Genomic DNA, 72,089 nt, shown 5'->3' with positions numbered 1-72,089 from the left:
GATAGGTTAGGTACATAAATTCAAATGGTCAGTAAATATTTAACAAATGCTTTTGTACATGGTAAATTTAAAAATTAAATAGTGTGTGGGCTGGGAAGGTTTCATATTTTACCATACTCATTAACAGAACATTCATTGTTATTTGTGTAGAGTGTAATTCTTTTTGACTTTGCCTTCCATTTGCCTTGAGGACAAGCCAGTTTAAAATTGTTCAGCACACTGCACCATGCAGAACAGGTAATCTGTCTAATTAAGGACTGTAAGGATGTTCAAAGTAAAATATTGAAGAGCTTCCATAACCTCACTTTCACCCTCCCTATGTACCACAGCTTCTGAGACTCAGAGATACCCTAGCCATTAACTCCAGTGTTTACACTCTAAGCTCAAATTCTACTTTGCCAGAATGGTTCATTTCACATTTTACAAGTCTGTTTCCTCATTTACAGGCAGAAAGCAATTTATCAAATTTTTATATTACATTTCTCAACTTGTTTCAATATTGGACAATATAATATATGCCTGGAAATTCAAAATGCAAAAGCAGAGTGTGACTTTATCCAGGGACCTAATAAGATTTATATCCACATTCTTTTTTTTTTTTTTTTTTGTATGTTCATTTGGTACATTTCAATGAATTATTAATTATGACCAACAATAAAATATTATTTTGCTCCAATGCACAGCAAAAGGAAAGATACCCAAGAGAAATCCGTCTGACAGTTCAAAGTAGACGTGGCCAAAGTATGCTCACAAGTTTCTCATCAAGTACTGCATGACATGCATCTGCCCATCAGATGAACCAGACCTACTGAGCCTTTTCTGAAGACACAGATGTAATCTATGGGGAGGTAAAGTCAAGATTTATTACACATTAGGAGGCATTGATTTTTTTTTTCTCAATGCTTATTTATTTATTTATGTATTTAATCGGCCAAAGCTATCATAGTGTAACATCAAAAGATTTCATTCTATTCTCCATACCTATTTTTAAAGGTTGACATATGGGATAGAAACGTATGGTAGGATGCATATTCTGAAGCTGACAGCAGTCAAATTCAAAGCTGCATGTAATAGCTTTTTACTTAGTAGATTTAAGGCATACTTACAGTCAGTATTATGTAACTACTATAAATGTTATTATCTGCTGAGAAATTTGTTTTCATTTCACTTTTATTGCATTCTCCTAAGTGACCTTAACTCTAACACAAGCTTTCATGATATTGTAGGTACATATTACTGCACCTTCTTGTAATTTAGGTTCCACATCTTGTTTTTTAATTTATTGAAAAAATACAGTTATTCAAATATTTCATCTGCATAGCATTAGCATTCTTCATGCACTACTTACTAATGAATGTTGTATAGCCAAAAACACTTTAGAAGTTTCTTTACTTTCAAGGTCATTATAAGAAGTGTTTTTTGGAACTATAATGAACAAATGTTAAAAATAAGTGAAGTTTCTCTTCCTTAGAGCTATCTAAATAGTCAAAGAATATCTTGCAAAATATTCAAAGAAAATGTCAAGTTAAAAACACGTTGGGTCTAAAAGCAATAAAATAGGACTAAATATATTTCTGATTTTCTTTGAAAAGATAATGCAGACTTGTTTTGTTCTTTGTCGTGCTATAAGCGTATAAAAGATAACACTGTGCCCCATAAGTTAAGATGCACTTTCAGTTTGTTTTATTTGTTCTCTGTGAAGTCTTCAACTCAACTTGAAGTCTTTCAGAAAAATATTCAATGTACTAAACAGACTTAATTGAAGAATATATCATGCATTTTACCAGTTCCTGAAAAATCACTTTTTATCATGTAAGTAACAAAATGTTTCATGCTTATAAAGGATTACTAAGAATGATAAGAAATCTGCTTCAAAAAATCATACGAAAAGCTAACTTAATGCTTATTTGAAGGAAAATGGAGTGCTAATGGATTTTGACAAGCTGATCATCCCTATAATAGCATCAAGCACACCAAATTCTTTTTCACACCACATGGTCCCCAAGGGATCATCAACCTATAGATTAAAAGCCCTGACTTTTGACCTTTCTGTAGTTAACTATCTGTCGAGATTGTTAGCCAGGCTGTCAATGGGTCAATGGGCATGAGATCCCTTCTCTGTTTATATTAATTACAATTACTGTTCTTAAGTAAGACCAATTCACAATATTCATTCTTTACATTTTGAAGTTTCCCTTATAATTTCTCTTTCAGCTGCTACTGTCCATTAAAGAGAAGGATCTGATCTAAAATGTTATCTACTCTTTCAGCTGTCATGCCTTTCCACTTTCTTCATCACTGAATAGCGTCCTAACAAAACTGAGTTACATCATCCTTTTTCTTCCTAGGCCTTTGATCAGCTCACAAGGAAAAAGCTGATTCTTTATGAAATGCAACAGAATTTCTATTTTTTTTCTTTCTCTTTTCTTTCCCCTGCCCCCCCCCCCCCCCCCCCCCCCCCCCCCCCCCCAATTCTGTGGAAACATTGCCGAGTAAAAACTCTCAGGAGCTAACTGGTGGTGAGCTAAATGTTCTCTTATATCCTCCTTGTTCTTTGAACAACTTGAATTAGAAAATTAACAGCTCAGTCATATCTCATATTTACATTTTTTTAGAGGCACTTACAGATTTAAAATAAAATATTTCTTCTGAAGAGTAGAACACAGTCTTACTATGTCACCCAAGCACCTCACAGTTGGCTTCTCCTTTTACAGACCAGCAAAGCTCAAACCCAGCTGGAATTGCAGAAACCTTTGGTTTCAGAGAGCTGTTATGGGGTTTCCTGTGGGGGCAGGAGGGCACACCTCTATATCAGTGTCATGTACTCCCTTGTCTACTTCAGAGCCCAAATCAACTGGTAGGGCTCCATGGGGCTCACCTCTTCTGCCTCCAAATGCTCTCCAGTGCATCCCTGCAGCATTAATGAGAGGGGGTAACTGCTGTCTCCTTAGCTGATAGGTGGAGAGTTAATTAGAGAAGTACACTGAAACAGTCTGAGACGTCTCTGCTCTGTACTTCACAATAAGTGATAGGAAAGAAATAATTGTAGTGGCAAGAAGTAGGATGTTGCATATTTCTCAGTGTCTCATATGTCTGTATTGAGTCGGAATCAATCTGTTTGATTCTAGGTGAGATTAGATAGATTTTCCATTTCACTGGGGTTTAAAAAATAAATAAATAAAAGAAGACTAACTGTTACTATACTAGACAATGTCAATACATGTAGGTCCTGCCTCATGGTAAAACAATAAGCTCAAAAAGAAATTTAAAGTTTTATTCCTGTTATCTTCTCAGAAGCCATACCCAGCTTTTCGGCAGTCTGATTTTCAAAAGCTTGACAGTTTCCTATGTTTCTTCTTTCTTTCCAGGGAGAAAATACTCAGAAGAAATGACCTTCTATTATGGCAAATTGAGATCTAGTGACTAATGGCTAATTGTTATTGCAATTCTTGACCTGATCTGTAGCGCTGGAAACCAAATTTCAGCCTCTAGAGTGTAACCAGATATAACAGGCAGCCCCTAAGTTTATACAGGCAGTGCATTAACAACAGAGCAACTTCAAAATTGTTACCCTAATGAACAGTCTCAGATCTAATAAATTCCAGTGCTAAAACTAAGTGAACACACAATTGTTTTCATTCAAACTGACAGAACTGAAAATAAGACATTTCTCTTATATTAGTTTATTCAGGGTGAAGAATAGCATTAGAGAAGTAGAGGAAACCTTCTCATTGGTATATTTTTTCAACAGCTTCAAGCTGTTAACAGTTACATTGTCCCCAGGTATGGGGTGGTGCATGTTATGGCTAAATGATTAGTTTAGAGGCTCTTGACATACAGACTTTTTCTGTTCTCCAGTATCAGCTGTGAAAATGTATTTCCAAGCAATTAAACCTCATCTCCTGCTGGCTTGGGAGCCAGGAACCTTCAAATTTCAATTCAAATTCTTCAACACCTACTACCATTGGAAAAAAAATATAACTCTGCTAGTTACAGTCACAAAGAAATCCATTGATACGTGTTTGAGAGTCTTTTAAAGAGGAAAATGAAAGACCTGGGAAGAAAAGTTGCTAACAGTGTAAGTAAAGCAGACGACAAAAAGTATCCTCTTTTATTTTTGCAGTTTTGGAATTTGCAGCACACATACACATCAGCATGCACAACTGAAAAAGAGTTGTGTATTATGAAACAGTAGGAAGTCAGAGTTAATCTCTTACTCTTTCCTCCTTCCTCCCCAGGCCTAAAGAAGATTTTCTGACTATACAAGTTTTAAAGGAAGTAACTTCTATTTGCAAATGCTTGGCTGGTAGCTCAGATAGAAAATGTGATGATAACCACATGACCTAGGTGATTTCACAGTGACTGAGACAGCAGCTTGGTTTGCTTTTGGAGAGGTGAGTGCCGGACAGTTTTCTCCAAAGAATGCCAACTCCTCTGTGCAGGTGCTAGAGAGATGAATATTCAAGTCCAAGTTCATTTCTAGCTATATTCAAAGAACTTTAATGGCTCATTGCTGAGAGCCAGCTTACAGGAACATCAAGGAGAATAAGGATACACCAGTACTATCTCTATATATCTCTTATTCTGTTTGCTACTGGAACTTTTGAAAGATGCTTTGCCATAAGTGTTCTAATTCTATCATGTGTTTCTTTTGTATTTCACTGTCTGTTTTACTAAAGATACAAATAAATGGCAAAAAGAGGAAAGAAAACTTGATTATGTTGTTTTTATACACTAAGGAAAAAATAGCAAAAGCTTTCTATCAGATGCTGTCACAGCAAGGATGAAGTGTTTGCTTTGGGCAGATGCAGCTGCTGCCTGCAATATTCTCTTTACTGTTGCTTGTAACATGTAGTTATGGTTTGCAGCTTGCATAAAGCATAATCAATCACGCTGACCAATAGTTAGCGATATAATGTGATATAATTTAGGGCAGATTGTTGTGGAGAAGTTTAGTATTTTAGTTTGTAAGGTAAAAGCTACTTGAATTGAAGATATATAACAAAATAAGAGATAATGTAGTTTATGAATATTTTTAAGGACTCAACTCAAACCAGAGGGGTGCTGACTTGTGGCGATGAAACTTCCGTAAGCATGAAGGTCCAAGGAGAACATCCTCTCTTTTAATTAAATTAAAACTTAATTAATTAAATCTCTCTAAATTAAATCTTAGATTTATCTGGGGAGGAGGCAACTTCCCGATTTTACCCCTATCTTTCTAACATTAGCAGAAATCCCTGGATATTCACCCCTTCCCAACATGAAACATTTGTAACTTTAACTCTGATCAAAGTACAAAAAGCCACTAATTACAGAATTACCTTCATTGCTTCCATGAAGTGCTGTTCAGCAGACCTGATAGAACAATGAAAGATAATGTTGGCTTAAGAGATAGCCTGAGCAGCTGGAGCACAAAAGCACCCATTCAGTTGGGTAGCCATCACATTACTGCTGGGACTTTGGGCTTGTTAGGAAATGGTACGCTTGTTAGATGTTTTTTTATTTTTATTTTTGTCAGCAATAGTCATCTTGCTAGATTCATCAGCCAGACTTAGTAAGATGAAGTAAAAGGCTTTTAATACTTTAACATTTCTGCTTTCATTCAAGTCAAATTTGTACTTCCTACATGGAACTGATATCATGCTTTAATTTCAACTAACATATTAGAAACCCCACATGCATCCTTAAACTGCAATAATTTTCATAATTCTATAATACTAATAAGCTGGCCAATGTCTTCCTGCAATATAATTGAATAAGATATTTCCAGTTAAATTTTACGTTGATTCTAAAGGGCGTAACTTGATATGTTAATCTCATACTACTGGAGGAATGATATTTTACTCCTTCAGACTCTCCATTTTAATACTTTTTCTGTATTTCCACAGATGTCAAAAGTAAGTAATAATTAGAATTGGATGAATACAGCAAACATATTTCTATGAATATTCTTTTGATTTTAAAGGAATTAGTTTAAATTGTGTACACACTGCTTCTGTGATTACATTCCCCAAATATTCTTGTAAATGAGTCTGTGGAAAAGAACATACAGAAAATGAGGCACTTACATATGCCTATTACACAATTCACATTTTGAATTTAAGTGCAAGTATTTGGCTTTAAAGTTGAATAGATAAAGCCATCTAACCATGGGACAGCAATGTACTTTATGACCTTCATGACAAGTCTCATTGTGTTAAATGGTGTTTCTATTTAACTATTTTGTGGTTTTTGGATAGAAACTGTGAGTAGTTTCCTGTTTTTCTAGATGTAAACACTCAAGAAGAATGATGGAGAAACCAGAAATCATTTAATCATTTGGGTGAAAAAAAGATTAAATGGATTTCTGAAAGTAGATGACTGTTTTCTCTGTGGTTTTTTTTTGTTTTTTTTTTTTTTTTTTTTTCTGGGTATGTGGGTATGTGTTCCAGATGTGTGTACATATCTGTGTATGTGTTCCAGAGTTCCATATATGTACTTTCCTGACCAATATTTCCCTGGTGTTGTGCACATACTTTCTAGAAGCTCATCCCAGATAACCATACTTGGTAGCTTTCAAGTGAGGTGAAGTTTCTGCCTCCAGCAAGATCTTTGGAGTACTACTGCCAGGATGAAAGAGAAAGGTGACCTTTCTCACCACAGCTTAATTCTATTTTTTAGCAAAACTTATGTCATATATTACTCATGTTAGAAGTAAAACCAAATGGATAACATGGTTCTACCATTCATCACAACAACACATCAGTAGTTTAATTCTCAATAATTAAAATGAACTGGTAAGCAAGCTGATTATTTTCTTCAGGTACGTTTCTATCTGGAAGGGAAAGATTTTTCTTGTGGCCCAGCTTTAACAGCGTTTGCAATTTTTAATTTTTTTTTTTACCCCCAAGGGGCTGTTTTCATAGATTTTTTTTTTTGTTGTTTAAACAAGGGACTTGTAAGTTTCCAAGTGAAAAAGTCACATTTTCATGTTTTAAGATTTATGATATTGTATAGATGATTTAGCTTTGCAGACAAGATATTTCTCTTGGTTGAATGTTACCGGGGTCATGTCAGGCTTTCACTTTTCTAGTTTGCATGTGACTCTTGTTTTGCTAACAATGCTGCAAAAATGCCTAAAATATCAAACATTTTTAATATCTATTCCAAACTCTGTAGCTCAAATGATTGATGTTACACAATCAATGGGCCAGAATTTTCTGAAATTGACTCTCTCATGTGTCTCTGAGACAGTCATGGGGACATTTTTTTCAGCAGAAAATAGACAAGATTCAATAGAGAGATAATGCACTCAACTTTGATTAAAAAAAGCTCAGTACTGACTAGGAGCTTTATAGTTGGACTACAATATGATTTGCTCTTTTGTATGGATAAAAGAGAAACAGGAAAAGGATAAGGAATAAGAACTAGTTGCAGAGAAAATATTGAGAAATAGCTATTTTAACTATATTTAATTACAATTGTAGGAGTATATTTTAAAAATGATATTCTTAAATATAGGATGAGATGAAACATTCATCTAGTTGTTGAAGAAGTTTGTTGTGTGTTTATTGAGAGAGAATTGCATTAGGTGAAATCTTCTCCAGCCGATTAGTTCCTTGGCTTTCATTCCAGCTGCTTTGTAAGAATAAATAAATAAATAAATCTCAGCTACTTTTTGTGATATAAGCTAGTTTTTAATGCTTACAATCTTTCTTATCTGTAATTTTGTATACAGTGACCCATGTGCGAGAAGGTAGGGCAGAAGTAGATGCTCAGATTTACACTGTCAGCAGAAATCTAAATAGTTATGGTAGCTTGGATTTGCCTATGGACTCATTCATGGGTCATTCAAAACCTGAGTTGTAGCATTCCAACTAGATGAAAAGAGTGGATGCCTTTTCCAAACAAAGCATGCATAAAGATCTTTTGCTGCTGTGCTTTGAATGTAGCAGCTTGATTTCTTGATCTACATTCTCTTATCACTGTAGTGTCTATATAAACCAAAATCTTAAGCTCCATGAGGAGGCCTTGGTACACATTCAAAACTATGAGGGCAGAAGACAATTAGTTTAGTAATTATTTCAAAAATGTATTTTTGGGAATTATAATGACATAAATTTATGGCTTCATGGGCTGTACTGAGTGCTGCCTACACTTTGAAAGATCTTGTAAAGGAAAAGGTTTTCATCAGCAAATACTATTCACAGTGAGAAGTGCATTTTGACTTGCCACATGATACAGCATACAGAGTGACTTCATGTGAAGTAACTTATTCTAAATCAAAAATAGAACAAGCAACCTTACCTTCAGTTATATTCTGTGCATGTAGTGAGTTACTGCTGAGTATCACGTACCCTGTATATTCACATTTTCCCTAACTAGCAACACTCTAACTTTTGTATACAGACTAACCTTGAGATGTTGTCATGTGTGATGCAAAGACCAGGCAAAACTACACAACTTCTTTAAAGCTTTTTTGCCTTTTTACCATGTAACATTTAATAATAATGGTTTAGTAATTCTTAACTCCTTAATATTTCTTGCAGGAATATTAATTCTGATAGTCTCATTTGATGTTAATATGGCTGTGATAGAACTTTAGTTGAATTTCCACTGGTATTCAGAATTAATTACCAGACCCATTACTTTGAAGCATTTTCCTTTCAGTACTACTCTGTTATGTAGGACTTGTTCTCATAGCTCTTACCTGAACAAAACTTAATGAACTTTTATGGAGTAAATAGGGTAGATGTTATTTTCACATTGGCCCCACTTAGGCCAAAAGTGGCAGAAAGTAACGCAATGAGAGCTGGAAATGCATATTCTGTGGCATTTATAAATGACTCCGGTTTCTGGTGTCAGCTCTCCAAGGAATGTGTTACCCTTCAAATGCTGTAGTCATTTGTAACTACACTCAAGAGGAAGAAGATAAGTATAGACAAAGTGAAGCAATTTATCTAATAGAGGAGATTTATTAATTGAGGTGGTATGGTTCTTTTTTTTCACACAAAGAAAACTTGATTGCACTTAAAATTCCACTACAGCCAAAAGATGCAAAGTTATTAAACAAAAGGTAACCAATCAGTTCTTCAGATGTCCATGGATGAAAAAAAAAAAAGAAAAAAGAAAAAAAAGAAAAAAAAAGGCTAAAGACCACAGCAAGTGATCTGCTTATTCAGGGACTGTCTGCTGACCTTCTTACCAGACTGGAAACTCGCAGATATTGATTACTGTTTTAAGAAAAATGCCTTAAAAATGCTTTTATAATTTAAGATTTTGTTGTCCTGATCTGCATGAAAGGTATTTTGAATGGATAGTGTCTCACATCAGAATGTGACTTTTTATTGCATTATTCTGACAGAGCTTTTTAGCTTCTTAACAAAGTTATTTTAATCTGCATTTATAGTGTCAGGGTCTGTTCATTTTATTTCATGAAAATAAGCAGGGATTATAAGTGACTTACTTAGCCACATAACCAGGATCTGTACCACATCATGGATCTTTATAAAGAGCTTTGAAATGATAACTTATTTGGGAGGGCTGTATAAAAGAGAGTATGAACTCTTTCCTCCAGTGACCTTTTTGCTTGCATTAACTCATTCCCTGAATTAGTACAAGGAAACTTTTTTTTTTTTTTATTAATTTTCTATTTTATTCAATAGGAACCCATCTTAAGGCCCCTATTTGAATGACTTCTAATAACTGCATTTTAGATGTACTTAACAGGGCTGGACTAAAGGAAAATGAAGAGTTTTTTAAAAGTATATTCTGAAATGAGACAAATATTCTATTCTTATGTCCTTTGAAGAATGTTGACTAGTGTTTTCAAACAAGTCATGTTGTATTTGCTGATGTAAATAAATTTTCAGAGTAAGGGAAAGATTGTATCCTGCAGTTGCTTCAGGAAAAAAAAAAATCATCTTTCACAAATCGATATGATTCTCAATAAATAAAACTGAAAAACCAACTGCAAACTGAAGAGAAATTGGAAAAGAATTAGCAAAACTTAGGGAAAGCACTGAGATTCTATTAGCAAGCTTAAATATTTTGGGGGTTTAAATATGTCTAAAGCTGGACTTTTAAAAAGATATACGATTCAGTCAAAATTCAACTTTCATTCAAAAAAGTCTGAATTGAAATTTTCCAAGCAGACTTAAAAGTTGCACCTAAATTTCCATAGAGGGAAAGGTTTAGACAGTAAGCTCTGAAGAGTGAGAGAATGTTCTTTCTTCTGCAACAAATTGTAGTGGGCTTTTATTTAGTTAAGAGTATACCATTCTTAAAATTAAACTTCTGTTTCTACTGAAAAAGTTTTCTAGTAAACAGAAAAAACTCAGAACCCTTGTCTGTATTTGTTTATTCTGGTGGAGATAGAGGCGTAATTTTATAGAGGTTTAAACAAAACCACCCAGAATCAAAGCAGCTGTGTGTTTCCACTCTGTTTTCTGAGATGGCTTATAAATTAAGAGTGAAAATTGATCATCTGTAGGATAATCTAGGTTTACAGGTAACATGTTCTTTAAAAGAATGCATTAATCACAGATCTATCATAACTGTAAAAGCATCAAGGTGCATTACTGTACTCCTCTGACAACTTGATAGGTCCATGTACAGCTTACAATTTTGAAAGAATTTAAAACTAATGAATTAGTAAGTGCGTTGGTGTATTGGAAGCCTGTTAGGGCTATTTATGTATCTTCCTGACTAGAGATGATGAAGGATTATTAAACTTTGATGACCGCTACTCAGACAGGTACTTCTCAAAGAACTGGAAAGTCACATCTTATGATAAACTCTTTACAGTTTCTCTGTTCAGCACAGGATGTTGAAAAAATGAAATAAGTAACAGAATAACAAAAAATTAAAAATAAATATCTGTGAATCCTATAACTTCAAAATCCAGATCCTAACAAATAGATCCAAAGTGTGATAAAAAGGAGTTTCAGAGTGACAAACACTTGAAGGCAATGAGCAGGACAGCACTAGGAAAGAGATATGCTCTCTGATTGTGTGAATGGTGGCAAAAAGGCTGTATCTGCTGCCAAGAGGTAGGGCAGATCATAGAAAGACAAGCAAAGTACTTTGTCAAGAATGCCTAAAAATGCTGAGAAAACTGTAAAAAGGAAAATGGAGACTGGCATTTAGGAGAGGTATTTTAATTGCAAAAATCACTTGGGAAATTTGGGGTGAAGTAACATGGGTTGTTACAAATCCATTTTGTAAGGAGCTGGTCTGGACAAACTTCCAATTTCCAGTGAAGGTGGAGGAGCAAGACACTGAGGAACAATTTGTTGCTTGGCTTAATTAAAATGAAAGTAGTTGTAGCTCACTGGAAGCCTCTGATTCCGTCTATAAGACAGGTTTTAATAAGTTCAGCCATCTTCATAAAATACTTTTAAATATAGGAACAAAGATAGCTATGAAAGAGCTAGATATCCTTAAGAACTATGACCTGAGCTAAAATATTTTTGGTTATAATAATTAATTCTAAACTCTTATTATTGAAATAAATGTTGTGTGTTTCCTCAATAGAAAAAACATGTCATACCACTTTCATAAATCAAGTACTGTGTTTAGGTTTTCTAAAAGCTCTAGTTAAGTGACGACAGAGCTTGTGTGTTCTGCAGATGTATATGATCATAATATTTACTGGTGATATATGCTTGGCTTTGATTCTCTGCATTAACTTTATCAATACAAGATAACAAATGACTGAATGTAACTGAAAGCTCCGCTAGGAAGGCAGTGTTGGGTGTATGTCTTTTGATTGACCTCATAAACAAATCAGCATTTTTTCCTGGTTGAAATATTCTTGAGGCTGCTAATCATTGCAAAGGAAATATTATACTTTCATTCTTTACTCATGCAATCCATAAATTAAGTCACAACTGATTCTCACACCACCAGTGGGTAGAAAAGCGGTTTAAAGAATGTATTTTCATTACCTGATTGCCACATTGTCCTGTGTGGCAATTTAGTATTCTCACCCTTACTAGTCTGAAAGTGCTTTTCAGTTCACACAGATTAGATCTGCTTTCCGAAAGATATAGAATTCTTTCCTCGTCCTTTTTCATAGTCTCAGGGGTATCTCTGCAGGAGAGGGTGATCAGAACAGGTACCTCCAGGGAGTGTGCTGAGTGGCTGGGTGACCACAACCTCCCCTCCATGCCTTCCACACAGTGACTTGTCGTAAACCCCAGAAAAGAAATATCTTGGGTTTTTTTTTTCCCACATCTTGTGGCTTCTCTGACCTATTCTGAAGGTTTCTGGGTACTGGCTGACCTCCCCCACGCTGCTCAAATGTATAAAAGAATGGAGCAAAGAGTAGCTATCTTTGAGGTTGCTCACACTGCAAATAGACCGATTCCTCTCAATAATCAATTAGGAAAAATTTTAACAAGACACAACAGGAAGGAGTTAAGCAAATTAGAAGTATTCCCAAGATTTTACTTCTATTCAACTATAATTAAAATCAAACAACAGTGCAAAAATAGTTTGGGAATATCATTCAATGTAGCTCTGAAAAATCCCCGGAGGAAGTTATAAATGCTTCCAGCAAACAAAATAAAGAGAAACATTAGTCAGTTGCAAGCCTCATTTCCTCAATGATGGGAGGTAACAATGCCATAAATCACTAGTTACCTTAAATCATATGATCTTTTGTGCCATGGGCCTTTTGGTAATCTTTACATTTACCATCATGGGAATATTTGTTGAATAAATATTTACTAGACCAAACACACAATTTCAGTATAACAGGCATTTCTGTAAACAGCACTGAAAAATGACCTGAGCGGGGTGGGGACTCAGCTGATTATCATTTATTACTAGATTTATAGAATAATTCTTTAATAAATGATGTATGAGCAAATACACCTCCTAATAAGAGAGCAGGATGTTAATTACAATGACTCAAAGTTCGGTTCAATACTTTGAACTGGAAATACACCTGATATTCGTATAACCTGTGGAGTTTTGTTCTGGAACTGACAAAAAGAAGCATACTGAGCATGTGTCCCAGCCAACTGTTGTCTCACCTTGCACAGCACTGGGATACATTGGTCTGAAAATATGACAAGGACTTTACTAGAGATCAGAATGAACTTTGCAAGTCTTGTGGTCAAATTATTTTGTTCTGATGCTGATATGCTGCTTAATACTTTTCCAGTATTAGCATAAATACCTGCAATTCTTTGTGCAAAGAAAGGTTCCTTCTTAAATCTCAAGAAACTTGCCCAACTTAGTGAGCTTTTTCTCAGTTCTTCACTGAAGGAAAAACAGCCACAAGAAAATTAGGTGTACGTGAATAAGGAGTTCTAGACTGGAGTCATAGTAATAATTACTAGCAATTTTTATAGATGTCTTTTATGTCAAATATTTCACATTTACTTTCTATACACATTTGCCGATGAAAACATAAACAGAGTAATTCCTAGGATGGAAAAACTGCTATTCTATGGAAAACAGCTTTCATTGCTATGTGAAAAACTGAGAGGTAGAGACTAGAATGAGGAAATATTTGACTCTTTGTGAGCCTGACGCTTAAAATGTGGTGATTACCCATTATGTTTGCTGGTGATGGGAATTTTTCAGAGTTTGACTCCAGGGTTGGTACATTAGCTCTGATTGCTGCTGCTAGCTCTGGGGAAGCAGAGGAGGCAGGTGATGTGCTCCTGGGCACCTCCACCCCCACATCCTAAAACAGTGTACAACAGCAGCCTGCTTCCTAAAGCGTGAAGAGGACGTGCTGGTAGCAAAACTAGTAGCATTTGTGGCACCTGGGGGTACCGGTTTGGGGATGAAGCCCTGCCACTCAGGGGCAGCTCTGCCTCAACAGTCTAATAACAGCTGATTATTAGGCCAAACACTGAGTCTTTGGCAACTTTTAAAGATTAAGTGATACTAAGAAGGACTGTGATTAAAAGGATCAGTGAATAAAGTATGTTCATAAATATTGCAAGTAAATAAGTGAATAACTTAATTCTCTTGATAGGTTAAGATGATAAGTTAAGATCAGACTTTTTACTTTTGTAATGTATTTATTTATTTATTTATTTTTATTATTATTTCTACATTCTCCACTTGGAGCTGTGTGACTCACAGCTTAGCATAATGTAGAAGGGAAAAAAAAAGAGGATTTTTTTTTTTTTTTTAAGATAGTACAGATTATGTTTTGAGACATTCCACTATTTATTCAGTATTGTCTTCATCATACCTCTAGATAAGGAAGTTCTGCAATATTGTGGGGTACTGTAGGGTCCAAAATTATGTCAGTTGAGAAGGATCATCATTATAGGTGCTTGTATAATTTCTATTGCTAAAAGTATGCCAATCTCATGGGGAAACTCATAATAATAACTTTACTTCTACATTGAAATTCATGGTCTGCAGAACATCCTGCCCAGTATCTAAATCAGAAATTTGCTAAAACTCCAAAGAAAAAAAAATGCAAGTGATTTTTTTTTCCTTCCTTTTCCAATTAAAAATGAGCAGCGTGTGATTTTTATATTAATGGATCCTGTTTAAAGTAGTAGGATGAAGAGACATAGTAAAATCAAAGAGAGCTGAAGTAAAGCATTAATGAATATTAAAACAAAACAAACAAAGAAACAAACAAACAAACAAAAACAAAAACAAAAACAAAACAAAAAAACCCCACGCACTTTGTAACACCAGCATTAATGATTTGACAGAAAGTGGATAGAACCTATTGGAGATTAAAACAGAGACAGACAAAATACCAGATTGCCTGTGGCAAACTCTGGGAACAAGCTTGTTCACATGGAATGGGATTATAACATTAAGATAATGACAGGCCATGTTTTGTTGGTCCATTCATATGTGCCTCAGGTATGTTTTGGGGATGGAGGCTACAGGCCTATTAATTGAGATATTTTGCAGTTGTTTAGACCTAGAACACCAAAAGCTGTTCTGTGATCATTCACAGAAAATCAATCACAAAAATTCCATTTTTGGAAGATGTGATATAATCAAGAATACAGTATGAATAACAAGTAGGAAACAGACAGGTTGCTTTCTGTTATCTGAAGAATTAGAATGGACTTCTATAAAGTAGGAATTGATCAAGTACAATAAACCACGCACAAAAGAAGTGAAGGCATAAAAAGCTAATAGGTGAGACACCGTTAACATTTTTTGAGAGTTTTTCTACAAGCCGATGACAATCATCAATTAAAAGCCTTTAACTTGTTCTATCAAATCATCACTGAAACAGTCATCTTTTTCATTTGCTTCGAATCATAAGGAAAGGTGGGTTAGTAGAATTTGCCTGAGGAGAAGAGGGTAAATACAGAAGAATCTTCAGGGTAAAAAAATAAGGAAAACATAATTCTGAAGATTAGGGGAGTGAAAGAAACCTTAAAAAGTGCAAAATGCTGAAGAGGTTTTGGTAGTTTCCGATCCTGTGGCCAGGCAAAAAAAAAAAAAAATATCTTTTAAAAATCCTCTGGAAACTGCTCTGGAAACCGTAACCTCTTATGATTATGTCTGTCACAGTCCATAGTAGATGTCACTTGCATGGTGAGAGAACCGTTGTTCAAATGATACATCCTTTGTTTGCATTCCTGTATAGTTTTGTGTTCTCAGCTGTACAGGCTTTCTAGGGTTTCTCTGCTTCACCTTCTAATCACCATTTCAATCATCTTTTCTCTTCCAAGTGTATTGTGGCTTATATTTTCTCCAAGTTAATTCTTTTCTGTAAACTTCTTTCCTATATGTCTAATGTGTCATGACCTACCTTTGTATAATTCCCTCTATTCATATTAGTGTTTGCATTTTAATGCCATTTAGCATCATGTTGAAAACTCATTTATAGAATGCATATTTCTCCTTCCAGACCATTAAGGAAGAAATTAATTAAGACTGGAACCATCACTTATTTTTTTGCAGTTTCAAACTAAGCACTTCCTTCCAATTCATCATCTTACTTTCTATTACAGTTTTTTGTTTAGTTCTTTAGCTCATGCAAATTTTTCAACCCAGATAATTTAGATTAATTTTGAGTGTAGGATTTTGTAAAACATTGTATTCAATGATTTACATTATGTTTACAGTGTTTCCTTCATTCACTAATCTGGAAATTTTATCTATTCCAGGACTCAGGTATATCTAACAAATGCTCACCTTTGATACTCATAGTGAGCATTAGCTCATTTTCCCTTTTTTCTGACCTTCAAGCCAACCCTTATGTTAATTTCATTGTCTTCCTTTGGCCTAGCTGGTGCACATATTTCCCAAGTAATTTAGTAATAGTACCTGAAACTAAACATTTTTTGTTTCCATTCTCCTTCAGTCCCAAACTGACAATGAATCTTTGTTATTTCTGCTGGTTTTCAGGTCTTGAAACCTAACCTAAAATAATTCATTGTTGCATTAAAGCTCTCTGGCACTGTAAATATTTTTGGTTTATAAAAACTCAATTACGATTATGGATTTATTTTATTTATTTTTCTCCCAGAGAAAAATTTCACAGTGAGCTTAAAGAAGATCATACCATCTTTTTTCAGTTTAGAGAAAGTTCAAAGTCAGAATGAACTGGTAGATTTCATTTAGCTTTAAACTGTTTCATTTTAGTTATTTAGCTGCCATATTTTATCAGAAGTTTTATTGAATATTCTTAAAGGTGGAAAATGCATAAGCAGTCTCTAATTGCAGTGCCTCAAAAGTTATCATTTAGAAGTGCAGATCAGATCTTATTTTTTTCTTAAAGTTAAACTTATATTTTAGCACATTAATTCTCTTCTTCATCTCAATATGATGGAAATATTCAAAATTTAGCTACTGCTAAAGTTTCACACGGTACCTCAGTTAAAATGTTCTGAAAATATCTGCGACAAATTTTAATTAAAAACAAACAAACAAACAAACAAACACCTTAGTAGTACGTTTGCCAATTAATAATATAAAAATGAGATTTATGTGAAGATTATATGACAAGAGATTATGTGATCCTGCATGACTATGAAGCAAACCAGAGTAAGAAAGTTATTACTATGAAAGAGCTACCTCATTTTCTGAATGATGTCTTTACACTGAGTGACACAAATTCTTCTCTTGTTTGAGACATTATACTTTTATTCCCATACTTAAATTGATACTATATTTCTTTTTAAGCAAAAATATTTCCCGCTACAGCCTTTCAAAGTTTCTTCTTCAGAGTATGCTGTTCCTTGCATGGTTGCATTGGTAAATAGCTTTCTAATAACTTCAAAATGACAAAAAGATTATTTAGAAAACAGATAAAATCAATTTATGATTATGTAAAGAAGCTATCTTTGAAATAATTACAAGAAAAATAATTATTAGAAATCTAATAGCTTAGTCTCCATATGTAGTTTATTATAATCTTGAAACAAGAGCTATGATATAAACAGCTGCCCCCTACTGTTTTTACTGTCTTTTACTGGCCTCTATGTGATGCGTGATAATTGAATGTTTATTATCCCCCAGCAAAACAACATTTTAAACATGAAAGCATAGATGTAATATGCTCATTGTTATCACCAAACAATAGATTTTATACTGCTTACAGAGGCATAACTTCTACAACTCAGTATTGGTGAGGTGCCTCACAAAGGCATGACATTAGCATAAAACAAGATGACTTTATGGATTTGAGAGAAACTTCTCTTCTCTACGGTCATAAATTATACTGAAGTGTTAAGCAAGTATCATTTCAACTTGAATTATCTTGGAGCTTTCTAGTGTTTTCCATTATCACCTTGATTTTAGGGTAGTTTGTTTATCGTTTTAACATGTATGGGTGTATGCTGGTGAAAAAACTGTCAGCACAGATGTACTTTCTAAAAGTAAGAGCTGTGGTAAATTACTTAAGCACATTGTAAGCCCTTGATCTAGCCAAAGTGACATGCAACAGCTGTTAGACTGCAGATGTTCCACATACATTTCCTGGGCTGCAGATACAAAGATTGCTCTCCATTCCAAGCAAGAAGCACTACCTTCGCTTTTACAGGAAAACTTATTATGTCTCAATATCTCCTCGGAGTAGCTCAAGGACACAAATTGCAGCAAACTATATGATCCGGAAAAACTAACTACAGACAGCTTGGCACCAGTTCATCTCCTGGAGGGTGGACTGAGAAATATCTGTGTTTTGAGAGCTCCTGGCAATTAAGGAGCTTCAGATTTACTGTCTTGTATAGATAATTTGACTCCTTTCATTTTATTCAATGCTGCATGGATATTTAGGATCCTGGGTCCTTGTTCTCCATTGGTCTTGTCATTTAGGCCAATGCAGTGTTTGGTATTAAATGCAACCAAATTAGTAAAGCAGACTTTTACACTGCTGGCTGGTATGCACTATAGGGCAAGGGCGACTCTCTTTCTCCATCTCATATTATCAGTGGTAACTTTATCAAACTCAGAAATGAATAAGATTTTTTTCTTCTTTTTTATTTTTATTTTTATTTTTTATTTTTCTGATTTAGCTTGGCTACCCAGTGAAGCTTAGGTTAACTGTATTTGCATATATTTAAATTTGGAAATTAAAAGACCCCCTTTTTGAAAAAGAAATCAAAATAAAATTAAAACAAAACAAGAAAAAAAAAAACACAGAGAAAGAAAAAAGCACTAGTAGCTATGAACAAAACAGGGCTTCACAGAGAATTATTTTTCTGGACTGACAAACTTAAGATCACTCTTAAGCTGTCCTATAATCCTTAAGGTGGATAATGAAATGGACAGATAGCTTTGTATGACATCAGTCAGGAGTCCAAAACATATTTGTCCTTTGTTATGACTGTTACTAACTCAAAAAGATTAGTTAAACTAATGATATCAACTTAGCTTCAATTAATTATGTCTGGATGTGGGGCTATGTTAATATAAGTTAAAAATCATTTGCACTGAAACAGCTTTTCATAACTAGATTGCAGTCATAACTAAATAAACTCTGGATCACCCCCACTCCTCACCCTCCCCCAAAAAATAAACAAAACAAAAACAAGATAGCTGATGCATGAGATAAAGCTCAGGTGAAACACTTGCACAGGGAGCTAAGGAGGAAATGTGGCAGCAGAAACAGTCTCCTAATCAGCCCTTGATACTAATGAGAGAGTTGCCTTTGGAGTAAAGTGATGTAATACGAATTGTATGCATCCACAGGTGCTCCAGTGGATGATCTTAAAAAGATTCTTGAAGGAAGATACCCCAATTTCTGGTAGATGTTGACCGCTATGACTCCTCCAGGTGAAATGTCTTACTACATCAGAAGCTTATGAAGCTCTATTAACATGTTCATAAAACATCATTTAAAAAATTTAGTTTTTTACTCTATGCCCTTATTTTACCTGTGTTCATAAGTAATACATATATTTATTGTATGCAATGCAATATAGGTAAATATGTAATGCATTTATTTTTTGTTCATATTTAAAATGCAAATAATTGAGTTCAGTCCAGTTGTAGAGACCTTCTATAAAACGTAAATTTGTGATACAGAAATTATATTAAGCTGCTTAAATCCAATGCCAGCTGTCCGTGCAACCATAATCTAATCCAGCTCTATAATTTAATTATATTCTATTAACAAATTCCCTTCCAACTCTAACTTTGTCCAAGACGCCACATGCACTATCAGTGATAGATACAGTAATTCAAAACAGGTATGTAGGTATCTTCTGACCATCAGAGAGCACAGGATGTACAAATAAAAGCTGCTCTCAGTAATACGAAGTGAAGGGAATTTATATGATATTCCCACCCATGAACATGAGGCTTATTTCATTGCTTCACAATTTCCCACTAAAATACATTCATTACCAGATGTTGTCATACTGATTTGATAATGACATAGACACAAATGCTGAAAAGCCTTAAAATATATGTACAAACATAGATGAGCCTTTGAAAAGCAGTTACGTTTTAGAAGATCACAGGAGTTCTATGCAGTTGCACCACCAAGAACTTTGAAACAATATCAATTAAGCTCAATTCTTTAAAGTTGTCAATACTTTTATGACTGATAATCATTTTTAATTTTTCTAGTTCTAAGTGGTACGCACTGCAAAAACTGTATTGTAGATACAGCATAGTAAAATTCTGAAGAACCTGAATGTTCATCTGATAAAGTTTGTCCAATTATACAGAAGTCTTAGAAACCGGTCTTTAAAAAAAATGGTACAAATCCCATGCTCTCATTCAATGTAATTTAAAATTATATAGTTAATGCTTTTAAATACAAAGGACTGCAACATTCGCATTATTTCAGAACAAGACACATACCTAGGTATAAGTAATATACCCTGGAACAATACAAAACCTGTGGGTAGTATTCTGCTTTGCTGATAGAACAATGATTTAGTGCAACACAAATTAGTGAAGTGGACAGTTAATCATCCAGTTAATCAACACAGCAGCTTGGTTGTCCTCGCTTTAAGCTATTCTACCCCCCCCAAAAAAGGTGCATGCGTGCGTGCACACACACATGCACAGAGGAAACAACACAAGAACACAGTCCAGATTTCCCTAAAAAAAAACCACAAACATGCAAACATTTTTTTTTCCATCAGTGTGTTGATAAGTAAAACTAAATAACTATTTCTTAATGCAGTTTTAAATGACTGTAATTTTTTTAAAGAAGACAATTTACAAGTTTTCATTCTTTTTAATTTTGTTAGTCTGTATTAACACTAATTGTTTTAAATGGCCCAATTTTCTGTTTTTAACTCTTCTAGTTACAATGTGTAACTGTAATTACATTTAACAAAACTACAGTTATCCAAGCAGATTGTGACATTTCAAAGAATCAATAATTTCAGCCTTATCAATAATTTTGAGGAAAAGATATATTCTCCTGATTATATATTTCTGCTGATTATCTCAAAGAGACTATGATTATGCAAGTGACTTTAGCTTTGTTTTGGAATATAGTCCAATGAATATTTGCATACAAACATAGTCATTCAGAAAGCATTATATGACCACATTAAACAACTTATCCAATTTGGATAGGCAAAGTTAATTTAAGCTAAGGAACATAAAGCACTTTTAAGTATCTAAATGAGAGAATTGATCAGCAGACCCAAACACATTTCACAGTTATCAATAACACATTCCTTTTTGAGGTTGAATGTTCTGGAAATGGAATAGTCATTTTATTAATTAGATACGGTTCCTCTCCACAGATGTTGATTGTCCTTTACTTAGAAAGAGAGAACACTGTGTAGTTACAAAAGCAATTAATCATGCAAATGTCTCAATTTTATATATAATCAATTACTCTGCCTACTTTTTGCCTCAGACCTACTACTTAATCTTATTAATACTGTTCTAGTATTGTGCCTTGTTCTCAGATACTGCATGATCAGTTTCCAGCATATATTTACCAACAAAGCTTTCTTTAATCAAATTTTTCATGAGCAAAAAACCTCAGAAGATATTTCTCATAATAAATGCTGCACTGCCAGTCAGATTAGTTTTGTACAGTATGTAATAAACTGGGTTTACTGTGGCTAGAAAAGTAGTTTTACTAGGATTTTGAACTTGTATGTCTTATCCCATTCATCAAACACTTGTCAACAGGAGAAGGGGGGAAAAAACATCAGAAAATCTTGAAGCACTTTCATAGTCACACATTTTTGCCAATCAAGGTAATCCTCTGGATAAACCGGACAATAAGAATGGACACCATTTCTTTGTTCAATTCTGATATCCACATTTTAGATAGTCAGACCTACACGCAGAGGATACCATGTTGATTTTTACACCCTAGTTGGATTCATTTGATCCCATCTCCTCTGTGTACAACGTCATTGTGTCCAGCTTTTTCACATCCATTTTTTCATAATTTGAAATTGATCTATCTTTTAAATATCTGCAGTCCACATTAACACAATGAGCATTGGGTATGGAAACCAACAGTGAATGTTAACTGGTCTATAAGCATGTATCTGTTCAAGCATATCTCTTTTAACTGTAAATTAACTTCAACTGTGCAACTGTATAGTTTGGTTTTATTTATTTAACTAAAAATAAATTTACATTTTACTATTTCTTATTGTTAAGAATTATTTTTGCCTTGATATTTTCCTATAGAGGCACTACTGAAAACATATATGTACCACGTACCCATCCACTCTAGATGATGATGATGATGAGGAGGAGGAGGATGATGATGATGATAATAATAATAATAATAATAATAATAATAATTCTGTTTTGGTGCCTGAGTCTCCATTTCAGTGAAGCACTCTCTATAGCTAATGCTAGTAAAATTAATTTAGATTCAGCCTTAGCAAACAGTTCATCCCCATAAAGAGAACTGTATTTTATATCATTTGCAAACACTGGATTTTTGTGATCAGTGCAAATGTAATTGACACCCCAGTTCAAGTGGTGAATTCAATTTCTGTTTTGATAATCACTAGCAGTTTCAAATGTCAAAATTTTGATAGACAGAAAAATAAGAACTAAGGAAGCTATGAAGTTAGAGATACAGTAGAATTCAAATCCTGTTACAGGTGGTTTCTCCTGCTAGAAGAGTTACAGGTTTGCTCAATTGAAAAACTGGTATATGCTTGACTGAACATGGCGTTGAATATATGAAAAGCAGTTCTTATAACATCAATTTGAATGTTTTGAACATTGGATCTTCCCTTTTTTAACACAGATGTTAAAAAGATATATTAAAACTATTATATTTACAGAAAACTTTAATATTTTAAAATCAATATTTATAACAGTTTTAATATTTATGATACTGAGATTTTGTGAGCTGAAAGTCAAAGAATTTAAATTGTATTTAGTCTTGGAATATTAAATATATAGGAAGAACAATGGTAGTTTTCAATTCTTTATGCTTTGTTCCAAGTATGAAGTTGATGTAAAATCAGTGTGATGATTGATATTTGCTGTAAATTCGTTCCACAGCTATCTTTCATCTTACTGGTTTGTTAAGCCCAAAAATAGAGCTCAAAAACATGCAGAGAATATAATATGGTGACTATCACTTCTGCCAGTGTGGAAATATTAAAAGGAAAAAAAAAAAAAAACAGAAATAAATTAAATTGTTTTGCAACCCATTAAAATTAAATCAGTCTAATTTTCTCTCCTAGGTCATTTCTGAATGCAATCTAATTAAAATAATGATAGGTCATGAAAGTTTATAAGTATCTTTGTTTGCCTTCCACATATTTGTTGTTAAGAATCCATGAACCCAAATCAAAAAGTATCGTCAACTTTGTTACTGATCCCAGCCAATAAATAAATAAATAAATAAATAAAATTCTAGGTAATCTCTTAAATCAGATGGAGACATTCCAAAGTAGCAAAGTACTTTTCTGCTTCCAGTCCTGCAATTATTTTGTAGCTATGAAAAGATCTTTTTTTTTTCCTCTTCAGATATCAATATAGCATCTTTCAGGATGATTACATTTTATTAAAAGGAAATTAAAATAAAAAACAACAAACTGCATGTTTAATGAAGTAGGGAATAAATGCTTTAATGATTATTTACATTTTTCATGTACATTTTAGCTAGAATAATCCCAAAGTACTTCAAACTATGCTTTCTAACATACTGGGATTTGCACACTAATGCATTGATTATGATTCCTTCACTAAAGGCTAGAATTTATCATCTTCTTTATGTATTAATTATACTGTGTGTCATCCCTAATCTTACAGAATTTATTCATAGACTAGAGAATGAGACAATGTATTTCAAATGGATTTTTCTGAACATTTTTGTGAACCTCAGCCTTTTCCATTGTTGTCATTAATAGATAGCTTTTAAAAATGTCAATAAAACTAAGCTATTAAAATGATTATTATTTTTTTAGTGCTTTTATTTAGGACAGGACAGTTCTTGAAGGCATTTGTAAGCAGCTGACCTTGTAAAATCAGAAGATGCTTTTCTGCTCTAATTTCACACTGCATTATTAGAGTTTGGAGTGAGTCATTGTGGGGAAGATTTTTCATTGTTAGAGTACAATAATTAAAAGAATACTTACCATTAGGAAAATTTTCCTAACATCCAACTTAAATGTATTTTGCTGTGGTTTCAAGTCCATTACTTCCTGTCTTATTCACTAAAAGTGGAACCATTTATTCCATTGTTCTGTGCAATGGCTTTTGTAGGCCTGAGGGCCATTATGTACATCCTTCAAGCAAGTTATTTCAGCTGTTCATGAGAACTCTGGCTTTTTTTTTTTTGGTTGTTTGTTTCTCTTTTCTGCAATTTATTCAATTGGTCCACACAGTACTCCAGCTAAGGCTATCTTATTTCTGAGTACCCTGAGCATCCCACAGGTAATGTTCCAGTTAACAACTGTGCTGAACATTTCATTGATTGATTTGGTTTGGTTTGGTTCAGTAGAACCATCTGTTAAAATCTCTGTCCGGTTCCAACAGGCTGTAAGAATTAGAGGCAAGAGACATAGAAAATGGGCAATAGAAAGAGGAGTTGTCATCTGGAGGATAAAAAGACAAAATTTCTTTAAAAGAGGGCAAACAAGCTGCCTATTATCCCTCTTTTCAAAACCAACCCATATTCGTTTGATGTGTTCCTATTTTGTTATCCCAACTATGAGATATAACTTACAGTAATGACATGAGATTGTGTCTCATGTACCAATAATAAATCATAAACTTCAGGTCTTTTTTGCATAATTTCTTCTTAATTCTTGTTCTCCATTCCTGTCCAAATTTACAGTGTTGCAGCTGTCTCTATTGCTCTTGTCTCATTTTTTCAGACCATTTTTCCAACTCACCCACATCATTTTGAATTTTTAAACTCATTTATTTTAATTCCCTTCAACACCATTAGGTAGATGTTATCTGCAAATTTAATAAATATATTCTCTATTCCATTTCCTGGATTCTAAATGAAAATAGTCTACAAATATAGATATCCATTTCTCAAAGTGAACTAATGATAACTGGACGTGCAATATATTTTTCTCTTTTTTTTTTTCCAGTCTTGCAACAGTGAATGAAAACATGAAAAAAATGGTTCCTCTAACCACAGTCAGTCTTTGGTTGTAAAGTCTGTTTGGAAAAACCTGACTGCCAATTACCTAGGTTTTTAGTCAAATTTGTGTTGCATAGGCAAAACTGTTTGTTACACAATGTGATATTTTTTATTTTAGAATATGGTTTATTTTTGACATAACAGTATAATCACTTTTATTGGAAAACAAAACAAGAAAACTTTTTCAAAAAGTGAATCAACACTATATGGACATTTAGGAATGTGAGATGAAACAAAGCAAATGAATAAATAAATAAAATCTTTATTTTGCTTAAATCAGTAGGAGATTGTAATACATAGAACTCTGTTGCGTGAAGTGATATTGCCAAATTCAGTCTATTCTTTCCCTATATTGTTTATATATTTATGATCTATATGGTTTATTTTCTCCCTGTACAACCCATAAAACTATATTATTTATTATATCCTCATATAGGAGGATGTAAGCTGTGGTGGTTGAAATTTGCTTAAAGAAATTAAGAAGACAAGAATTTTGTCATGTCAGTCAAAATACTTTAATGCACCTTTTACAAACAATAATATTTTTAGTGAATATCAAAATGAATCCACTATCTGTGAGCTTCACTTCTTTTAGAAAAATTCTATATTTTTTTTTTATTGAGAAAGTAACTTCAATGAGGAATACCATTGATTACTTGAAAAATAATTACCTGTCATCCACGCATGCAAATACTTACCTCAATTAAGATTATTTGAACTTGAACCAATGATCTACTGATTTTGCTTTGTTTTCATTACTGACATTCCTTTTGAGTGTCTTTTTTGTTGAATATTTCATTGTATATGACATTCCAATTAGTAAACAATAAATTCAGTCCATGGCAGTAAAGTAAATTACATTTTCTGTACCATTCACTTCACTTTGCAAACAGGCAATAAGTCATCACTTATGACATTGCTCTGAAAAAAGAAGCTACAGGATGATGGATCACATAGTTAATTTGAATAAACAAATTGCAGTCACTTTTTAAATACATGGAATACAACTTTGTTCAAAACGCATGCTTTTGAATTAGCAACTGACAGAATAAATGCAAATGCATTAAAACAATAACAACAACAACAAAACTTTTTGAAAGTGTTTTTCTAAATTCTCTGAAAACACAAACACAGTTGTTCATCACAATTCAATTGAAATATGCAGGGAATTATATCTGAGAAGCTGTCTAGATAAATAGATCACAAATCCAAATAGGTACATTTCAGTTATTAAATCAACTTACAACCTTCCCACATTGTTCCACACCTTTTAAAAAAACTTTGTGGATAGGATACAACACAAAGTTATTTCACCTCCTTAAAATAGCTTTGCTTCTATCATTGCTTTAATTTGAAAATGTATTTTTTATCAAAATAATGCATTTTAGGCTACCTCTGTGTACTAAAAAAAAAGACATTCATCTAAGCAGCCTCTAGCTATTGCAGTTGCAAATAGCATAATTATCTGTCACATTTCAGTGTGTTTGTAATGATAAGACTGATCCAAATGGGAACTAATGCATTACCTGGATGTCTTTCCAAAGGAGGCACAGTGAAGAAACAGAATGGACCATGCATAAGGAAGGGAACCCTGTACCCTCACACAGGAATGACATTTCTGCCTTCAAGCTCTTTTCTATTTCTCCTTGTTTCTCCAAACCTACTCATCTATAGCTTCATTTTATTTCACCATTACCCTGCCAGGTAAGCCTTAGGGGAAATAATTGCTGCCTTTTTCCCTACCACTCTTTGCAGTGCCCTCACTGTCTTTGAATATCAGGAGGGATAGCACTGAAAGCACAGGATAAGACAAACTCCCTTCATCTACCTTGAGAAAGGCTGTCTTCAACCATCATATACAGACTACTGTGGATGATAGCGTTCTGACAACTTGAAACAGTGACCTGTGTTTCTATAATCAAAACAATTTAGAAAGATAAAATTGCATTTTCCTTAGTTCAGTGTAATAGATTCCTCCACAATGCAGGTGCATTGCAGGTGGGTGGATTCCTTCTTGTTATTATTATTCTTATAGGTACAGCTACAAGCTACAAGACCATCACAAACAAATTCATTGTTTTTAATACCAGATGAGAATCTGTATACCTGAGTATGGACTGCACCCAGGGTGGCCAAGAAGAATTAAGCTGCTGTATCATATGCATAGCTGCAGCATGCCTTTTCCAGTGAAAGCAATGCTTCATCCATCTTTCTGTGTGAACTGCTTTCACAGTCACACTGAGCTATATTAGTTGAATTAACTCCTTGAAAGCACAGTTTTAAGAGGCTTGAGACATATGATTCATATGATTTTAAGACCACTAATATTTTGTTCTCCTCCTCATTTATATTTAGTACAAGATTGATTTAGTTCAGCCTTTTTTTTTTTTTTTTTTAATGGAAAATATACAGAACATTTCTGGAAATGGGCAATTTCAAACATGTTCTACACTGGAGTTAGAGGTACTGGACCAGTAACTTGCCAATGTGGGCCACAGTGCTTTCATCCTTTATGTCAATGTTTCTGGCCAAGCTGGCACCAATGAATAGATGATTTCTTACCATTATCATGGCAGTAGGAAGTGACACATTCTAATTCATTTTACATAACTGGAAATGAAACCTAAGGTTTCCAGGAAGTTCTGGGTTACTAGAGGACTTGAAATAGCTAATTTTACCAAGCAAAAGGAGACTCATTTGGAATATTTTCAATATTAATTTGGAACTAAAAGGTAGATTATATCTCTTACGTGGTTATGGCTATGCCCTTTGTCTATTTCCAGTTCTTTCCCTGTGCTATTCCTTATTGAAGAGAATGGAAATGATGCAGCTGCAAAGTTAGTAGAATAAAATATATGAATACATACAAAATTGATAGCCTCCTTAGTTAAACTTCGTATGAACTGATTTTATTTAAAAGTTGCATTTTAATTTTTTTCCCACATCATTTATTTTGGCATTTTAGCAAACTTCTTTTTAATGCAAATTAGCTAAAAAAATGCTTTCTGCTTTAACATTAATTCCCTTGACTCTGCTTATCTTCATCATGACTTTATCCTGTTAAAAAGTGCTCTGCACACTACATTATTGCTTAATTATCCTACACTGCTTTTTCATTGACAATCAAAAACTCAAAACTGCTGACATTAACTTAACTAATAAACACAGAACCTATTCTATGCATCAGGGATGTAACAAAATTCAAATCACTTGGGAAGTGTTTGTTTGATATTGTGGCCATGTTTTATTACTTGTAGCCATGAGCAATTTAGGGTGTTTATATTTGTTATATAAATAATTATAATATATAATTATAATATAAAATATAATGTTCATTATATTTTATTCTGTATTTAATTTCTTTTTTTTTTTTTTTAAACCTTCCTGTCTTTTAAAGCTAGGTTGATTATTTATTTATTTATTAAATGTTTGTATGGATTCTCAGGTAGGCTTTTTTTGGTTTGGTTTGGTTTGGTTTGGCTTTCTCAATGTTTTATTAGTGCATCCTCTTACATACTGAAGGGTTTTACACACTAATTAAAAATTAGTCACATAATTCCAGAAAAACTATACAGGATATCTTCATATATGGGACCCAAAAATTCCTCTAGTTCCAACCAACGCTGCTGAGTTTTAAAAAGTTACGGATAAAAGATTATCTAAAACTCAAGTTTCTCAACACACATATTAATCCTTTCACACATAGAATGTTGATCATTTTAAGGATTAGAACAGAACTGTAATGTAAAAAATCTATGTTTCCTTAAGTGTCAATACGTGTATATATATTTCCCTATAGGTGTTTCTGACAAAACAAAATAAATCTATAAACTGTCTCCATATATTTTTATAATCATGTGTTGTATCCTTAATAAATATTTATTATATTATCAAGAATAAGTCTGAGATACACTACTCATTTAACTAAAATTAAGTTTGTTTTGTCATCATTTTTGAATTTTGAAACTCATAAAAAAATATATCTCAAAAATAATCTTGGTCAAAACTGTTTCCTAAATCTGTCCATTTACAGGTTGAAAGAATGCAATATATTTCATATATAGACAATAAATATTGTATTATACAACTGTTGCTGTTCCAAAGAATCTGCCTATTTATTAATTATCAGGCTAAAGATATAGATCACAATAATCATACAAAGCATAAAACAGCTTTCACATAAATTTTGATTGATTCTGTATCCTAGTGTTCATCACTCTAATAACTTGATTAGACTTCAACAGCATTTGTCACCTCAGAGCAAGATTTAGACTTCTGCCATGACTAAATGTGTTAATAATGTAGTTGTTATGAAAAAGAAAATCCACGAATCTCCTCTCCTTCAAATTAGAACTGATAATAATTTGTTTCATCAGTAAATCTGTTGAATCTATGGCAATCTAAAAGAGCTGCTGCAGGATGACCACAAGCATTAATCATAAGCTTTATTCTAGTTATATGTTAGAAATGTCATTTAGAGATCAGAAACGAACACATACCACATACTGTGTAGTAGAGTTGTACAGTCTGTACGAATTAATTCATTATTTATTTTATTTATTTATTTATTTTTTCAATCTGAACACTTTCAAATGCTGACAATACAGCCACAGTAATACAGGAATTTTGAAATGATAGATTTTGTCATTGAGACACTTTTGTTATTTGCACCTAATTAATTAGTAATAGCTTTGGAAGCAGCATTCCGACCTAGTTATAAATCTCTGTAGGTACATATATATTTATAGAATGCCTCTTTGGGCTAGATCATTAGACAGTGCGCAATAAAATGAACTTTAAATGATTTAGCAATGTTGGTTTCTCATCAGCTTTCACAAACACCTCTGCTGAGTAGAAATATTGTAATATGAGCACCAAAAAGTACAACTATCCCAGAACTGTCTTGGTTTTAAATTTTGCACATCTTATTGACATTTTGAACTTGCAGCTCAATATGTTATCTAGTGAACTTTTACCTGTGATGAGACTACTATTGATCCACACAGCATCTAAAGCTGTCATGATCTTTAAAAGACATAATATATATATATATGTATTTACTTTTCTTTCTTTAATACATATGAAATCCTTTTGTATTGTCTGATGCACTAAACTCACCTAACTATAATACTAGTCTTAGGATGGATAATGCTTTTCAGCTATACTAACTGTCTAAATTTATGAGCACAGCTGGTGTTCCTCCCTTATTGCTTTATGGCACTTTCTTGTGGATTTTTCTCTGATAATATCTCATCCTTACATATCAGAAAGAAACTTGAACATTAATCATGAGAATACAGAGAAATTCTCTGTTGAAAGCCAATGTTTTTTTTACAAAGTTAAATGTTTTCAGCTGCTGTACATACATATCTATATAATATTCTCTTGTGAACACCTGCAAACAGTTGAGTTTAATTAAACTGCAGCTGTTGCTGACTGAAAACAGAGATTTACCAACAAATGTGCTAACTTTATATTGTCTTTCATTGTGCTTTTTTTTCCTCCCAACTATCTGTTAACATTTTTTTAAATGGTAAAAACATTTTGAAATAGAATATTCACAGATAAAGCAATGGAAGCCTCTTAGTTATATGCCATCTTGCAACAGGATAAATTAGCAATTAGGCCATTTCTTAATAAGAGGAAGGAAAAAACATGTAGAAATAAGCCTAAGAATAGTAATCGGATTCATTTATTTCCATAAATCGCAAAACAAAACAAAGCGATATATTATAGATTGTTTTCAGTATCAATAAAATTAACAGTATAACTTTTGCTTTATTTGGTAACAATGAAATTAAACATTACTCATGTGAGCTCAATAGTTTTAAAAGAGCAAAGACATATTACAAAACAACAAAAATAGTACAAGGCAGTACTGAAAAGCCTACTATGACAAAGGTCATTGCATGTTCTAAGACAGTACTGTTGTCTCTGACCATACTGATGTTGGAGACAAGATGTTTCAGAAATTAATTCATGGCTGTGTTAGTTCACTATAAGGAGATACACTGTGCATATAATAAATTTAAACCAGGTTGTCTGTATTGACAGTCAAGGACCACCAGCAGCCAAGGAAATTTAAAGGTTCTTCCAACAGTTCATGACCTACAGTTATTTCTCTAGGAAACCTTACTGCTGACAAACTGACTAAGCATTCTGCCATTCAGAAGGATCTTGACAGGCTGGAGAGATGGGCAGAGACAAGCTGTCTGAAGAGATGGGCAGAGATGAACCTCTTGAAATACACTGGACAGAAGTGCAGGGTCCTGCACCTAGGAAGGAATAACCCCATGCATCAGGACAGGCTGGGGGCTGACCTGCTGGAAAGCAGCTCTGCAGAGTAGGACCTGTGGGTCCCGGTGGGCACCAAGTTGACCATGAGCCAGCACTGGGCTCTTGTGGCCAAGAAGGCTGATGGTGTCCTGGGCTGCATTAGGAAGAGTGCTGGCAGAAGGTTGAGGGAGGTGATTTCCTGCCCCTCTGCTAGCGTGCTGGCAGCAGTTCGAGAGAGGTCCTCCCCCTCTGCTCAGCCTCGCCTGGAGTGCTGTGTCCAGCTGTGGGCTCCCCGGTATGACAGGGACATGGAGCTCCTGGAGCAAGTCCAGAGGAGGGCTACTGAAACAGTTAAGCAAAGACTTTACATTGGTGCTGTACAACCAACAGCTTAAGTCTCTACTGAAACCAGTAGAAGCTCTGCTCATGGCTGGATACTTTGTGGAATAGGTTTGAAATTGCATACTTGCTATAGTGCTTTGCAAAATTAGGTACTCAATTATTGCATTAGTGTTCAGAATAGCACTGCTTACTATGCGCAAGTGCATGAGACCTCATTGCTCCTATAAGCAGTTTGTCCTTTGAGATTTTCTCTTGCACTTGTCAGTGATTTAGTTTTCTAGTGTGGTGTGCTAGAGCACGTTCCGAGATTCTTATTAGAATTCCCTTTCCCCTTATCTTGGGGATGAACTCTCAAAGGAAAGATCTCTTTTTCTATTTTGTATTTTATTTTATTTTTTATTTTATTTTATTTTATTTTATTTAGCCTATATGCTCCAAACCAGAACTCTTCACTTTGCTTAAGATTGATTTGAACAGCAAAAAAGAACTAAGTTGGTTCCTACATAATAGGCCTGTTCTTTGGCATATTGAGCCATCATACTTTTTTTTTTTTATGTATGCTAATCCAACACACTTTTTAGACAAAGTAATCTTTTATTTGCAAATTGTATTAACCAAATACTTTGATAAGGGTAGACCATGAAATAACATTAGAAAATAAATTGGCTGGTCATTCTCAGCTTTTGACACCTGGTTTTACCCTTTCCTTCTTTGATCTATTATAATTTATCTAAAAAACTAAGCTCACAGGTTTTTCTTTTTTTTTCAGAAACACTAGACATTTCAAGTTTTACATATTTTACATCTAGCTTTTGCTAGCTAGGGAGCTCATTAGCAGTTACTTCTTGTGCTGAATAAAATGCCACCTGAGAGTATAAGAACTCCCTTATTCACAAGTTCACATTCTTTTAAGAGGTCGCTTAACCTTTAAGTCAACTGCAGCATATTAAAATTAAGCTGTTTTCAGCAGATAACAGATTATTCAGTTGCATTGGAATTTCCAGGTTACACTGTTGCAATGGAATGTAACTGCTTGAAATATTAACAGGCATAAAATTCCAACAGTTAAAAGTCTGTGCAAGTGCTTCAATACATAAGGGTTACATTTGTTTTGAATGAGATGCAATCTTTGAAGGGAAATACCTCATCACTGTTTTGACTACTGTAATGGAAATAATCAGCATAATATCTGGGATTAATAATAGTATCCCAGACAGCAAAAGAAATGAGCAGGAATTACTCTTGTTTTTAAATTCACAAACGTAATTTGTGGAGGGTGGCAGACTGACCGGCCTGGGAACGTAATAGCAGAACAGCTAATGGAAATGCAAGTTCCTTAAATCACTGAATAGATCTTTGTGAAAAATTTCTTTGGCAGGGCAAAAATCCCAAGGTTTGAAGTGTTCCTGCAAGTTAGAAATGATTGATAATATTGTTTTTGAGCTCTTCACAGAAACATTTGGCAAACTTTGGCTTTTAATGTGCAAACTCCTGACTATGAAAAAAATGGGTGTACTAGGTACGTGAGTTCATTTGTGTGCTGGCAAGCTTTGCATGATAGAAAAAGCTTCTTCTGTTTCCTTGACTGGTGTTCTGACATCCAAATTCAATACCTTTTTCCATTTTGTTAAAAATGGGACCACTGCAGTTCAGCCGAGCTTTTTACTTGTACTTGATAATTATTTTGTCTCATCCTCATACTAATGGAAAGAGAGCTGGTAATCCTGATATATTTGAAAATTACTGAATTGTATAGGATTTATTTTTAATGACAAATCAAAGTTTTGCTTATACATTTTTTAAAGGTGGAGTTGTATTCTTTCAAATCATTGTTCATCTCACAATTGAAGTAGAACTTGTGCTAGAAAAGAGAAATCAATAACTGATGTAAATTCACACACAGAGATACCAACCGTCACATATAAATTTTGCTTTCAGTTTTAAGAACTCATTTGGCTAACGGTAAATATTAAATCTGAAATCAGAGTTCAAAACAGTTTTATGATGACCATTTCTACAACGAATTACAAAATTATGTTTAAGCTTTGCATTTGAACACATTCATGCCAGCTATGATGGTTACTAGAAATGTCAAAACCCTGTCTTTTGAGAAGCTGTGCAGGTAATGTTTACAAAAGATATAACAAGATTTTTGAACATGAGGGAATAAATATATCTGCCCTTTGGGGAACCTTTTATTCCTCATGTGAAAATTTGCAAGGGAATCCAGAAACACATGGAATTCATGAATTTTTACTGTGGCACAATTTTAAACTAAGTACAAAAAAATCTGAATATAAATGTATATTTTTCCTTTATTTTAATATTTTAATTGCATCAGTTATAGCACTGTTCTTCAGTGAATGACTTAATGATTGTGATCAATTATTTTGTTCTGCATTTCTTTTTAAAAAGCTGATATAGCATAACAATAGAGGTGAACCTTCTTCCTAAGCAGAGAATGTTTTTGCTCATACTCTCAAATTTTATCATTGATAATTGATAAAAAGCAAAGCTAAGCTAACGACAATAACATTAAAATATTATGTAATTTCTGAATCACTTTTCATTCGTTGTACTTCAATGATAAAATAAATATGCTTGCATAGGGAGAGGAATTTGATTTCAGATTTTTAAGTGGAATTACACTCATGATTTCAATGCCATTGGTCCCTCCTACCAAAATCAACCTTATAATGAAAAAAATACATTAATGAAGCATTATTCACCCCATCTACTCATATTTTTAAAAATTATATATAAATGTGTTGCAACAGTTTTTTGGTGTTTTGTTGTTGTTTGTTTGTTTTCACTAAGTCATTCTTAATACTTACATACAGGTTTTCATTATCCAAGTACTTGAAAATTGAGTGAAGTTGTGGTCTTGGTATTATTTCAGGTAAACTAACTGAATTTAGTAAAGCTACTGAAAAAAATGTTCACTAGTGAATACCTGCAGATAGGATAATCTAGCAAAGATTTTGAGATGTTTTTTTCTATTAAGAGATCCATTTTATGTTGAGTCAAGGCTGAGAGTTCTGGTGACTTGCAGACAACTGAAATAAGTTGCATGTGAGAGGGAAGATGTAGATCTGGATAATCAGTCCGTCATTTGGACTGACTTTTGATGATACTTCAGTTCTGTAGTTGCTTTGAATATCAACCAATTGGCAGCCTTAGGTCTCTGTTTCCTTATGCATACTGCTTCTGACTTGACTTTATAGATGAAAGAAAATGACTAGTGTAGAAACGAGTCAAATGAAGGTGCAAACAAGAGAGAGTACTTAAACTAAGATTCTATTCACAGTCTAGAGAAAAGGCAAGAGTGAAGGTTACATCCTCAAAGACATAAAAAGAATGAGGGTTTTGGGGTTTCCTATCAAGTTAGTCCTTAATGAACTGAGCAGAACGCAGTTAAGATCACACAGACCTGGTGGGCTATGTCAACATTTGCCATAACTCTGCCTGAAGACACGAAGTCTCCTTACTAGAACTTTCCATTCAGCATTCATTTTGCTAAGAAAACATCTGAAGCAGCTGCACAGCCACATAAGATCTATGTATCACTTTGTGCTCATTAAGAGAATTTTACTACCAGAAGACATGTTAACATCAGCTGAGACAAGCTCTTTACTACTACTTTCCTAAGTGTTGTGCAGTTTGTATTTTGTATTGTATTGACCAAGTCAGTTACAGAAAACAAGTCTACTCTTCTGGGAATCAGTTTTCCTGCATTCCTAGTGCCAGATTCCTGTTGCTTGGCCACAAATCTTGTTTTTAATTGTTTTTGCCCATTGTATATCAAGCTAATTATTTTTTTTTATTTATTTTAATAAGAAAGCAGTGTGTGTTCAATGTGAAACCAAATTAAGATGGCCATAAAAAGTAGACATACAAAAGTATTTCCCATATCAAACCTCTTAAATTTCTCCAGCTGTGAGATTATTATACTAATATACACAAATAAAAAGCAGAAGCAATTAAAGAAATACATAAATTTAATATTATAGGATAGACAGAAACACAAACAGCTTTAAAAAAGAAACATGTAAGTAAAGTTTAAACAGGACTGAAGTGCAGAATTTTAAGAACTGTACAGATCATGAAAAAAGAATGTCAAAAGTGAAGGTTTATGTCAAATCAATGTCCAAGTCAAGCTGATCTTCTGTGTTTATGTTCTGCATTGATCTCATCCAGCAAATTTGTTGCAGACTTTTAGTGTCCAGAAAACAGGAGCAAGGAGTTTTGATAGCTTATGCTGCACCCAATCCTCCATTTTCTCCTTGCTTTAACTAAATAAGACATGGAAACCAAAAAAGGATATATATATATTTTTAATGACAAATCAATTTAAAGTGGAAGATACCCATCTGATTATTTTTGACATATTTTCTCTTTGTCTAGATTCAATAGTGTTTGAAATAACCAAAAGAATACTTGGATTTGTGACCCTTCTCAGATGATTTAAACATTCAAATTCTTGGGTATATATACACTTTTTCAATATTTCCGTAGTGTTGGAAAGTATTTTGTTTTGACTTCATGGGCAAAAGAGGTAACACCTATCCTAACTTGCTTTCTCAGAGTTTCTTCGCTGATTATCTGTAAATTTTCTAAAATTTAAATTATATATCCGTTTTCTCTGTAGGATATCAGTGACTGTACTTTTCATCCATGACAACATTGGCTTTCTGGACCTCTAAATTAGCATTCAGCTCAAGAAAAAAACAGTGAGGTGTTCATTGCATTGTCCTGTGAACCTGACGAAGTTGAAAATTGTCCTATATTTGCAGGTAATTTTCTTATGTGTTAGTCTTCAGGCCTTTATGGTCAAAAGCCTTTCAAGTTTGCAAAAGGTCTGGTAGAACCACTTTATTTTTAGGGCATCTCAGTTCCTTTCAGTGAGCTGAAAATAATCTATTCTATGAGTGAACCAAAAAAAAAAAATAACATGACTGAATTGAATAAGAAAAACAAAACAAAACAACAAAAAAAACAAAACAACAACAAAAATCAGTAAATATGTCTGTGTAGCTCTGTTCTCAACACAACACACAAAAACCATGAATTGGAACTAATAAATTACCTTACTCGAAAGAGACACATTGTGATTAATATTATAATGTTAAGATAAACTTAAAACAATGTTTTGTACACTAAAACAAACTATAAATAATGTAGGTGATGCCTAAATTTAAATTCCTTGGCTTAATAATGAAGGCAGAGGTCTAAAGCCATTTTTAGTTACATGGTAACTAAATTTTTTTTTAATTGCATTTTTAGTTACATGGTAAAATAAAAGCTGTATGTTGAAATGGAGTAATAAAATGTATTTTAATTTTTATATTAATATCACAAGATTAAAATATCTCAACCAATACTGGCAGATTTCAAAGCTTTTCTATTTGTGTTCTCCAAAAATATAGTATTTTCATATTATCCTTGTAGACAATGTACAAACATGTTCTCACTCACAATTGCAAAGAGGAACAAAGCTTATGCTAACACTGGATTATTAGGGAAGTTTAGAAGAATGTCAGGTCAATATACTCCATGGCAACCAAACTATCTTTCTTTGGAGAAACATTACATGGAGAAAGGGAAAGAAAAGAAGAAGCTATAGTGAACCTCTTTAGGTTTACATTTATTTACAAGGCTGTATCAGTAGTTACGAGTCGTTTTACTCAAGTGGGAAAGGCCATACAAACAGTTTCAGAGATCAGACTTCAGAGAGATTCTCCTTGACTTTGGCAAATTAAGAGGTGTGGTATTAAGAAAACCAGGAACACTTTTCGTCTGCAAATATATCCAGGGCTCTTACCTCCCCACCAGGTGAAAAGGGACAGAGTTTTTGTAGGGACATAAGATACATATATTCACTATAGTGCTCTGAGAATACACGCAAAGGTAAGCTGCATAGTTTTTGTTTGTTTGTTTGTTTTGTGATGGTGTAGGTATTTGATCAGAAATACAATGGAGGTGGATCAAGAGAGCTGATGCTTCCATGCTCTATAAAAGCAGTCACATAGAGAAGACAGCACTTTACTGCTTGCCTCAGTATATGACACAGCTGGAGGGCAGAGGAGCTTCATAAGGTACCAGGCAGAGTCTGAGGATTGGAGGGCAAGGCAATCGGAAGAGGAGCTGTGCAATGCAGAGCTCCTATGGGGACTACTGCCACCAACATATTGTCTGTGTTTGTTTCTTTATAAAACGTGGCCAAGGTTGCATCTTCTCTAAAATCTGTGCAAAACTACTGTAAGTGCAACATGTAAATGAATAGTTGATTCTACCTCAACTTGTCTTTCACCAATGACATAACTGTTCAAAAAGAAGAAAACCTTTTTTGCTTTTGGAACTATCTAAATTCCGCCAAAATTTTGCACACCAGTTAGATTTCACTAGCTAGGACCAAAACCACAGTACTATATATTGTTAAAGTGCATGATGAACAACAGTTAGATTGCTTGCATATATCTTCATAACCTTGAAAAAATCTTTACTTCTAAAATAGCTTAATTGATTTTTCACTTTTCTGTAGATGTTTCTCCACAATCTCAATGCATCTCCTATTACAAGCCAATACTTATACATCACATATTTTTGTTACCGTCCTTCAGTTCCAATTGTATTAATTACTACTGACATGTTATCAAGAGCTGGTTGCAAAACGTTCCCTGTACTAAGTATTATTAATACACATTTACAATTATGTTCATCTAGGACAACAGTTGAACACCAAATCTGTGAAATCTGGCAACACGGCAGCTATGGACCTTGGAGGAGTATCTTAATTTTCACAAAAAAAGAAAACCATCAAATACAAAATAGGAAATCTTGTTGTAAGGCTGAAGTTGAATTCCAGGTACATCTGGAAACGCAGACATTTAGAAATCTGGGGATGCTCTAATTGGCACCAACATCCCTTTCTTTAGCCCCTGTAAGATCAGAATGTAACTGTATTTGAGGATAATGCTTTTAAGCCTATTTATCTTTCAGATGGTCATATTTTCCCTTTTATTCCTTCTGCAAATCACTGCTATTTGTTTTTAAAGTTCAGCTTCTTGCTTTATTTATTCTTCCTCATTTTTCTCCTAGAAACAGCAAAAATTGTCTTCAGATGGGGCACAACACATGCTTGTGTACTTGAATCATTGCCTGACCATATACCATGGTCATTCTATTGAATCAGTGCTCTGAGAACACATCACGATGCCATAGACAGCCCCCCAAACGTAAGCAAGACAGTGATACTATGCACAGAAATGGAGGAACCTAACCCATTTACAAGAGTTGTATGATTCATTGTGTGCTACTTCAAGTCATGGTCACATTTTCATTCTTTAAAGAACCTTTCTACCAAATAAGAAGTTGCTAACATGGAGATCGTCATTCTATTTGCTTTTCTACTGTCTGTAGAGGTGAGTAATTAACAGTAGCGTTTGTTTGTCTGAAGATTGTATATATATATATATAAACAATTATTATTTTTAAAGTTATGCTTTATAAGAAAGAAGCATACTTTAATATTCTATTTCTATCAGCCTAAGACTGAAATCTTGAAGTGGAAATCCATATCCACATAGAAAAAAGGAACACATAATAAATATAAACAAATACTGATTCCCACTTACACAGAGGAAAACATATAAATCCACTGATCCCACTCTAGAAGATACTCTGTAAAATAGCAGTACACTTGTCACTGCCTCACCTAAAGTGCACACAAGCAAACTGAAGATTGACTGACTTGAATACACTTTGGAGCAGGCCATCAGTTTGTCTCCAGTATGACTACCCTCTTCACAAGCAAAGTGGGAGAACAGGGTAGACAATATTTGACATTTATCATTATGTGTTGACAGGAAATTGCTATTCAAGAATCTCTGTTCCTTGGTTTCTCTGCACTTGATCTTCCAGTCGATTTTAGGAAGGCATGAACTGAACGTGTTTGATTTCTGTTTACATGCATTCCTGTTTTTTTCCACCATTAAAATGTGTGAATCATTCTGAAATCCTGAATGGGAAAATGCCATAAAAGTACAAAGTAGAATATGCTTTGCTCAGGTGGGATTTGTGAGCCTGTGCACTTATAAGTCTTTATGTCAGTAGTTCATTCCTTCCTTGTGAAGGCAACATTCTCAGAACTTTTGATATGCAGGCATTTGACATCCAATATACATTTCTTCTTTGGTGAAAGCAGATTCTGTCTTCAGTTCCTTACTTTAGCTTTAAAAGCCTAGGTTAATACAATACCTCGAACATCTTTCTAAAGATGACACAGGCTTTGTTCCCAGGGCAACTTAAAGACATAAGCTTTCTGAAGTGATATGTAGACAAAACTAATTAATTTTCAACGAGTTTAATTCAAACATGCAATATAATTTACAATGTTAGTACATTCAGAGGAATAATAAAATAAGATGCCTAAATATATTTAATCCAGTCTAATTTGATGATCAGGCTAGATTCTTGCTAGCGAAGTAGAAGTCAGTAGAAGACACTTCAGGCATTAATTTCTGGAGGAGTATTTCAATTTTCAAGGAAGCATGTGTAATATTTCTACTTATTTCTACTCTTGTGAGTTCTCTATTCTATACTTGCGACTCCTAAAAATCTCGCTGGTATCTAGCGCAGCCAGAATATGTAGTCCCAAGGATGTTGTTTTTCAGTGCTCTGCTTCAAATCCTCTCATTCACAGTTCCAGATCCATTTTTACAATGTGCGTGCAATTCCTGACAAAGCCTGCAGACATTTCTCCCCAGTCTTACAAAAGCAAAGCATCTTTGATTACTTCCTTAGAACTCAATTTTGCCCGGTGCTTTTCCTCATCAGATGTGGAAGCTAAGCCATCACAAATGTAAACCATATTGGTAAAGCTCAGCCTATTCTGGTGTATTTTATTTTTAAGACTAATTTCTACCATGTTTGCAAAGAGAATACCTCTGCTTTGCCACAGGCAGATGTGAAGTGAAAGCATGGTATCTGAGATGAACTATAAAATTATCTCAAGAAGCCCAGCAAGGTAAAATTTATACTGTGATATTTAGTGGTGTTATAATAATCTTAGCTATGGTAATAGGGCACTTTATTGTAGTTGAGGTCAGCCACCTTAGAGCCGGCACAGCCACAGCACCTGACTGCGAGTTGCAGGGAGATCTGGGGCCATTGCCTTGACAGGGCTGGCCCAGGACAGCAGGGTGACCAGGCCGCAGCTGCCAGCTCTCCAGAGGCTGGCAGGAATTGGGCATTGCCATGGCAATGGTGACTGGGCCCTGACCCTTTACCAAGAAAAAGCCTCCGGGAGGCCAGCAACACACCGTGCCCGCCCCGAGCAGTGAGGGGCAGCAGCTCATGCGCACGGGTGCGCAGCTGGTGTGGCAGGGCCCAGGGCCTCTGCACCAAGTAGTGGCAGTCTGAGAGATCACAGACCTACCATGGTGTCCACTAGGCAGAGAGCTCAATCCAAAATGTCTGTGGCAACCCAGACACAGGGCCTGCCCGCAGACACAGCTGTTAGGCCTCTGGCTGCAGGGAGTGCCTGAGCCTGCCGCTGCCAGGGGAAGGCAGTGGGGAGACTGCCTGTTCTCAGGCAAAAGGTCTGCTTGCCATGGTGGCTGAGCTCAGGTAGGAGGTGGAGACTAAGGAGCATCAGGGTGTGTGAGCAGGAGATGGACTGGTGGCATAACTCCCTGGTGTGCCAGAGAGATGGGTGCCAGGGGGATGCACCCCAGAGAATGACAGAGCCCCTGCCCTGTCGCTGTTGTGCAGAGGGAGAGGACCAAAAAGATGAGGAGGGTTGGAAGTGAGTCCCAGTTTGGCACCATGGACAACCACCCTCCCTACCTACTTCATTTCCCCAGGTGCCCCTCCATAATAGGTTTGAGACCCCAGATCTTGAAGGAAAGGTAGGTGAGGATGTGGTGGAAGGTCCACCTATGAAGTCATGCAGGAAGAGGTAGTTGACACCATGCCTCAAGACTGCCTCCAAAAAGAAAGAAAGAAGGGTAATTGTAGTAGGAGATTCTCCTCTGAGAGGAACAGGGGGCTTGATATGCAGAATTGACCCTCAAAGGGAAGTCTGTAGTCTACCTGAAGCCCAGATCAGGGGTATCACCAGGACACTCCCCAACCTGGTGCGCTCAACAGACTACTACCCAGTACTGATCTTCCAGATAGATGGGGAGGAAGCTGTATCCCGTAGTCTGAGGGGAATGAAAAAAGACTTGAAGGCCTTAGGACAGTTGGTGAAAGACTCTGGGGTGCAAGTCATTTTCTCTTCCCTCCTTTCATCCTGGGGTGATGACGTGGGATGGAATAGAAGGATACAGTCCATAAATGATTGGCTATGTGACCAGTGCTACAGGCAGGGCTTCGGGTTCTTTGATAATAACTGGTTTTATAAGACACCAGGCCTGACAGTAATGCACGGGAAAGTCTTATTCTCTGGAGACATTCAAAACCCACCTGGACATGTTCCTGTGTAATGTGACTTAAGTATTCCTGCTCTGGCAGGGGGATTGGACTAGATGATCTTTCAAAGTCCCGTCCAATCCCTGACATTGTTATTGTTCTCCTTATGACTTTACTCTTCAGAATAAGACTTCACAGTTAAAATTGAAAATTATTGAAAATTCTGGCCAAAACAACACCATCAACTTTTAAGTACACAAAGTAGGCCTAACTTTTTTTTTTTTAAATCTACCTGCCCATCAATTCCCTTATAAGTTATTGATGTTACATAAACATGAAATATTGAAAGTGGAGTCACAGGCAGTGGATGAATTAGCCTGAAGAGATCTTTGGAAGTCAGAGGAGTAGCTGGCTATCTGAAGGACACCCATTCCCTGAAGGGTGGTGAGTGCCAGTACAGCTCACAGTTATTTTTCTCATAATACTTGATGCATAAAAATTCTCATGTCATTTTTTCTTAAAATATAAACAAATAGATAAATAGGGTAGTTGCCGTATGAGTAAAGGTCCCAAATACTTACAGTTATGAATTACTATTACAGTGCTAGATGATCCAACAATACAACCTCATGTGCTGAGAAACAGAACGAAGCCATGAACTCTAAAGGTCCAGTATTTTGGGGGAGAAAGTAGTACTTTGAAGGTCAAAAGTCAGCATTACATAAGGTCATATAGCATTTTTCTATTATGCTAATTAAAATGGACACTAGTTTTTAAAAGTATCTTTCTAAGAAATAAGACCTATCATGCAATAACTTTGTGATGAAAAATGTTCTTTATATTCAGTTCAAACTATACAAGAAAATTTGCTCCCCAAATTCTACCAAGAGTATCCCAGCCAGCATTTCCTTCAGATGAGTTTTTCAAGTCTTTTTGGTGCTGCAGATTTCAGGTTCATGACAAAGTTTACTAGGACATTTCAGTACAAGTTGTTAAAAATTCTCAAATCCTATATTCACAAATGGAGTCATGTATCACTGTAATTTTAGTGACCAAGGCCAAAATCCAGACCTCTGTGTCTCTTCTTTGGAACTCCCTCCTCTGGAAGCATTTAAATTCCCTAATTGTCTTCTGCTATAAAATACATAGATGTTGCTGGGTAAAGAATACTGTTTTGCAAAGTACCTCCCTACCAGACTATTATTAGCTATTCTCAAGTGTATTTACTCTTTTCTCTGAACTTACCTGCTTCAAAGCATATCTCCTGGATCAAAACATACTGGTTAAACTATTATATAATGTCTAAACTCCTGATAGTGAGACCTCATAGACAACAACTACATTAAAATAAAAACAGTAACAACAACAACAAAAACAATAACACCACACATTCCACACCCCCCCCCCCCCCCCCCCATGCCCAAGCATTCCTCTGGTTATCTTACATATAAGAACACCTACTGAATTAACCCAATAAATAATCCTAAAACATCAGGAACTACTGGAGAAAAAAAAAAGTCCCCCCCTTCCCGTCCTCCTCCCCCCCCCCCCCCAGCTCAGTAGCTAGCTTCTGTGGATCTGAGTTCATAAGCATCCCTGTTTTGGTCTGACAAAGGGATTTAAGTCTAGTTTGTCACCCTCCTGAGAGCCTACTGTAACCATTAGGCTACAGCACTGTCCGAGGTAAATCTTTCACTCCCTACAGCTGACACTATTCCATTTGGTATAAATAATTAAGTGAAGAAGGACGTGAATCTGACTTGCCCACATGATTGCCCTAACCACCAGGCTATAGAGCCAATCTCACCTCCCTTCTTTTTCCCCCAGCTTAATTAATATTTAATTGTTTACATGAAGTGGAACAGTTTTAATCGGGGACAAATTCTGAGAGACAATTCCCAGTAAACCAATACTAAGTACACTTAACTGAGAAGTGGGAGATCTACCATCAAATCCCAGTTTCAAACCAGGGAATCAAACCTGCCTTGTGGGACAGACAGAAGCCCATTCTAATTTTGTGAAGCAAAGAACAACCCCTAAAGTATTCACTATGCTTTTTGTGAAGAGGTAATAATGTGGTTTATACACCAAACTTCAGGAGATGGCTATCAGTTGCAAATCTTACCTGGAGGAAAGGGGATTGCAGACTTACAGGTGCGATGCTCAGGCCTGAGCCCTCTTTTTAGGCATTTCTTATAACTTCTCATTCAATTCCTTGCCTTCTGCATACCTTATCTCCAGGCACCTAACACAGCATGCACTCATAAAGCATACAGACGCTGAAGCCATAGTGCCTGACTCTGTAAGGTGGATTGATGCTCATGAAGCACAGAAACAGGGCAGCCAAACCCCCAAATCATTTGTGATTTATAAGTCAGTCTTCAATATATTTGCACTGAACACTCCTTTGAATTTTCCTTCCTCAAAATGTTCCTCAAATTAGGTTTGAATTCTGGGGCAGGAGGCAGTAACAGTGGGAGCAAAGCTGTCTTATGGGATATTTTACAGTTCAAATTGATTGTTCTGTGGGACCCTTTAGTAGAGCTGCTACTGTCAGCTGTTCAGGAGTGGATGTTTTTGAGCTGTGGAAAACAAACCCCTGCAAGCTTGCAAACACTTTGTTGTTTGCCCCATAGGTGCATCTAGCAGAGAGACTGTTGCTGCTGACATGAACTCTCAGGTCAGATCTCGTTGCTCCCAGGATGAAACAGTTAGGTAAATCTGATGCAAGTGATCAGAAGTCAGCTTAAAGCACAAGGAGAAGTTGTCTTTTCCTATGAAATATTTCTATGAAGTGAGACCAGAAAAAGTAATCACACAGGGATTGGATGATAGCTTTACAGTAGGGACCAGTGAGCTGTCCTGGCCCCCCCCAATCACTTTCATCCTTTCCTTTTCTCTTTGACAAGATCTGTAAATATCTCAACTAATCTCAAAGTAGCGCACAGAAGACTCATTCAAAAACGTCAAAAGGTCTATATAACTCTTCTGTGTTAATATTATTCACATGCTTTATTTTCTTCAGCCTATTTCCTAAATCCTCCTTTGAATGTTTTTTCTCATTCTTTCCCCAAGCCAAAAAGTACATCATAACTCGGGTATTTAAAATAAGAAGAGACTACACTTGATCACTTATGCAATTTGAATGGACTACTGGCCCAGTGAAAATATACAATGCAGTGAGCAGAGGAAAAAAATGTGTTTTGAGACTTACTTTTACCAATGCATTTTCTTTAGTTCAAGTCCAGCCATCAATTAATTCACAGGTATGCATGCCCTGCAGTGAGTCCTGATCCAGTCATTTTAGGAAGCCTAAATTCCAGTCCCTCTATGTGACCTGAGAAGAGTTTCATAAAGTCTCAAATTCTCATATTTTTGACCCTTCTTTCCAGAAAAAAAAATAATTTTTGTATCAAGCATTTTTGCTCAATTCTTTCAATCTTATGGTACTGAAAGAATCCAATCAACTTTTCACATAACTGCAGCAGAATTTATGGCAAATGAATTTTTTTTTTTTTTGAGAGCGCTTCCTTTAACTCCTTAAATGACTGCAGTCTTGTTCAATAAATCATTCCTTATTTTAGGTGTTTTGAGGTCATATTCCAAAGTTGTCCGCAATCTATTCTGTCATTTTTCTTACAACTGCTGACCAGAACTGCCTTACTAAAGTTTGACTCCCACAGACAAGATATTGAAGAACCATTTTGAGTTAGTCCAAGTCTGCGGAGACTGGATAAGTTGCTGACAGCTCCATCACTTCTCACAATCTCCCACCTGAGAAAAACAATCCCATGACTGTTCCTTAATAAAATTCATTCCAGTTTCAAAAAAGTTTCCTGGCAACACAGGGAGCAGAGGGCCCAAATTTTCCTCCCTAGAAACTGCCAAATGCCTTGGTGTATTTTGTTTTTGCTATCTAAAAATTCATTCCTAAGACGGGAATCAGGCCTCCAGTGAAGTAGAAAGATACATCGTTTGACATGTCTTTTGACCCCAAAACTGGAATAAGTTGCCTGTACCTCTTACAGATTTGTCAGATTTAGCTGTAGGTTTTCTGTACAAGTCTATTGTACCTCACATACTTTGTTTTCCCTACAAAACAGAGGCCATATAAGAGACAATTCTTTCATCTCATGCCTTAAAAAAGACCATATTTTTGCCTCGCTTTTTAAACCATGGGTGGAATGGCAGAACCCCAAGATGACCCTACACATTTTCAGCACTTCTGGATATCCCCGTACTTCTGACACAGCACTCTTGCCTGGTAGGAAGTCCAAAGTAAATCTAGTACTAAGTTAGCCACTTACAATGCTTTCTGAAAGAGTTTTCTTGTTCTTTTTCAAGTTCCACCTCTTCACATGGATATTTGATGGGAACCTTAACTCCTGTGTTTAATTGCTGACCTAATCTTTAGAAAGAATACGAAACCTTCCTTTTCCAGGAAGGGTACATGTTTGCTGGACATTTTTTTCTTCCTCCAGTTCATATCAGTGGTATGAAGTGTTTCAACTGTCACAGGTAAAGCTAACTAGCAATACATAGCCTGTCAGGTTTTTCCTGATAGGCTGTTTATATGCAGTAATTATTGTATACAATTAAGGAATGGATGGAAATAGTAATTAAATCTATGAAACATCATCAAATTTAGAAAAAAACAAACAACTATATAGTTCGTGAATAAAAATAAATACGAAGTTTTGAGAAAAGAGTAATAATAGAGAAAAGAGTAAATAACTGAGAATCCTCCATCAGCACTGAGGGAAAAAGAAATAATTCATTTCACAATGATTCTTCCCTCTCACATTTTTCTGTATCCTCCTCTTCTCACCTCAGCCCTCACATCTATCTCATGCCTTTCAGCACTGTAGCACTGTACAGACACACACACTATACATTCCTTCAGGGCAGTGCACAATTCCCTTACCTGTTTTGACAAGAAATGCACATTGAGTTACATGCCAGAGGCCATGGTTACACAAAAGTCACAGGTCAATAAAGATCACTTACATTTCCTATGAGCTTTTTCATCCCCCCCCCCCCCCCGCGAGGGAAGGCCTCAGAAAGGAAAGAGAGAAATGTCAAGGGCCCCTTTGTCAAGAGCTCAAAAAAAAAAAAAAGTCTCCCAAACCCACCATTGGATGCCCAACATCTTGTTACCTTGCCTCAAGGAAAGTGTCCTTTTTCTCTTGGCCTCCTTCACCTCAAAGGAGTTCTTCATCCCTTCAAGAAGTTGGTCACCGACTTATCTCTCCCATGACAGTGTACAAGAAAGTAAAAGATATTAGTCAGTATTCTTTTAAAAATTGTCTCTTACAAGGAAGCCAATAAAGCGATCTACATTGTATCACAGTTCAACATATTTGACATCTGTTCTGAAATAAAATTCACTTCATACATATGCTTCTTCAAGCTCATACATATGCTCCCCACAAGCATCCCCCAGCTACTCTCCTCAGACATTTTGGTAACATACCTATAGTATTATGCTAGTTGTATTTGAATAGGTATCCTATCTTTTCACCTCTGGTCTAGTTTGAGCAGCTCTGCTTGCTAAAGATAGTACCAAGAACTATTTTAGGGCTGCTTCAATATCACATGAATTTTCTCCTTTTCTTAATAATTAATCCCAGGGATTGTGTTCATTCTTCTGTTTTGGACTTGGTTTCCACAAATCATGTTCCACTCACATGAATACTCATGATAAATGGAATTATTGCTTAACACATTGAGTATATGATTCACATAATCTTTAATAGAATAAAAAAGCCACTAAGAATTGAAATGAATCAATAATGATAGTATTACTGAACCCTTCGCTATGAGGGCTCTCCATTTGGAATCTCAAATATCAGTAACGCAAAACACTGGAAAACGCAGGTAGCATAGTGTTCAGTCTTACTGTTCATTCTGCAAACACAAGAGGTACATCATCATTAGCACATTAATCTGGATCAGGAGTACACTTCTGAAGCAGTCTTTCCAGATGTCTTCAGAAAAGGAAAAAAGTCAGTTAGCCTTGACATTTCAGAGCACATGAACTGGGTTTCTACAAAAAGAAACTCTGCCAGGAGATGTACTGCAGAAACAGCTCCAAGGTACTCTAGCTGCAGATGAGCAGAGAGGTAGCCCAAAGTAAAGATATCACAAACATATCTAGTGTAAATACACGTTACCAGTTTTGCTCTCTACTCCTATTAGTTCATGCTATTTGCTAATGGAAAGATTTATTGGTATTTACTCTTATAGATATCGTCTGGTCTCATTAATATGCCAACGTAAAACACATGTAAATCTTTAACCTCTACACAATAAAAATCTTTACAACAAATCTTCGCAAAATTTCAGTTTTGACTTACTACAATGTAGTAGTAACACCATATTCTTAGAAGGACTTTTACAGATAATTTATTTTCAAGGCCTCCAATCACTGAGCCATAAGTCACACAACTATACCAAGTTCATGACTAGTTTGTTGCAAGAGCTGCATACCAAGCAGTCATACAGAAATGAGTGATACAGCCTATTAGGGCTACTCCATTTTTATGGTTGCCGTTGATGCACTAGAATTTTCAATATAGTTGTCAAGTTTACATACTTAAAGACGTAAACAGTAGTTTCTCAGTCTTTAGATCATATAGTAGAAGCTTTCATGGAAACATTTAAACTCCCTATATTCTTTGACAGGTTCCAGATACAGAACCAAGTTTGTTATATAAAATTGATCAATCTAATTGTTCCCTGAGAGGTTCACCCAAGAAGTTGCCCCTACTTACCACTCTTAACAACGTCTTCAAGGGTTTTTGCATTAAGACTGATTGGAATAGACAAAATGTAGTTAAGAACCCAAAGGGTTATACGTTGTTTTAAACCAGAAACATTTCAAACACTTGTAATCCCTTGATCCTATCATTTTATACTTCATAAGGGATCCCTTTTGAGAAGGGTTTATGTGTCCCGACGTATTTGGAAATGTTCCTTGACAGAATAAATTCTTTGAGGACATAAATCAAAACTACAGCTGCTCCCCTAAAAGCTGTCAGTGATAATAGCATCAGAAATTGGATTAAATAAGTCCTGTTGAGAGACAGTATGTCCATTTCTACATTCAACACACACACACACGTTGTCAGAGAAGCCTCTATTCCAGAAGCGACAACAGAGAATGAGGAATTATTACAATGTCTTTCAGCATACAGGAACATAGCTCAGGAGCTTTCCCAGGGTAGATCTCTTCTTGCTTTACATAAACTTGAACATACTTCTTCAAATAACATACGCATAAAACCCCAACATATTCTGGAGTGGTATGAATAAAACCTTAGCTGTTATTTTCATATGAGAATGGATATGACAAACATATTCATTTGCTCCAAAACCAGTAATCTGTGATAGAGTGACAAAGGACAAAGAATTTTGCACAAACACAAAAAAAGATAAATATGTAACCGGAGATTTCCAGGTGACAATTTGTTTTGGCTCCCTCCCACTGCAATGTTTTTTACTTTTTCAATCAAAGGATTGCAAGAAATTAGCCGTAATTTGTACTTATTTACTTTGAAGGGTGGAAAACGTTGAGGCCTAAAGAGAGTTCATAGCTAGGGCTAAACTTATTCTCTTTAGTTTCATAGTAGAGCTCCCTGCTACATTAGCTTCAGCATGAATCATTTTTTCAACTATATCCCAGTACTACTAGCAATTACAACACAACTGTTGTTTCCAAGAAACATATAACCATTACCCATCAGTTTTATTTATTTAACTTTAGCAATCCTGTTTACAGATGAAGCAAAGATTTAGGGGATGAATTCTGCTCTGATTTACATCAGTGTAAGACATGAAGAAAATTTTATTTATATGCTATATTATAACATTATTTTGTATTTCCATTTATTTGGTCAGATTAACATAAACATAACAGATAATATCACAAGCATTTAAATATCAAAATCCAAAATATCAACACAGGTAAGGAATACAGGTCCTGTGATTTCTGTTCTGTATTGTGCCCATGACAACTAGGCTTATAGGATATATCCGGCTTTCTGCTTACACAGCTACTTAGAAAAACTTGGACTTGCTGCACCTGGTCTGTGCAGTCAATCTGCACTAAATGTTAGATACAGCTTTGAAATTTCTGAATGTACCTATAGTGACCAGCCTAACCATTGTGAAACGCATAAGATAACGCATAAGGGACTGAGCCCTTTATTTCTCTCTCCATCACACTCTCCCCAGCTAACACTGCAGGATGTCTGTACCCACATCCCACAACGGCTGCTCCAGCCCCTTCTGTCAGAGAGCTGTTTACCTTTGAGAAGTATTCATACCTAAAGCTGATTGCCTCTGCACTAGAGGTAATTTTGCTTTGTGTTAAGGAGCCAATTCTGCTCACCTAAGATTAGAAAAAGCATCAAATATACATTTGCAGAAAACTATCCATGATCCGCATAGCATTTAGAGCATAGACAAGTTTACGGTTTCAAAAGAAAAAAAACCAAAACAAACAGGTGAAATACCCTTTATACCTTTATTTGTTTAGTATTTATCAGAATATTTGAAGTCAGAAGGATAGAACAGATTGTTATCCTTAGCTACAATCCATGCTTTAGGCTCGGAATCAGCAAGCTGATAAAACAGTCATTTCTGAACACATGGACTATCTGCATTCTACTCTATATCTTCAGGGTCACAAACCAAATGCTCATTTGTTACCCAAATGAAGATTCATTATTCTGACTGAAACAGGATTACCTGTTTATCAATTCAAAAGTAATCTATTTTTTATTTACCAATATATTACATTGCTGAGCAAAGAATTATCTTTCCATTGTTTATATGCCTCACTATTTAAGAGGATTATTATTGTAGAATAATCATCTTGCTTTAATTACCAAGAGGAGTACCACATCATTTTATTAATTTTAGGATTTATGCCAAGTTGGAAACAGAATGTAAAAACACAGAATCAGTCAGTAGTTGACAGCAGCTTTTTTATTTTTTAAAACACTTCTAAAAAATCTTTATCAGGGAAAAAAAATCAAAACAAACAAACAAACAACAACAACAAAGACACAAAAAAAATACCCATAACCTAGAACCAGAAGATGAATATATATATTTTTAAATAACTCAAGCCATCTTAGTGAACAACATGAACACATATTCTCATGCTGTACATACCTGAGGCAAAAAATTCATGCACATTTTTTCTTGATTACTGAGAAGCCAAAGTGACAAAATATTTCACTTGATTAGCAGGGGTAGTGCTGCAGACTGCATTGCCCAGAGCAGAAGGCAAGAGTACAGCCAGCCCCCCACAGCAGCTGAGTCAATCTTTGCAGGTTTCAGGCTCAGGAAGGAACAGAACAACTCCAGCAGCCCTCAAGAAACAGCCATGATTAAGTTAATGCTGATCAACAGCACCTGCCAAAGAAGCTCAGCAAACACACTTGTTTTACTAATCCTTCAACTTATCTTTTTCAGGTGGTGGCTGTATGACAGAGGGAATCTCATCCTGTCCCTGTCTCAGCTCAGGAAACCACTTTCTCCTCCAGTGCATTCAAGCTGGGTTAGTGTCCCATTTGAAACGTCTGTATCAGTTATAGGATCAACAGTGATCAAAAGTAAACTGTAAACAACAGGAACAGTTGTTAATATACATATTTATTCAACTACTAAACAATTAACTCTCTATTACTAGTGCTTTAAAAATAAATCTATAAGCAGAAATCAAGCTCCTAGCTCTTATGTGATCATATAATATTCCTTTAATATAAAGATCAAAAGGGCATGAAGACTTGGAACCTTGAACAAAACATACCCCCACCCACGACCCACCTCCCGTTGCTCTCTCTTGTTCTAATTGTTTCTTTTATCTATGCTTTCCTCAGTAAGTACATATTTAAACAGACACAGAATTCAGGATTGATGTCTGTCTTTCTCTCCATTCCATAAAGTGTTGTAGACAACATGCAGTAGACATCATTGCAGTGGCTCGCTAAATCATATCAACTCCATATCTTCTAGCCGACTCTAAGAAATTGATATAACTGCACTTATCTTCAAAAAATAATGATATTAAAAAAAAAAAAGTTTTTTAATCCCTATCTAGAGTCATCTTCTGAATGTCTTCTCCTGTTATATTTATATACACACAGGAAGGATCTTTCAGGACAGAGGTAAAACAGCTGACTTTTTAAAACAACAAAAAGAGTTTGGCTTATGCACAAACTATATCAGCCTCAAGTTTATCAAGCAGGGCTGGCCTCAGGTTGAAAAGGCAGCCACTTTAAAGGTGCCACCAGCTGCTGCAGGTTTTCATTTTCAAGACATTTATGCCCCTTTCAAAGAAAACCTCCAGTTCTCTTCTAAAATGCACAGTAAATTAGAAGCAACATGGTCCTTTTCTGCATAAAAAAGAACTATTCCTTAAAAAGTGAGAAATAAGGGTATTGTGCAATCAAATTCCACAACAACCTCCAAAGCACCAAATATTCTGCCTCTTGTGCCAGTCACCTAATATGTACTTTCAGCTAAACAGTAAAACGTTATTATATTCAGTATTTTAAAATGTTGAAACATTTATTTTGCACTCAGAAAATTAAGAGTTAAAAAGAATTTTAATTTCATAAAACAGGAGGTTTTTACTTACCTGTTACAGTTTATGTTACTCACTGAAAGTTAAAACTGTTTTTTTTTCTTAAAAGATGTTTTTTCTCAAATACTGTTTGCACTTACTGATTTTTTATTTTACAGTTCCTTATGATTGCTGACTGCTGACATAAGTTTATATAAGTGATATATTAAAAAAAAAAAAGGAAAAAAGAAAATAGGCATTTTTTTTCAGAAAAGAAAAAAAGTAGTTTACGGTCTTTGCAAAGAGATAGAGGATTAAGGATTCATAATTCAAGGCCTCCTAAATTTGATGGTGTCAGCTCAGGTCTCCTTTGTACTCTTGGTTCAGTCCTTGAAAATATCATATTCCATGAAAGTCTCTTTAGTAGTAATCAAGCAAACCAAAGGTATAATGAAGAGAGCTGAACAAATAATTCACACTGAATTCACACTCAAACCTTGTTTTGAGTTCTGCATTGTCAATGAGCAGATTCTTTGAATTTTATTTATTCAGAAATACTTAATATATGTTATTTTTAACTGTACACATCAAAGTTTTACTGTGTCTGATTTTCCACAATAAAAAATTAGTCATAGAGCTAAAGTACAATTTATTGCATAAGATCTTTTTTTTTCCTGATTCTTCAATAAATCAAAAAAAAAAAGAAAAGAAAAAAAAAAAGAGGAACAATTGTCATTAAAAGTAGATTTAAAAAATAAGGGAGGGTGGATTTTTTCTCTCTCATCTATTATGCAAAATTAAGGAGCTTCAGGAAAGAAATATTTCCTCTTCAGACAATGATGCACTTAACTGCACAATTAATCACTGAACTGGTACAAGGTTTAAATTTTGTACTCCCTTAGTATACCTCACATCCTGCCAATGTCCATAAGCTTTCTTTAGAAAGTAAATCTACATTTTTATTTGATTCATTTAAATGTCTTTGTGCCAGTGTTGTGAGAAGGAACAAGAGACAAAGTCTTCTAATATACAAAGCAGCTACTATTCAATTCTTTAAAGCAAACTAAAATAAAAGCATCTTTATATTACATTCACTGGTGTGAAGTTTTGACTAGCAGCTCTGTTGTGATGCGTGGTTGGTCGTGTAGTGCACAATGATCAGTTTATTATTTGCTTGTGTAGCATCTATAGTAAGACCAAGTTTAGACAAAAATTATCTTACTGCTGAATCCAGCAATATCCGCTGTAGACAATGGGCATCTCATTTCCTTGACATGATTGAATTTATCTTAAGTTTTCCAACATTTAGATATATCTACACAGTTGTCAAAAACAATGTTTCACCTTGCATGAATATGAACAAGCATAGTGGATCAAAAAGACCTGCCCATGTTCCCAGCTGGATTTTGAGCCTGCACTCAGCTCTCCGCCCCAGTGATTATATTGCTGTTGGTAAATAGACAAAAGCTATTCTGGTTATGCTAGTAAATGAGCTCTACTTACCTATTTAACCGCTGCATACAAAAATATATGCAGGATTAATCTCTTGGCTTTCTTATACCAGAAGTACTAAATTGAATCTTATGGCATTTAGATATGGTTCTAAAATAGTAATTATCGAGCATCATTACTTCTTTCTCCTACAGAAAATTTTACGGATTGTTTAACTCTACAGAGAGGCAACACTTTATTAAAATTGATGAATCTTTTCTATAAGTGTCAAACGGATATCCTGTGACAAGATATGGAGCTATGAATCAACATTTAACATTTGTTGTCACAAAATTCTAGAGTTAAGGCCAAAATTTGCTTATTGTTCAGGACTTAATAAGCAACCCTCCCACTGCCTGGGGATTCTAATTACTAAGTTAAATAGAAATATTTTTTGCTAGAAAATTATGAAGTGAAAATATGAGCAAATCAGGCAGTACCAACATATATACATGAAGACATTGAAAATGTTTGAAAATAGAGAATATATTCAAATGACTACACTGTTAACTTTACATGGTGATAATAACATGGGTGCTAGAATTCAGCAGTACAAAATACTGAAATTGATTCAATACAGAAAAACAAAAAATAACGTTTCTATAGTTCTGGCTAAGGCTTTAGAATCTTAACAGGATGTTCTAAATGATGTAGGAATAAAAACTACCAACCATCTGGAGTAGAAGCCATACAGAAAAAATCTTTCCAGTCACATGTGATTGTATTTAGATTATTGTCTTTAGCTTTTTTATCCTCAGAAAACTTTATTTTTGTTTATTCAAGCAAAAAAAAACTAATAAAATAAAATAAATAAAAAAAAAGTGGAAAAAGACCCACACATAATATCCTCATTAGGGCTTTGTACAGTATTATGTTCATTTTACTTTTTTTCTTTTTTACACCTTTTTTAAAATTGCATATATTTTAGCTAGTGTAGAGTTATTGGACTCATTATCTATCCAATAAATAAACGAATAAATACATTAGATGAATTTCTGGAATTGAGATTAAAAGTAGTTTCCTCTTTGAAGGCCAGATTGAATTCTATTCTGAAAATCTACCTCATGATATTTCACCATAATGGTATTCATCTTAAGAAGAAAAGCCTGTTGAAGACTAGTCTTATATAAAAGTATAGGACTAATAATTGTGTAAACTGGGACCCGTTTCCTGTTCTGCCACAGATTTTCTGTGCAATCACCTGTATCCATTCAGGCCCAATCTGATTAAATGAGAGATGGAACACTTCCTGGGGGACTTAATCAGCATATCTTTTACTGGCACATATAAAATGAGGAAAAAATGTTGACAGAGAGGTAAGTTATAAACATTCCTTAAATATTTTAAATTGTTAAAGGATTCTTAAGATACAAAAATATTATAGGGGTGATTTTAATAATTAATACGCAATATTTTTTTCCCCAATCATATTATGGATAAGATGCCCCTTCAAATATTCATAAAGAGCTTGTAAATCCAGATGACAAGACAGGCAGTTGAATTTGTGATAAAACTTGAAAACATTGCTGGTGTTCTATAATCCTGTTCTCTAATACAAGAAAAATACATAAAGCTTGTTAAGCCTGTAGGGATTGCATATTCCCTGTTTTTGCTAGAGAAACAGGAAGTTGAAAAATAATAATTACTCATGGACTAGTGATTCTAAGAGATACATACATACATATATATATATATATATATATATCAGGGGAAATGATATCCATTTTATAAAGGAAAAAATCAGTATACTTTTTACTAAGAAATATTTTCTACCTGCTATCTATTTAGTATGCATTCTCTGAAAATGTACACTTGCAATTATCGAAGTTATCATGGACTGAGCAGGCCCATCTTTTCCCCAGAAAAGTAGTTCTTTGGCTTATCTACCAAGGTACGTCATGACCATAGGAGACTGTGCAAAAACCACACATTTCTTCTCAGTTCACACTTATCTTTTAAAACTTAGCTCGCCAGAAATAGATTTGACACCCTCAAACTTATATAAAATTAATCAATCAAATAAGCTTTACCCAAACAATCTATTTATTTTTAATGTATACTACCTTTAAAGTGACACAGGAAGATACTGTAATGAGATTTGAAAACCTCTTTAATATTCAAACTACGAAGTTGTCATAAAATGGGTCACAGTCCCATGGCAACTTTTTTCAGCCCTTTCATTTTTGCTTCAAGTATGTTTGGTGCCAATTTGTTCAATTCGTCATGCTTTTAAAAGTATTTCCACTGACCTAACTTTGGGTTGGGAAATGAGGCAGTTGCTCTGGAGCTAGATATCCCTAACTGTATACATAAATACATACATACATACATATATATATATATATATATTTCTGTTAAATAAAGCTGACATGTCTCCAGGCAAAGCAATTCAAGGCTGATTTCTTCAATACAGTACAGTAACTCCTCATAAAGGTTTCCTAAGGCTTACAGTATATTCATGCATCCATGGAAAGATTGGTAGTGGTGTTTTCACCCTGACGGGCAGCTAAACTCCACCACAACTGCTTTCTCACTCACCATCCTTGAAGGAAGAGGGGGAGAAAATATGATGGAAAAGCCCATGACAATCATGGGTTAAGAAGACTCAATGTAAGGAGAGTAATAGAAGTTGTTACCTATCACTAACAGACTAGAGCAGTGAGAAATTAAAAGCAAGCTAAACACTCCTTCCCTCCAACCACCCTCTTCTATGCCCTCCCCCCAGGCAGCACAGGGGAGCAGGGAATGGGGGTTGCGGTCAGTCTCTGACACTTCGTCTCCACAGCTCCTTCACAGTCACTCTCTGCCCCTGCTCCATGTGGGGTCCCTCCCATGGGATGCTGTCCTTCCTAAACTGATCCTACATGGGCTGCCAACAGCCAGCAGCCCTTCAAGAACTGCTCCCACATAGCTCCATTACCATGGGGTCCATCCCCCAGGAGCAAACTCCTCCAGCACAGGTCCCCCACGGGCGGCAGCTCCTCCCAGACCCCCTGCTCCTGCGTGGGCTCCTCTCCACAGGCTGCAGCTCCGGCCCAGGGCCTGCTCCTGCAGTGGCTGTCCATGGGCTGCAGCCTCCTCCAAGCCACAGCCACCTGCTCCACCGGGGGCTCCTCCATGGGCTGCAGCGTGGAGATCTGCTCCGTGTGGGACGCATGGGCTGCAGGGGGACAGCCTGCTCCACCAGGGGCCTCTCCACAGGCTGCAGGGGAACTTCTGCTGCGTGCCTGGAGCACCTCCTGCCCTCCTTCTGCACTGACCTTGGGGTCTGCAGGACTGGCTCTCACCCCTCTCTCCCAGCTGCTGTTGTGCAGCCATTTTATCCCTTTCTTCAGTCTGCTCTCCCAGCAGAGGCTCAACCAATATCACTCACTGGCTCAGCTCTGGCCAGCAGCAGCTCCCTTTTGTAGCTGGCTGGAGCTGACCCTGATCTGACATGGGTCAACTGCTGGGCTCTGCTCAAAGAGGCCACCCCTGTAACCTCCCTGCTACAAAACCCCTGCCATGTAAACCCAGTACACTGGTCAAAATGAAATATTATTTTAAGGTGGAAAACAAACAAGAGTTTCCTGAAATTTTGTTGCCAAAATGTGCCCCATGGAAACATACTGCAATGCTTCACAAAATTTACCTTTGCAAGTTCCAAACAATTGAGGTGCACACTACAACAATTACAATATGCATAGGAAAAAAATCTATAGCAATGAAATAACTGAGAATTAGTTCTCTGGTTTTTGGGGCTCTATCCTCTATTCTGCCGTGTTGCTTTCATGCCAGTGTAACTGCAGAGTAGTCAACAGATCCCAGTAAAATGGATAGTGTGGAAAATCTGGTGTTTTCAAAGACCTTTGCAACTTGATGTCAGTTGAAGCTTCATCATTGCTTGAACCTGCAGCCATTAAAGGCAGTTCAGTCAGGTTTTCAGTTCCCAGAAGTGATGGAGAAAAAGTTGTCTGACCTAGTACTGGGGAGCTGCTTTTGATAGTTGCCACTGCTGATGATGGACATAGTAATGAGACAAAAGAATAAAGCTTCCCACTCTGATTGAAACATTTGGGGTGCTTGTCTCAACAGAATCCATTAACAGAGAGCTAACTCTCAAAGACAGATATGGCAGGATATGATTGTGCTTAAGCATTCAAGGAGGTATTTTCTGTAATTCGCTACAGAGTACACACAAAAAAAGGAATGCGAAGGAATTCATTTACAGTAGTACGCATGTTGCTTTCTCCATCACAAACATTTGTTTTTATCATTTTGTTTTCAGACAGCAGAGGAAAGCCCAGCTGGGAGATAAGCAGGGAGTCAAACAGAGGAAAAGGGATCCCTGGAGGGTTAGTGATGTTCAAGCAGATGGGGGAGGAGGGAAGAGAGAGCAGAAGCAGATGGGAGGGGGAAAGAGACCAGAGAAAGAGCAGATGTGGGGGTGGGAGGGGGCTAATTTTGGTTAAAGACAAAGGAGGACAAATATGAATTAAATTTGTAATTTACATTTAGAAGCTTCTTTTTCCCATAAACACACTTTTTGCGTCTTACACTAGAGGAAAGTTTGAATAACCCACATAGCATAAGTGAGAGAGCAAAATAACGTCAATGTCACTTGTCCAAGCATTTGAAAGTGGAGTGTTCTGTAAGTTTCTCCAGCATAAGGTTTTGTCTCTAAAATACTGGAAACTGAATTTTTCCATCTATATGGTATTCAGCTGCTGAAGGTACACATGTGGGAAGACAGGCATTAGCAAAACAATGAAAGGGAGACTTGCATATGTGGACAGCAAATGTATCTTTGAATTTACAGAATTAAAGAGGAGATATGAAAGTTGAGTTACTGAGCTACACAGTTGAGTTAGTGAGCTACACAAAGGTCTTCCCTAAATAAATAATAAAAAGATACAACCCATGTTCACTTGCAGAACATTTTCATTTCCTATGAAGCCCTCCTCTATTTTCTGTCTAGTTCTACATTTTAAAGTTGCATTTCATTGCTGTGCTTCCTGGCAGGGTGTATAGGTTTTGAGCGAAGTCTGACTGAGAAAGCTGCAGCTGAAAGTTAATTAGTGTGTTGGCAAGCTGTCAGCTAGACTTTTGTCTGTTTGCTTTTCATACAGAAATGAATGAGAGTGGATTCCAGAGGTGTCTGAGTACAATTAAGTATCTCACTCTCTAAAATAAATATTTTATATTACTGCATGCTTTTAGGAATCAGCCGGAATGTATCCACTGATAGTATTCTCCACTGATATCCTTAAATATAAATACATGTAAAAGGTAAAAAAAGGCATAGTGTAATTGTATCTGTTTGGTGGAGCATAAAGGGCCAGATTCTGGTTTTGGTTAAAGCAGAGAAAAATTCTTTTTAATACACAAATCTCCTCCAGATTTGTAGAGAAATAACAGAGATCAGATTCTGTCCCAGAGTAATTGGGCCTAATTTAGTTGCTAGTTATACTGCATCAGTGTCTATGTAAGTTGTTAAAAGAAGATATTCCAACTCTGTGTTGAAAAACTGATAGAAATCTTGGAATGTGAAGCAGTCTACAGCTAGTAATAAACCTTCACCCATAGTAATGAATACGCATGTGACAAAAGGATGGCTAGATTTCAGAAGTAAACAGAGAAGCCTGGGTGTGGAAGGGAAAAAAGAGAAAGTTAAAACAGCACTAGAGAAAGGCAAGCTTGAATCAGGCTGGATGCCACATCCATGTAGGCCCTGTGTTTAGCTGGGACACGTCTGACTCAGAAGAAGCAGCAGTTTCACCATTTACACAACAGGAAATGCTCCAGATACTTCAGTTGTCATGAGAGGTAGCCACATGATGCTTCTCCAGCCAATAAAAGTCAGCACACTTAGGTCTCTTCCCCTCTGTGGAATAGGAAATGGCTGTGAAAAGCAAAGGTTGCTCTGCAGGATTTGTGTTGTTTGTCTTGCAACCAAGCTCCCCCAAATCTTGTGTGTCCAACAACATCTGAGGCCCTAAAAACTCATGCCTTCCTACCGCTGCACCAAGTAGATATGCTGGCCTCCACAAAGCAGGCTGAGTATCTCTGTGAGTAGAATTAGAGTGTTTCTAACTACTGTTACTGCCCCTGAAGGAGCAACCACAGATGGTACAGTTGAGAAAAATTTGCTCCAGACTGGAGTAGTATCTGGAGACACCACGGGATACATATCCCAACAAACCTGAGTATCGGTTACAAAGACAAAATTCTATTGCATATGGTTCTGGTGCTGTGGGCCAGACAAATTATAGGATCCCAAAACAGGAACTTCCATGTTCCTTAAAATGACCCATAGTGAATATTTGTTGTTTTACTCTTTTGAATATTATAAACTTATTTTCTGTAATAAAGTTGGCAAACTTTCTGAAACCACACAGCAAAGAAAGTCCCTGAAACATCTAGGCACAAGGAGCTCCTGCACTCTGGGGTGCAGTTGTCCTCTCTTACTGTTTGCTTAGCTGTTTTGTGGATTAGCACAGATATTGGGCTTGGTGCCGTTTCCTTTCTAATCCCTTTCCTGCTTTGTTTTGAAGTTCACTGCAAATGTGCTAGCTCAGAGCCTTCCCGGACTCTCTTATTTTTACCTGAAGAAGGAAGTCTCCCTTGTGCCCTCATCAGTGCACACATGTGTGAAGTGTAGTATATTATTTTATATATTTTTATAAAAGATGTAAACTATTTGGAATAGAAATGGTTCCCAAGAGTTCAAATATAACCCACAAGGATTCATATTCATCCCTAACCCACTAATCCTGCAGTTTTGATGGCTTAAAAGCCTACTACTTTAGAACTCTTTGTGTCTGTATCCCCAGCTGGTCCTTAATTGTTTCTCTTCTATATTTATGCATACTCCAGATCATGTGTTGGTATACAATGTCTTTATCACAAATTGATTTAAATCTGTCCGGCTCCAACTCTCAGAATCCATCAGCATAAAGCAGAGCATTTATTTCCTGTCCATCACACGATAGTGCTGAAACAGTCATGACTTCCAAGCTCCAAAACACATCAGCACATAAATTAGTAAGTGCAATTTATAAGAACAGATTCATAACAAGTACATTTCTAATAGCATTGTATTAAACAGGAATGTTTAAGTCAGGGCAGCTTGTCCCTCCAGATTGTCAGTCATTTTCAATCACAGCAAGAAGAAGTGAAGGCAATTTCAGTAAATATGCAAATTTCTTTTTTGAACCTTTTTTTTAACAAACATTGCCAAAGTAGAATTGATGCCAACTGAAAACTGGTTAGGGTCTGCCACTTTGCCTCAGCTGACTTCAAACCATAAGCTTCTAAGAGCACTGAAATAGAGATACTGTTGTTAATGTTTCTGAGCTTTTGAGAGGGTCCTAAGGAGACCTCTGTTATCTTTTATAAACACTGGAAAGATCTAATCCAAGTGCCACAAGAGAGGTGGGTTATCTTCATTACTAGGATGAAGGATCGAAGAAGACCTAACAGCCTGTAGGATTAATAGTGCTTGAAATAATAGTTACAGCTATTTTTTTTGGTATAAGCACCCTGATGGAACACATTTCACCAAAAGTTTAAAGCCCATTAATCTAGTGAAGAGAGGGAAATCTACAATCCATATCATCTAGCTGGCATGAAGCACAAACTGCTCATTAAACCTGCTGAAATCCTGATTTAGAATAAGCTTGTGAATGCGATCTGTAAAAGCATGGACAACCTTAGCAGTTTGTTGCTTCTTGTAGCTACCATCAGCAACTGATCTCCCCTTTCTTCTTTCCTATCCCATGATTTGACAGGGTGTAGTGTATTTTTTCTCTACTCACCTGCAAAAGAGGTACCATATAAAATAGTACAGCACATGTTAAAGACAATGTTTGCCCTTTAAAAGAGAGATGCTACCAAATAGTAAAACCACGTTATCACTGTGTTGGCTTGGAGGCAGCTGAACATTTCTCTGATTTTATACCTGACTGTGCACCCCATCATGCTGCACCTGGGAGACGCCACCTGAAGCTACACAGGTGTCACCCACCTTGTCCATGGACAGCTCTGCAGCCTTCACAAGGTGTCCTCCCAGCCTGGGATCCCACTTTTGACATCTCTTACATCATTCCACGCAACCTCACATGGAAGACAAATAAATGCATTGATAGCCTGTGCAGGACTGACTGTTGGATACTTGCACTTCTCCCAGAGACCCCTGTGCTCTGCAAGGGCAAGGTTGAACATGCAAGTATCCTCCCCTTTTCAACTGCTTGCTTCTCCCCATCTTTATTTCATGCATTTCTCTGCCCCGAGTCTCCTAGGGAGATTAGCAATGGTTTGAGAATGACGCTGGGAACAGGATGCTCAGAAAAGTTTGATTTTTATTATATTACTATTTCACACAACATCTAAAAAACAGTTATATGGTAGATAGCTTAGCAAGCCTAGAAAATGCTGAACCTGCCAGTGTTCCCAAGTTCTGTTCCTTCTTGTCAGAACCTGCTTGCATGTCACTGTGGACTGCCAGCAGCATGAAATGTGGAGCACTGGACACTGCAGAATGAAACACCTCACATGACCTTCCAGATGCTCTCAGAAAAGAAAACCAAACAGTTTGGGTCAAGGTAAATCAGAGAAGTGAATCAATGGAAAAAGGAGATGGAAAACAGTCATTGATCCTAAAACTCACACAACAAAAGTTGTACTAGCTTGACCCAGGTAACCAGGCAGGCTTTTTTAACTTCTTCCTTCCCCAATCAACTTTACAGATGCTGTAGGAAAATAAAGAACTGTGGATAGATAAATTGAATTATTTGCATGTTTATAATCACAAATTACCATTTTCAGTATTAGTAAACTCTCTAAATTGTTAGAATATAGTATGATTTGTTGTTGTTGTTTCTACTTTGTTATTTTCCTACCAAAACCCTTTGTTTTCTTGTTTAGTTCAGTCCATTCTATCAATAACATGTGAAATCTCAGATAGATTTAGAAAATGCCAAATCATCAGATTATCAAAAAATAAATAAAGGTTCCCTATCTGAAGAATGTTTTACCTAACCCACATATCTTTCAGTAAATCCATTTATGCATGCTGTTTGTAGGGGTTTACCTTTCTGTCAGAACAAATCAATAGTTCCCATCCCCCGAATCCAAAAATTTAACAGTGGGAAGTTAAAAAAAAAAAAAAAAAGTCAATCCCATTTCTCAAAGAGCCTTTGCTATACAGCAACAGATGAGGATTGTTAGCTTTATTCTATTGTTCAAAAGAGAGATGTGTACAATAAAATGAATTTTCATGCTACACACAGGCAGTAGACTTCACCTTACACTGTAAAATTGTAAAGTGTCAAAATCCTCATATTTCTTTTTCTTCTCTATATTTGTGTATACGGGTATGTGAAGTTTACTAGGAAAACATCTTGAAAGTAGAATATTTTGATAGAAAAATATATTCAAATCATAAATTAAACAGGAATCTTTTTGATCACTTAAGAGGAATACATTTGCATTTTCCAATGCAATGATTTATTAAAGTAGCATGTGTTGAGACATTGCCAAAGAGCCAACTGTTTGTTGAGTTCATATTTCAGCTTGTAAACACTCATGAATGAACCTTAGAATTTTGTTTTCATTGCTACTCAGTACTGTCAATCTCTTAATTCTTCTCAAAGTTCTAATTACTGGAAACACTTTTTGACGAATACCCCCAAGGCTTTCCGTAAGTGAAAGTCAGCATTTAGAAAAGCTGGTGAATGCAGTCATCCCATTAAAGCATGATGGAGAAGCACTGTTTTTCCTGTTTGTCCTTTGCTATCAGTTTTCTTATTGTAATAGCTCTTTTATCTCTCTCTGTATTTTATATTCACTATACTCTATAATGCTTTTGTACTCGATGGCATCAGATATATCAATAAATTTATCTGTTCTTGGCTTGATATGTATTTTTAAATCTTATTACCATACGGATTGGAGAAGGAAATACACACCAGAATTAGTTAAAGTAATATTTTATTTGTTATACTTGTTTCTCATAGTGATTTATTCCATATTTTGTCTTCAGCCTTTACAGTTAACTTATGACTTGTAAGTTTACTTACAAATACCCAGGCCTATGTCTGAGAGCTCTTTTTACTGCAAATTATATTATACATATATTTTCTTAGTATCTGGCCAGCTCTATTACAGAGAAGATGCTAATATGACACACAGAAACATGCAGGTCCCTGTGAACATCATGAAAGTGACACATTTTCAATGAAAATTCAGCATATCTACAGGAAGGCAGGATAATCAAGGCCTCTGCATAGCCTTCTGCAGAGATGCATGGGAAGGCAGTGAGGCCCCTTTTCCCTTCTAGCAGACTCAGCTGGATCCTGCACACAAGAACCACAGGACACTACAAGCTGGATCCATCCAAATTCTTCTTCTAAATCCTCTCATATGAAACTCATGGAGAATAAAGAGAATATGCTGAAGATTAAAAACATCAAACATCACACTCTGCTATGGAAAAGAAAGGTTGCTGATAGGAATTTATCTTTATTGAATGAAATTTAGGTTCAAGAAGAAAAAAAATTGTAAGATTGCTTGCAGCTTAAGGTCTTCTTCTCTCATATAGATACCTTACATGTGTATATATTTAGTCAAAACATATTTAGATTTTGTTTGCAAAAATGAATTAACAGCTAACAATGCAATGACTTACACTGGCAACCTCTACAAGTTGAAAGCTTTAGCCTTGTAATTTATGTTTGATAATTTAACGCATAAACCATATTTTAGATTTGGATAGTATAAGATATGTATGGGGATTATTTAAATGAATATTTAATTTTTATTCACCTTGCAAGAAGATAGAGCATGTTTTTAATTACTAACAATAAAAAGTAGAAAAATGATCAGTAATTAAGAAAGTGTTGTTACAAAAAAATATTCTTCACTCCAATTAGAATGATTATTGTAGTATGCAAAATTAATAGGAGAGAGTTGACTTTAAGATTATAACATAACCTTGTCATAGGAGCTTTTATTAAAAGCTGGTGTCTCTGAAGTATAATCAAGATATTTAACTGAATCACCATTTGAAAACATGATGGTTTTTATTTGCACTAGTTTCCTGTTAGTTTATCTGCATTAGCACAAAACAACATAGGTTGTATTTCAGACACACTTTCCCATGTTCTGAAAGTATCTCTCAAGCTTTACATACTATGGTTCTGCCAAAAAGCTCGTTTATTGAAGACCAGTTGAGCCCAGCTCAACTGTCAAGCCTCATCTTGAATCTAATGCTTGGGTTAAAAGTTTGGAAAGCCTTTGAGACTCTTTTGTATATACTGTACCTCTGTTATTTATTTATTTATTTTTATTTTTACACTGTATATTTATTCTTATATTATTGAAGAAGCTGTGGGTTTGTGGGTATTTTCCTGAAGTTTTTATTTATTTATTCTTGTCCTTAGGATGCAATCAAATCCACTTTTGCAGAACAGTTCCTTACTTTTAATATTGTTTCTCTGAAGGTATTATTTGACTGAATTTCAACTGACTGACCTACCTTCCTTTAGAATTTAGAGACACTTTAATTTCCACCTTTTGCCTCAAGCTTATACATTTTTAGCTCTACTTGTTTTTAGTTTGTATAATTCTTGGCAATCGGGGAACATTTTTCTTCCCATCCTTTTAAACACTGAAGCAACATTCCAAAAGAAACTCTAGAACAAATCTTATCCTTAAAACTTTTGCACCAGTGTTTATAACTAATTACTGCTAAGCTAAATAACTTGTAATACACCATGCCAGAAATAATGCATATCTTTTGTGGGTATCCAATATGAGCCACATATGTGAAATTTTTATTCAAGTTCCCTTCTATCTAGCCAAATTATCAGATCATTATGGCTCACTTGCCTGCTTGGGCTCTGTTCCAATGCATTCCATGTTTGTATCCATTTTTCCCCTACTGGTCACTTACAGTGCTGGAGACTATTTTTAATCTTCCTAACTCCTCCCCTCCTGCCACAGTTTTCAAGAATGCAAAAGTCTGTTGCAAAGAGCAAGGGAATAATTTCTTCCCCATATCTGCAGTGGACAGGAGAAAAAATAATGAGCTTAAATTATAGCAATGAAGATTTAAATTAGGTAATATAGAAAAAGACAAAAGTAGAACCAAAAACAAACAAACAAACAAACAAACAACAACAAACAAAAAACCCACAACCTTTCCAACTAGAAGGAAAGTTAAGCATTAGGACAGATTGCTTGGGGAGGACGTGGGATCTCTGTCATAGAAGGTTTTAAAAAACAGGTTAGACAAACATCTGGCAAGAATGGTTTAGGTATAGCTGAGTCTGCCTTGGGGCAGAGGGAATGGAGGAGGTGACCTGTCAAGGTCCCTTCCAGAATTATTTACTTACGTATTTTTAGCCTGTATTTGGAAGGGTTCTTCAATTTGCTTTCCATTTGCAGTGGATGGTCAGATTTCTGTTTATAAAATACAGATTGGGTATTGCTGTGAAGAAAGATTCTTTAAAATAGAAATTATACTTAGGAAAATTTTGATTACAAATATTATTTAAATGCAAAAGTAGGGAAAGATTTTTTTTTTTCAAAGTTAATAAAACTAAGAGGAAAAAACACAGAAGGTAGCACTTGAAACCATTAATTACATAAGGGGCTTCAAACATTCATTAGGCTGTACCACTTGTCCTTGCTATAAGTGGTATTGACCCTTTAGAAATGAAGTTGATCCAATACTTTCTACCATAACTCCTCTTAGGGATTAGGAGATTTCAAGTATTTTCTCTTGTGATATCCAGTCCTTGATAGCTTAGAGCCAAAGTGAATTAATTCTTCCCATACAAAGAAACTATCAAATTCCAAGGAACACGGTTATGTATATATAGAACATGTGTAACGATCAGAGTTAAAAATACTTTGTGTGCTTAGTTGGAATCAGCTAGAGCCATGTAACATTTTAAATCCTGGAGCGTGATTTTTAAAGGCCTTAATTTTGTAGCTCAAGTACTACTGTTGCAAATATAAAGCAAGGTGCCATCAGGGGTGACAGGAGTTGAACCCTTCAGTTCACAGAGGAGTCTGTGGCTAATGCTAACCAAACTGAGACTGAAAGTCCTGTAACAGGGTTGTGCAAACCATTTCTTCCCACACAATATTTGCTGGGAGCACCCTATCCATCTAAGAAAAGCTGTTCTTCTCCCTCAAAAAACAAATAGACAAAAAAAAAAAAAAAAAAAAAAAGGCATTCCATATAGCTAGAAACAACAGTTAATTTTTTTTTTTTAGAGCAATTGGATACATTAAATTTATTCCACTTTGTTTTAATATACTCTGGGTAATTCAATTTAGATATATTTTAAAGGTATTGTAAATATAGATTAGAATGTGTGGAAAGCAATTTAGGTGTTTTATCAATATTTATCATTGTAACATATCATACTTTGTATTTCGGATTATAAATTCACAATGCTCAACATATTTTTTATCTCAATCAGTTAGTGAGTTGTCATGACTTGTTATTTATTTATAAGAGCTTGTAATTGAGCCACATCTTCATGCAGGTGATTGGTGAGCCAGAAAGTGACACTGAGATACTAGAGCAGACAAATGTGCTGATATCACATGAAGTTCGCTGCAATACACTGTCAGTTATATTAGCAAGCACGGAGCTCTTATGTACATAGATACGTTTCTGCTGACAACACAGCAGTTCTGCCTCTAATTTAATACAGTCTCACTGATGAGAAGAACATACGGTTTCCCTGAATGTTTTGGCTCAGCCCAGATATTAGGCTTTTGTCTGCATGTCTGGTTAAGACAGACAATCCAATGTTTTGTAGCTCCAAGTTTCTTTGGATTTTTTTTTCACTGGCCTGAGAGCCCAGTGTGGCTCTTGCCAGCCACTGAAACCTGAATGCTATTGGTCAGTACAGATCTCTGAAAAAAACAAACATTGAAATAACTGTATGTAATAGTCCCTTGTGTTTTGCTGTACATTTTTTGATTTGATTTCTATATCTTTCTAGACACATAATGACACGCTGCATTGAAGGACTTTAAGGTACTGGGAGATGCCATTCATTTGTGTCTTTTACTGTGGTAACAGGTATGTCTAGTAAATCTTGTAGTAAATGTAATGCAGACAGAGCAGTACACTAAAAATCATTTTATCAGATTTTAAAAGACATTTGAAATCTTCTACTGTAATGCTGGCATTGTAATTCCCTTTCATTTTCACTCTATTTTTCATACCTAATTATGACCATGTTCTCATGCCTTCCAGGATGGGCTGAAAGCCAAGGTTCCAGATATTTTTGTTTTCTTATTTTTATTTATTATTGTTGATCCCAGGTTTCTCTGTTCCCCTGTGTGCAAACACTGTGCACTGTGATGCATGAAAAAATGTTGTTAGTGACAAGGGCAAACCAGGGCATACACAAACCAAATATGCCCCCAAATCCCAACCTAATAACTCTCAGACAATTAAGAAAGGTGTAAAAGTGGTATTTCAGTTTTTTGGATTGTAGAACAGTGAAGTACTGAGCTAACCTGCATCCACTCCATAGTTATTCAATATACTAGTAGTTGGTGAGGCCATACTTACTCTCTTACTATTTTCCTACCACCCACTGAGCAAACCATCTACACATCTGTGAGGGAAGACCAGAGGGAGTTGGCTGCACAGTAATAGCACAAGCCCATTGTTTCTGTTGACCCACACAGTCTACCTAACAGAAACTTCATTTTAAGCTCATTTTTAAGCTCAATTAGCTTCTGAGTCTCTTCTGAGTCTCTTTGCACAAATGCTATTCAGCCATGTTAGACAAGAATTAAAACCTGTATTTTTCAAAATTGTGCAGCCAAAGTATGAAATGCCTTTCTCCTGGTGTGAAACTACTCTTCAAAAAAGTTCAGTATTTACAAAGAATATAGATATATGTGCACAAATAGGCAGTCAACTTTGAAAAATAATTATATTGTTTAATATGACTGTAACAAAGTTTATTTTCAGAGAAAATAGAATGAGTTAAAAAGCATATTTATGATTGTTTTCTCTGCTTGATTCTCTGAGCAGAAGAGGTAATGCAATTTTTCACTGAAGGTCAAGTCTCCAGACTTTTCAGTTAATATCATATGTAGCATCATATATATACATGCTTCTTCCTCTATAATTAGGATATACTTACTGAGAGATGGTCTTATATATCTACTAGATCTTTGCAGTTCAACTACAATAGCTTTAACTGAACAGCTAGATCAGAGTTCTAACGAGAGACATTGCTACTGCAGCTGTTTAGAAATCACTATTGTGGTCTATGCTACTTTTCCACTAACGGGATGAAGCTGGCAAATGCAGCACACTAGAGATGTAAATACTTCACTTAAATACATCTTTTAGTCTAGATTTATTGTCCACTGTATCTGCTCTTTTGAAATTTTAAAGACTAGAGGAGAATGATAGGCCCTTGGTGTAGACAATCTTGCTGAAGCAGAAAGTAACTCAACGCAGCAAATGTTATCTGGCAAACATGGCCCACAGGCTCAGTGTTTATAACCCTTATTCCAGTACATTCTTTGCAATGCACTATGCTGCCATACATTTGTGGAGACAAAAAAGAAAAGATCAATAGCTTAAAACAATCTACTGAATCTTTACCCTAAAGCGTGATAAACACCACTACTTAAGTCTCCTTACTATTTAATACTATTTTGTTATTCTGTAGCTGGTATTCAAAAAAAAGGCCTAATATTTAGTAAGGGAAAACACAATATAATAGGTCCCAGTTATACTTTGTCTATACCAAATATTGATCTGATCTGTTCCTTCCTCTGAACATCCTGAGAACAAATACATTCTTTACAAAACTGCCTGGACCTTCAGTAAGTAGGTTTCATCCAAAATTATTTAAAAAATATTTTGTTCACAAAAGTCCACACAATTCTGTAAATCATATATGAAAGAAAACAGATTATCTTTTGTATATAATACCAAAAGGTTGTTTATATATTATGCATATTTTTCTTCCTTTCTGTTCAAAACATTGTAGTAGGTCAGCATTTTATAGTAGTTTGTCTTGACCCGTTTTCCTTGTAAAAGCAAGAGAGAGGTTTACTTTTTTTTTTTTATTTAACCTCTATATAAGTCTCACCCAATGAAACTGTAAGATCTCTGGAGAAAGATTTCTAACCTATACCTGTTTACATGATGTTTCTACAGATATCTACTGAATTTAAATGACACCCTAAGCAACAACAACAAAAATCACAGAAAATTCTGTGATTTCCCATCATTTTCCAGTAATCCAGAAGTGCTTATTCACAGATCTTTAATAAAATTGAAGGTGAAGATACTGAGGTAATGCATCCCCCCATAATGCTTACATTGATCAAATTTGATTTGAGCTCCTGAGGTTCTTTCCGTGTTTCCAAGCAAAATAATTGGAAATACTACATATACTTGATACATGATTCAAGTAAGTCTCATGTTAACTGTGAAAAAGATACCTAGGAAAAGCACAATATATGACTGGAGTAAACTGGTTGAAACTTGTGTGTTTCTGGAACAGCTGAGAATTTAAAGGCTGTAAAAAAACTGGGTGAATAGCCCCCAGGCTTTGAATTTCTTATTAAAATTAGCTCCAATACAAAATTTTGAAGAGTATGCACACATCTTCAATATTTAGTTATCAGAATACGTGTAAGAAATAGTAATTATAGCTAAACTCCATAAGGTGTGTTTGATCTTTTTTTTTTGTATTACTAAGATGTCCATTTGTGTCGTAGTTTAACTGCAGTCAACTTGCCACAGTATTACATTAACAGTGATTGTAGTACCTAAATGTCCCATTAGTGATTTCACATGAGGAAAGTGTATTAAAAAATAAAAATAAAAAAAAAATAGCTCCAAAGGCCCCAGAAAGGCAGATGAAAGTATTGCAGAAGTGAAGGCAATACAAGGAATGAAAGATTTTTCTTATGCAATGTATTTGAAGAACTGACTTTGTCCCTGACTGATAAAAACATAAGGAAATAGACAATCTAAGAATTTTAAAAATAGAACAGGCAAACTTTTTTCTGCAAAAGGAAATATTGCATCGAGTAACCAACTGAAAGAGAAAGGATAATCATACACAAGCAAAAAATCGCTATGTAGAAATTTCTTGAAAGCCAACAGTTCAAGTAGTGTCAAGGCCACCACTGAAATGATTATGTAATTACTTGGGCAGGATTTGATACATCTGCTACAATCCACTCTTAATTGCTACTTACCCACTTTCCCATGCTACTGAATAAGTTTTTAAGAAGGGCGTGCAATTACAGATGATGGGGGGTTGGCAAATAGGTATTTTGAAGCAAGGAATATTAAGAAAGGTAGCCATTTTAAGGGAACATTGAGAATAGCACCACTGCCACAGATCCTCATTTGCAGTAAAGATTCTTCTCAAGCAAAACTGGAGAGACACTTACTTTGGGAAAGCAAAATGAACTTAAAAATTAAATTAAAATATTTTTTAAATAAAAATTGATATAATGCAAGAAAATAAAGTTACTATTCTCTTTGCAAAGCAACAGAAAATCTCATTAAGTTTTACTTGGATGGATCCTATAATACTTTGATATCTGTTTAGGGCATCAGAGTAAAGAGCTAAGCAAGAGAAGAAATGCATAGGACTTCAAAACCTTCAGCTCCTTTATTTAAATTTATCACCTGTATATAATGAATTCCAATTAAGCTGTTTCTGAGTCTCCTCAGAAAGGATAAGGAACTGAATAATTTTATATCACCTACACGCTAATTTTTCCAGTTGAACTGAGAGATGGACAGACAGATATAGTGAAATTGAGAAATGCCAAGATCACAAGTCACAACTCATTTTTGAAAGCCTAAGGGTTTTAGAAAGATGTTTCTTCCTTAGAAGACCTCCTAAATCTGTAATGCTTGTGAACATGTAAGTAAACAGAAAAAATGTTAGCACTCTTTTTCACTAAGAAGCTCAAAGTATCACTAAACATTTCCTAATT

At 35.4% G+C, this 72,089-nt stretch overlaps 1 long non-coding RNA gene across 1 annotated transcript; it reads right to left on the bottom strand.

The window, feature by feature from the left end:
• Positions 1 to 34,580: 34,580 nt before the first annotated feature.
• On the bottom strand, positions 34,581 to 52,621 carry LOC308199138. The gene is made up of 3 exons (XR_013954414.1): positions 51,203 to 52,621; positions 47,180 to 47,270; positions 34,581 to 35,901 (listed from the first exon to the last, which is right to left on the bottom strand). It is a non-coding gene; the product is annotated as an uncharacterized lncRNA (long non-coding RNA).
• Positions 52,622 to 72,089: the final 19,468 nt, after the last annotated feature.

The sequence above is a fragment of the Anser brachyrhynchus genome, assembly GCF_964034855.1.
Source record: "Anser brachyrhynchus genome assembly, chromosome: 8".
NCBI classification, from domain to species: domain Eukaryota; kingdom Metazoa; phylum Chordata; class Aves; order Anseriformes; family Anatidae; genus Anser; species Anser brachyrhynchus.
The sequence above is the reverse complement of the archived record's forward strand: the minus strand, read 5'-3'. Positions and strand labels throughout refer to the sequence as shown.